At 40.9% G+C, this 72089-nt stretch overlaps 4 protein-coding genes across 5 annotated transcripts in view; 3 read left to right on the top strand and 1 right to left on the bottom strand.

Annotated features, from left to right (window-relative positions):
* Positions 1–4060, top strand: part of LOC133655854 (sulfotransferase 1 family member D1-like) — a 13642-nt gene extending 9582 nt beyond the window's left edge. The window contains exons 7-9 of the mRNA XM_062056422.1: positions 759–853; positions 939–1113; positions 3948–4060. Of these exons, the coding sequence (XP_061912406.1) occupies positions 759–853; positions 939–1113; positions 3948–4060 (383 nt within the window). The remainder of the gene's footprint in view (positions 1–758; positions 854–938; positions 1114–3947) is intronic.
* An 8221-nt stretch (positions 4061–12281) lies between these two features.
* Positions 12282–28122, top strand: LOC133655849 (sulfotransferase 1 family member D1-like). Its single transcript, XM_062056414.1, has 7 exons — positions 12282–12432; positions 12718–12846; positions 26649–26746; positions 26818–26944; positions 27008–27102; positions 27177–27357; positions 27915–28122. Exons 1-7 carry the CDS (start codon positions 12282–12284, stop codon positions 28025–28027), a joined length of 894 nt encoding a protein of 297 aa, XP_061912398.1. The 3' UTR covers positions 28028–28122.
* Positions 28123–35053: 6931 nt separating this feature from the next.
* On the top strand, positions 35054–46471 carry LOC133655838 (sulfotransferase 1B1-like). The gene is made up of 7 exons (XM_062056392.1): positions 35054–35204; positions 40357–40485; positions 41117–41214; positions 41278–41404; positions 41594–41688; positions 41779–41959; positions 46161–46471. The coding sequence occupies exons 1-7, from the start codon at positions 35054–35056 to the stop codon at positions 46271–46273; spliced, it is 894 nt and encodes a 297-aa protein (XP_061912376.1). The 3' UTR covers positions 46274–46471.
* Positions 46472–46697: 226 nt separating this feature from the next.
* Positions 46698–65526, bottom strand: atp2a1l (ATPase sarcoplasmic/endoplasmic reticulum Ca2+ transporting 1, like). 2 transcript variants are annotated; one of them, XM_062055731.1, is made up of 23 exons: positions 65234–65526; positions 64885–64902; positions 64723–64805; positions 64118–64222; positions 62633–62771; positions 58943–59023; positions 58784–58869; positions 58407–58704; positions 58175–58341; positions 58016–58104; positions 57821–57923; positions 57611–57742; positions 56004–56120; positions 55713–55931; positions 55532–55643; positions 51593–51816; positions 51269–51489; positions 50989–51191; positions 50835–50920; positions 50621–50754; positions 48992–49109; positions 48747–48864; positions 46698–47054 (listed from the first exon to the last, which is right to left on the bottom strand). In XM_062055731.1, exons 1-23 carry the CDS (start codon positions 65349–65351, stop codon positions 47038–47040), a joined length of 2988 nt encoding a protein of 995 aa, XP_061911715.1. In that variant the 5' UTR covers positions 65352–65526; the 3' UTR covers positions 46698–47037. The 2 variants fall into 2 exon arrangements, with proteins under 2 accessions (XP_061911715.1, XP_061911714.1); XM_062055730.1 differs by having other exon boundaries at positions 55713–56120.
* Positions 65527–72089: the final 6563 nt, after the last annotated feature.

Below are 72089 nucleotides of genomic sequence, written 5' to 3'. Positions count from 1 at the left end.
TGCACCATACTTATCCATCGCAAGACAGACAAACATTTGCCACGTAGCCTGGCCGGCATGCCATAACGTATTAGCAAACTTTCTAGAACACATGTACTGCTAAATATAACACTGAGGAAATGTAATATATGGATATCAATTAAATACACACCAATAAACACATTGATGGATAAAAAACAATGACATTTGAAGAAGTACCGTATTTTTCGGACTATAAGTCGCAGTTTTTTTCATAGTTTGGCCGTAAAATATCAAATAATATTATTTAGCTCATTCACGTAAGAGACTAGACGTATAAGATTTCATCGGATTTAGCGATTAGGAGTGAAAGATTGTTTGGTAAACGTATAGCATGTTCTATATGTTATAGTTATTTGAATGACTCTTACCATAATATGTTACGTTAACATACCAGGCACGTTCTCAGTTGGTTATTTATGCATCATATAACGTACACTTATTCAGCCTGTTGTTCACTATTCTTTATTTATTTTAAATTGCCTTTCAAATGTCTATTGTTGGTGTTGGGTTTTATCAAATAAATTTCCCCCAAAAATGCGACTTATACTCCAGTGCGACTTATATATGTTTTTTCCCTTCTTTATTATGCATTTTCAGCCGGTGCGATTTATACTCCGGAGCGACTTATACTCCGAAAAATACGGTACTTGAAAATTGGGTGTGTGATATCTATCTATTTAACATTGATTTGACTTCTTTGGTTGATCACTTAAGTGACCCTCTTATTGCTTCTGTAGTGCCATGGGGCTCCTGGTATGATCATGTCAAAACTTACTGGCAAGAACGAGAACAGAGGAACATTCTTTACATCTTCTATGAAGACATGAAAGAGGTAGTATTAATGAAACCTAATTATTATGAAATGTCTTCATTATTTGTTTGCTTTGCCACCAAACCTGGTTATTTTTCTTGCCCAGAATCGTCGACGTGAAGTGGAGCGCATTATGAGGTACCTGGGCCTGTCCCTCTCTGATGATGTCATCAGCCGCATTGTGGAGCTGACGTCTTTCAAGCAAATGAAGGAGAACCCGATGGCCAACTACAGCTTAGCTCCTGTTTTTGACCAGTCCATCTCAACCTTCATGAGAAAAGGTCTTTCAAAACCTCGACAATATAACTTGAATCAATGGCTATAGGTTGTATTCACCCGACGTCACGTCCGGCTCATTAACTATGCGAGATTTGAGGTGGTGGTCAAGTGAGCATCTGTTGTCAAAGTGTTCTGTGCACCACTAAGAAAAAAGTACCCTATGCTTGCGTTGTTTTAGGCTGTTGGAACGATTTAAATCGCGAAAAGGATGAACATTTCTTTAGAATTCATTGAGATATAATCAAGAAGGGTGAAAGAGTGCAAGATTTTAAAAGTTAAAATACTATTGATAGTCACACACACACTAGGTGTGGTGAAATTACCCTCTGCATTTGATCCATCCCCTTGTTCCACCCACTGGGAGGTGAGGAGAGCAGTGAGCAGCAGCAGTGGCTCGGGAATCATTTTGGTGATATAACCCCCAATTCCAACCCTTGATGCTGAGTGCCAAGCAGGGAGGTAATGGGTCCCATTTGTATAGTCTTTGGTATGACCGCCCTGACCAATCTCAGGGCGGACACTACCCACAAGGCCACTGAGCAGGCTATGGAAATGACAATGAGAAAAATTGCTCGTGAAGAGCACTCCAGTCAAAGGGAGCGCAATCGAAGAACTCACAAGTTTGCAGTGATCACTTCGTTAAAGGTTTTTTTTTTATATATACTTTCAAGGTTTAGAATGTTCCATTGTAACCCAGGTAAGTTTGTGTAACCAAGCGAGAGACCCATGAATCAATCAATCAATCAATCAATGTTTATTTATATAGCCCTAAATCATGAATGTATACAGCTGGCACCAGCTGACAGCTCGTATTTCACAGATTGCTCAATAATCCATTTAAAACACTCACCAGTTCCCCTGTTCCATAAATCCGACATATGTGCACCTCTTGTTCACAAAGGTGCAGGAATAAGCTTTAATTGTCGGGCATAACAGCTGGCCAGTTTAAAGTCTTGCGACAGCTGGCTGTCCAAAATAGACCAGTACGAAGTCTCACGATAATTTGTAATTAATATTGACAGTGATACAAAGTTACATAGAATTACCCGGTTTGCACCATTGAAGTATTATGTTCATATTATTTATATTTTATTTTGTTTCAGAGTTCTTAAAACACATTTTTGCTGCACAACAGTGCAAAACAGCAAGATGCAGCGTTACACCATGAAATCAAGAAATGCAACCTTACCCAAGCAAAAACAATGCATGATTTGCCCAGGAGAGTCTTGATGCCAGTTTCTTTGGCCCAGCCACACACAAAGTAGTTGTAGGTGTTCATGAGTTTCCAAGCTTTTATCTGTTTTGCCGTGTAGAATGATGTCTGGAGCACCAGATAGTTCGACATGTCTAGAAACTCCACCGACGGATAATCCTTGAGAGCACTCGACAAATCTTTTTTTGATCAAGTATAGGGATCGATTCCATTGCATAGCACTCAGTGGCCTAGTGGTTAGAGTGTTCGCCCTGAGGTCGGTAGGTTGTGAGTTCAAACCCCGGCAGAGTCATACCAAAGACTATAAAAATGGGACCCGTTACCTCCCTGCTTGGCACTCATCATCAAAGGTTGGAATTGGGGGTTAAATCACCAAAAATGATTCACGGGCGCGGCACCGCTGCTGCCCACTGCTCCCCTCACCTCCCAGGGGGTTAACAAGGGGATGGGTCAAATGCAGAGGACAAATTTCACCACACCTAGTGTGTGTGTGACAATCATTGGTACTTTAACTTTAACTTTATAGTTTGCACTTTTTGGCTCACATCTGCTTTTAATGGTAAGATCTACGCCCCTTAAGTACTCAGATAGTTTGCACGCTGTTTGCTGCACAGTACCGATGTTGATTTGGTTGACCACCACTTTGTTTACTTCCATTCAAAAGTCACTTGACTGAATACAATGTATTGAACTTGGCGGCCTGTGCTCTAAATACATCCTGTGATTGGTCTGTGTTCAGTTAAAAAGTTAACAGAAAAAATTGTTTTTTTCAGCAGATTGCTAAAAACACAGGATTGTTGTCATGTACTGTCAAAGATCTTTCATGTTTTTGGCAGTAGGTTCTTTAAAACAGCAGAGCTCTCCTGTCAGTATGAGGATTTTTTTACCATCATGATATTTTGCCTGTCATAATTAATGAACATATCAACCAATCAATTTTGTGAAGAAAGCATCTTAAGCTGTGGTAGAGACTTGTATTATGTACAAGGGAGAAGTAAAATTTTGATATGTGGCCCCTATAGCTATTTAGATGAGTAACCCTGCCCTAATCTGAGAAATAGCTATCATTGAACAACAGTGGGGCAGCACGGTGGAACAGGGAATAGTGCATGTGCTTCAGGTCCTGAGTTCAATCCTGGGCTCAGGATCTTTCTGTGTGGAGTTTGCATGTTCTCCTCGTGACTGCGTGGGTTCCCTCCGGGTACTCTGGCTTCCTCCCACCTCCAAAGACATGCACCTGGGGATAGGTTGATTGGCAATACTAAAATTGGCCCTAGTGTGTGAATGTGAGTGTGAATGTTGTCTGTCTATCTGTGTTGGCCCTGCGATGAGGTGGCGACTTGTCCAGGGTGTACACCGCCTTCCACCCGAATGCAGCTGAGATAGGCTCCAGCACCCCCCGCGACCCCAAAGAGACAAGCGGTAGAAAATGGATGGATGGATGGATGAACAACAGTGGCCTCAAGTGGTCTTTACAGCTATTGCGTTTGCATTGAATCTTTAGCTCCGCCCCGATTTTTATCCACCCATCCATCCATTTTTCTACCGCTTGTCCCTCTCGTACTTTCTGTTAAATTTATGATGAATTACTGTTGTTTCTGCGTTTTCTTTTTTTGCAAACAGGACAAGTCGGTGATTGGAAGAACCATTTTACACCAGGGCAGACAGCAGAGTTTGATGAGGACTATAAGAAGAAAATGAAGCACGTCCACATTCCATTCAGAACACAGCTCTAAACCGGCGAGCTGGGGTTTGTTCTCAATATTTACTACAATGTAATGTCCCAAATAAAAAAAAATCATATTTGAATATTAAAGCATTGTTTGCTTGTGTGTGCTTGAGTGTGTGGTGTGTGTGTGTGTGTGGGGGGGGGGGGGGGGGGGGGGGGGACACGCTAGGAAAACAGGCGACACTTGTTTTTTTCCTCAAACATCCGCCAGCATGTCTTTCATAATGATTGTTAACAATAGGCAAACATTTTTTAAAAAGTGCAGTTCCCCTTTAAGACGAGCTCTGTCTTCCCCCTTAAAAAACCTCTCCGTAGTTTGACATATGCCCCAAAAATAGTCTAACCTTGCATAACAGGGACACGGCAATGGTTGTATTTGGTTAGTTTTTAGTACTTGTCCCGTGTTGATGCGGTTCAATCATGAGGCATACTGCCCACCTTTGCAAAAATTCCTTCTTTGTTTGCGATGAAAGTATTGTAACACAGCACTAGTTCCAAAAACAGTCAATCCCTCTCTAGTTACTGAAGTGAATTAATCAACTCATATTATGTTCTACATATGGTGAATGTTTATATTCAGCTTGGAGGAAGCGAACCACCAGGTTTAAGTAAATAATGGTTGAGCCCATAATAAATTAAGAAGCCTTAGTTGGACATTCGCATGTGGACTGGGTTAACTCTCACGAGAAGAGGCAATACATTCAGACTTCGGAATGCAAAAGTGATAGCTCTATCCTAGAGCAGAGACTCCATGTTATCTTAACGTCAACCTACAAGTTATGGTATACATCTGTTGTCTTCCCAGTCACTTACACACGAACATCTCCTTACATGGTCAGGTTGTACTCTCCTGAATTAACACACACCCAGACAGAGAAAGAAGAAATATAAAACTGTGGTTAGGCTCCTTCAGATTAGGAGTGCCTAATTTTTTGACTTGACCTCCTCCAGGTACTGCAGTCCTGTATAATGACGCTTGCTTGTTATAAAGCAGCTTTTGTTTCAGTAAAGCGTCTCCGGCGTCTCTGCCGTGTCACCCTTCTGTCCGGACGAGGATGACAAGACCAGAAATACACATCATTATCATTGTTCATTAGCAACAAAGGAAACTAACAAGCTAAATCATGACAAGTTAAGTGTCACGGTTTCTCACCAGAAAACACTGGCCCAGGAATTGAATGGCTGATGCAGAACATTGAAAGAGTCATGACAGTGCTTCAAGGGCCAGCGTAGAAACTACGGTAAATAGAAAAAAACTAGCTGGAGCCACAACAGTGGGATAAAAGAGCTGCAGGTAGCAGACAGTTACAGCGTGAGAAAGCTTCTGGTAGTTTCTTTTCGAGGAAGTAGCCAAATTTGACTTAGCAAACTGCCGCTGCTAAGTTAGCAAACACAGCTGAGCTAAAATCCTGTTCCAAGCGCGCTTAATTCAATGACCTTTTTGGTAAAGTAACGTATAACTATAATTAGTTACTTTTTTTAAAGTAATATTCCAAACTCTGGTCATGTGTTTTGTGGGTTTGTGCGAGTTTTTGGCATGTGTTTTTGATCCTGGAGCGTTGACGTGATTGCAGCCTTTTCCCTTTGCATGCGCTTTATGGTTTTAATTTAAACGTTTCTGCATGTTCATCCCCCTTGGTTTCGCTAACACAAAATGCAGCGTTGAGTTGAAACAATGTTTAGTTCAGGAAATTATTATAAATACATTTCTACAAGTATGGCAAGAAAACATCAGACAGCGTTTGTATGGCGTACCAAATGTAAAACTTCAATCACACTTTTCTAGCAGACACATTTCTCAGATTTCGCTCACTTTTCTCACATTTAACTCACTTTTGCAACATTTACCACTCACATTTAGTTAATTTTAAATGTTAGTTTAAGTTAAATGCTGACTCTAAATATTATGTCTGAACCTTAAATCTATATTTCAATTTAAAATGTTAAATCTAAATCTTACATTTTAAATCTAAATGTTATATCCAAACCTAAACGTTAAATCTAAACCTAAATCTTAAATCTAAACGTGAGCACTAAATCTCTCGACAAGTGTAAAGATGAATATTCGTAGTGATGTGTATTTCTGGACTTGTCATCCTCGTCCGGACAAAAGGGTGACACGGCACTGCGGCTGGATCAGAAGAGACTTCGGAGACGCTTTACTGAACCAAAAGTTGCTTTATTACAAGCGAGCGTCATTATACAGGACTGCAGTACCTGGAGGAGGTCAAGTCCAAAAAATGAGGCACTGCTAACTTGGAAAGGCCGAACCACAGTCTTATATTCCTTCTTCCTGCGTTTGGATGTGTGTTAATTCAGAAGAACACAACCTGACCATAGTCATAACTTAAATGTTGACTTTGAGCTAGACAGGTAGATTCTTCTCAAAGATATGGTTATCACTTTTGCATTCCGAAGTCCCAATTAGAGCCTCTTTTCTTACGAGAAGTGATCCAATCCACCTGCGAATATCAAACCAAGGGGCCTTATCTTATTATCTGCTTAAACTGAAATACCACCATTTAATTAAACTTGGTGGTTTGCTTTCTCCAAGTTGGATATACATTTTCACCATAAGCAAAACATGATATGAGTTAATTAATTCACTTCAGTAACTTTACCATTTACCGGTCCAATAAAGTTCTCCCTGTGTTTCCATCAAAAACTACCCGGATAGAATTAGTTCTTCGGGATCCTTTTGGAGTTCCTGCCTGCTCGGTGGGACTTCTGAAAGGTACCCGGAACCTTTTTGAGGGCGGGTTACGCTGTCGAACACTGATTGGTTGAACACACTTGGGAGCGTTCCTAAAACGTATCTTTCAAACCCACGACCACCATTAAAATGTATGCGGCGACTGGTTTATTTCTTATTTCTTGTGTATTTCTGTTACAACAAACTTGACAACGGAGAGAAAGAAGAACGAAAGGACATTTCGAAATGCAGGAACTTTTGTGGGGGCATCTAAATTTGTGCTGAAAAACGCTGATCAGTGGAACTATCTTGGAGTGTTTTTACTCAGCCGTAGTCCTTAAACTCTATCTATGCAGTTTATTGTTGTTTATTCGTTTTTACAAACTTCATTTCATTATGCGAAGCTACGAGAAGTGGATGGACTCTTTTAAAACGTATTTACGGAGGAGTATGATGCCAGAATCGAAGCGGCGACCTCAGCTACTTACTACTCTGACTTTGTTGGGTAAATATCAAGTAAAAGAGGCAGCACACGAGTGTAACAAAGGTAAATAACATCAAATATGAACTATTTACTTTATTGCATGTTGTAAAAGTAGTCAGTGACACTCCATTTGTGTAGTTACTAGCCTCAACCTGAGTAAACAGAATACTAATGCGAACAAGCTAAAACCGTTTGTGTTGTGTTTGTGTTGTTGGCGTGAGATAAACACTGACATTTATTATTTACATATTGTTATTTACAGCTGAAATGGACCAAAAGCAATCACCTGACTCTCATGAATTAATCATTTACCGAAAGGACGACTTTGTGACTGTTGGACAGACAAAAGCCTGACTTTTTATGAACAGTTTCATAACACTTCATTTTTTAAAGGCCTACTGAAATGACATTTTTTTATTTAAACGGGGATAGCAGATCCATTCTATGTGTCATACTTGATCATTTCGCGATATTGCCATATTTTTGCTGAAAGGATTTAGTAGAGAACATCGACGATAAAGTTCGCAACTTTTGGTCGCTGATAAAAAAAGCCTTACCTGTACCGGGAGTAGCGTGACGTCGCAGGTTGAAAGGCTCCTCACATTTCCCCGATGTTTACGATGCAGCGAGAGCGATTCGGACCGAGAAAGCGGCGATTACCCCATTAATTTGAGCGAGGATGAAAGATTCGTGGATGAGGAACGTGAGAGTGAAGGACTAGAGTGCAGTGCAGGACGTATCTTTTTTCGCTCTGACCGTAACTTAGGTACAAGCTGGCTCATTGGATTCCACACTCTCTCCTTTTTCTATTGTGGATCATGGATTTGTATTTTAAACCACCTTGGATACTATATCCTCTTGAAAATGAGAGTCGAGAACGCGAAATGGACATTCACAGTAACTTTTATCTCCACAACAATACATCGGCGAAGCACTTTAGCTACGGAGCTAACGTGATAGCATCGGGCTTAACTGCAGATAGAAACAAAATAAATAAACCCCTGACTGGAAGGATATACAGAAAATCAACAATACTATTAAATCATGGACCTGTAACTACACGGTTAATGCTTTCCAGCCTGGCGCAGCTTAACAATGCTGTTGTTAACGACGCCATTGAAGCTAACTTAACTACGTGACCTCACAGAGCTATGTTAAAAACATTAGCGCTCCACCGACGCCAGCCAGCCCTCATCTGCTCATCAACACCTGTGCTCACCTGCGTTCCAGCGATCGACGGAGCGACAAAGGACTTCACCCGATCATCGATGCGGTCGGCGGCTAGCATCGGATAGCGCGTCTGCTATCCAAGTCAAAGTCCTCCTGGTTGTGTTGCTGCAGCCAGCCGCTAATACACAGATCCCACCTACAGCTTTCTTCTTTGCAGTCTTCATTGTTCATTAAACAAATTGCAAAAGATTCACCAACACAGATGTCCAGAATACTGTGGAATTTTGCGATGAAAACAGAGCTTTTTGTATTGGATACAATGGTGTCCGAATACTTCCGTTTCAACCATTGACGTCACGCGCATACGTCATCATACATAGACGTTTTCAATCGGAAGTTTCGCATGAAATTTAAAATTGCACTTTATAAGTTAACCCGGCCGTATTGGCATGTGTTGCAATGTTAAGATTTCATCATTGATATATAAACTATCAGACTGCGTGGTCGGTAGTAGTGGGTTTCAGTAGGCCTTTAATTCAAAAGGGTAATACTAACCACCGGTTATCATTGTTACCGTTTATCTTTACATCCCTAAACCGACTGGATGTCAGATATATACACAAACTGGTACTTATGTTGTCATCGTTGTTGTAAATTCTCAGGTATTGATCTCCTGAAGACAATGGACCCCCCAAGAGTTATCAAAACACATTTGCCATTTCAGCTCATTCCAAAGGGCTTTTGGGAAAACAAGTGCAAAGTTAAACGGAATCCATCCTATTTGGGTCCCACATCAACCTTAAGAAAGTCAGTGACTTCACTATAAAAGTGAGTGACATTGTTATCACCAGGAAAGATGAGGTCACCTACCTAGGTTCCATTCTAGAGGCTAATCTTTCCTGTGATAAAATGGCAACCAAGCGTAATCAAAAAGGTCAACCAACGAACGAGATTTCTCTATAGAATCTCCTCTCAGGTCAACAAAAGCACCATGAAGATTCTAGCGGGAACTCTCATTCAACACTTTTTCGATTACACATGCACCTCCTGGTACCCTAGCACCTCCAAAACCCTCAAATCTAGACTCCAAACATCCCAGAAGAAGATAGTCAGATTATTTCTAGACCTCCACCCCAGATCACACCTCACTCCTACCCACTTCTCCAAAGTGGGCCGGCTCAGGGTGGAGGACAGAGTAAAACAACTTGCACTGAGCCTAGTCTATAAAATCCGCTAGTCCTCCTTGATACCGAAGTACATGTCAAACTACTTCCTTAACCACAACACCAGGGTGAGCTCCACAAACCATGTTAAACCCAGATTCCGATCTAACAAAGGTCTTAACTCATTTTCCTTCTATGCCACATCAATATGGAATGCACTCCCAACAGGTGTAAAAGAAAGGGCATCTATATCCTCCTTCAGAACTGCACTAAAAGAACACCTCCAGGCAACTTCAAACCTAAACTAACACCCTCCCTCCACATCCTACCTCCCCGGATTGTAAATAATCAAATGTAAATAATCAAATGTAGATACTTATTCTTATGCTTTCTGATCTCTCTCGCTTTCTCTCTCTCTATGTCCACTACTTTCTGTACATATCCTACTAAGTCAGTCCTACCCTGTTCCAATGTCCATTTCTCTGATGATGCAATTGTTGTTGTTTTTTTGTTGTTGTTTTTTTGTCCTGTCCAGCTTCTCAGGCAAATCATATAGTTGATGTAGATGCCCATATCGGCTGTTCATATTTAATTTACAAAAGAGAAGTGTAGGATACTTCTCTTGTTGCCTTATTTGTATTTGACTTTATTAAATGTATTTAAATTATCATTTGGTGCAGACGGGCCAGAGCAGGAGGTGATAGAAAGAGAAAAAAAAGGAAGACAGAGGGGGGAATTGTGGGGAAAAGAGGGGGATTAGACAGAGAGACAAAAACAACAACAGCAAACACAACAACAACAACAACAACAACAACAATACAGCAACATCAGCAAATACGACATGTACAAATATGATGGTAAAAGTAATAGCAAATAAGCAGTTAGCGAAAATAAAAAATAATACAGAAATGACAATGAGCATTATTACACTAAAAATGGAGCAATACAAATACCAATAGAAATAGCGCTATTGATAATGAACAATACCAATACTTTACCTTTATTATCAACAATACAGTTGTTCAAATGCAACAATACATATACGTAATGATAATTTGAGATACGAAAGAATGCAGAAAAATGGAGAGGAAGAAAGAGAAGCAACCTACATTAACCTTGTAGATTGTTATAGTAACAATAGGTTAAGCTTTGTCAGAGTGCCATGTGTTATACCCAGTTTACCCTAGGGCAACAACATTAATATATGTTTGATGAAACGTGATTATGTGCATGAGTGTATGTGTGCATATGTACTTGTGATGATGCAATTATTGATGACTGAAGTGTTGATATCAACCAAACCTAAACCACCCCCCCCGCCCCTCCACATCCCACACCCCGGATTGTAAATAATGTAAATAATTCAATGTATATACTCTGATGATTATCTTGTGTGATGACTGTATTATGATGATAGTATATATCTGTATCATGAATCAATTTAAGTGGACCCCGACTTAAACAAGTTGAAAAACTTATTCGGGTGTTACCATTTAGTGGTCAATTGTACGGAATATGTACTGCACTATGCAATCTACTAATAAAGTTTCAATCAATTTCAATCAATAAAGAGAGGGGAAACGCTGGTATTAAGACGAACAACCTTTTAAATAAGTGTGTGTATGAAGGTGATCTACGTGGCTCGCAATGCTAAGGACAACCTGGTGAGCTACTTCTACTCTGATCAGATGAATGTCCCCCACCCGGACCCTGGACCCTGGGAGCGCTACGTCCAAAAGTCCATGCATGGACAGGTTAATTGAGGAGTGTAAGGAGGGGATTACGTCAACATATAAGTTTTTTTTGTGCAGTTGCATGGGTCTCCTGGTATGATCATGTCAAAAGTTACTTGGAGGAGGGAGAAAAGAGGAACATCCTTTACCTCTTCTATGAAGACATGAAAGAGGTGGATGATGTCTATAATTTCGCTGGGCTGTGTGGGTTTATTGTTTGCCTCAGCAGTATTTGTCCTCCTTTCCCCCATCCTCAGCGTGAATGTGGTATGATATAATACTTAGCGTCAACATTTAATTAAACTTTAATGTGATTGAAATGAGGTAAATGTGAGAAAGGTGGGTTAAATGTGAGAAAAGTGAGCTAAATGTGAGAAATACATCTGCTAGAAAAGTGTGACTTCTGGCCTCTCAGCTGTTGGAAGTCTCGCAAAAACAGGTTTGACCATTCCAACAGATTCCTGACTTGTAGACAAACTGAACCGTTGCTCTTAACTCCTTTAGGGTTAAATACTTTTACTAGTTAAACAAGACATAATGAGGCAGACGAAAAAGTAAAGCGATGTTCTTCTTTTTTCCATACCATGCAGGCAATCCCTCCACCCCCAGCCCAAAATCAAGGACTTTACTCTTGATATCTGTAAGAATAATCAGTTGTATCTCTTTACTGAGATATGTCAAACTGATAAACACTCAGACAGTAAAAGGAACAAGCATGTATAATGCTACCCCTCCTTCTCATTAATTAAATTAGTGTGGAGTGTTGCTGGGACAACTGCACAGACAATTCAAACCAAACCAGCAGGACCTTGGAGTGAGGGTTCAGACGTTACAGGGTCTACAAAAAAAGGATACATTCATGATTTACCAAACCAAAAAAAAAGATTAATATTTGACAGACGGCGGTGGAGAGGAGAGAAGGCACTCTTGCAATCTTACAGCCTGATATTTTTCAGGGTTGTTCACAAATCTTTTTGACCTTAGTTATGTCAGACGACCAAGAAGTCAAAATTCGCGGCCCACTGGTCCCGGTAAAAGGGATTCCCCTTTCGGAACACATCGCCAACCACTACAGCAATGTCTTGGCTTTCTGTCCTGATCCTTCAGACTTGCTCATTGCCACCTACCCTAAAGCAGGTATGATTGTTTTTTGATGTACTAACTGTACACACTGCAACTGTGGGGTGTTTAGCCAAATCACCACGGAATTTGGGACACACTGTACCTTCTGTGAACTGACAAACTCACATGTGTAAAATTTGATCAAGATTGGTTGATAACAATAGCCGTCTACAAGAAAAATATATTTAGGACTTAGTAACTAATTGTCCATAAATCACTGACCATTTTTTAATCAATATAATTTTTTAATCAATATAAAAACTATATATACTATAAAGTGTGTTTTTGGGGTGTGATAAGGGACCACATGGGTCCAGGAGACAGTGGATCTGCTTCTTCACAACGGAAATATTGAGATCTGCAAGAGAGCCTCGACACCCATCCGAATGCCTTTCCTGGAGAATTCCAAGCGACCAGGCATTCCCTCAGGTGTGTAAACCCCCGACTGGGGATGTAACGATATTAATATTTCTTATCATGGTTATCATTATTACAATATTGTTGAATGTGCTGAAAAAGTACTTTTAAACACACTGAAATCTTTTGACCAAGTTATTGAAAAAAATAATTATTGATAGACACACTGTTAGAAAACCCAGCATTTTGCATGTTTTGTGTTTGTTATGCATTACAGAAAGTGTTTTAGTCTTAGTATTGTATCTGTTTTATTTGCTAGGCCTTTATTGTTTTAAATATTGGTTTGTACTGTAGCACCTTAAGATTTATTTAAATGGAAAGTGCTTAACAAATCAAATGTATCAGTGTTGCTTGGGATCGCTTCAAAACGGCGTACCTAAAGATACTAAATGACATGGCTCCCGTGAAAACAGTCAGGCTCAAAGCCCGCTCGGAACCATGGATGAATCCGGACCTATTAGCTGCCATAAAAGACAGAGACAGAAAATACTCTGAATACCAAAAATGTAAAACAGAAGTAGATAAACAACTCAATAATATCAACCTCAAATTACTCCTTTCAACTCTCAAAAAGCAATGCAATAAATTAAGAAATAAGTCAACCAACCTGACTAAATCCTTAAAAAAAAATTAGAGGAAAACACAAATAAGCCACGTGAGCTCTGGAAAATTCTCAACAACCAGCTTCCTGGTTGCAGCCAGAAACTTAAAACCAGCATCAAGGAGGGTGACTCCCTCATTACAGACAAAATGGAGGTAGCTAGCAGACTTAATACCTTTTTCACCAGCATAGCCGCAACTCTTGTCAACAAGCTGTCCCATCACTATGGTCGCTTTGGTGTAGAACACATTAAAGCCTTCTACAGAAAGCTAGGAGTATCCAACGATGATTTCAAATTAGAAATGGTCACAGCTGATGAGGTGTTTAAAAAATTGAGCGCGCTCCAGCCTAACAAGGCCACCGGCCTTGATAATATTCCCTCCAGATTCCTCAGGGACTCTGCCTCCATCATTGCCCCGATCATCACGCACATAATAAACCTATCAATTACACAAGGCCAAGTACCAAAAGATTTTAAGATAGCAAGAGTTACTCCCCTCTTTAAAAAAGGAAGCAAATTGGAACCTGGCAACTACCGACCTGTTTCTATTGTCAGTTCCATTTCGAAAGTAATGGAGAAAATAGTTTATGAACAGGTCGATAGTTACCTTGCCACTAATAAACTCATGTACAAATTCCAATCCGGCTTCAGAACTAACCACTCCACTGACACATGCATTCTCTATCTGACCGACAACATCAAACATGAGGTGGACGTGGGCAAATACTGCGGCATGGTCATGCTGGACCTTCAGAAGGCCTTTGACACCGTTAACCATGCTATACTGTTGGATAAGCTCAGAGCAATCGGATTTAACAAAACCTCATGGAGCTGGATGCAATCTTACTTGGAGGGGAGGGAGCAGGTGGTAGAGGTGAACGGCACCGTGTCCCCCCCCCCCTCTCGGTGAGCTGTGGAGTCCCCCAAGGCAGTATATTGGGACCTTTACTGTTCCTAATATACATAAATGACATGTCATCGGCATGCAACTGTGAATTGTTTTTGTTTGCGGATGACTCTGCCCTGCTGGTATCCGACAAGGACAAGTCACAGGTGGAGAAAATCCTCAGTGCTGAGCTCGGTAGAACTTGCACCTGGCTCGCTGACAACAAGCTATCCATACACTTGGGTAAAACGGAATCCATCCTGTTTGCATAGGTGGATTAATGACCGGGCCTACCGGGCCCAGGCCCAGGGGGCCAGAGGCCCCAAGGGGCCAGGCCAACTTGGCCCCGCGGCCGCGACCCAAGCAAAACTACTTTTGCAAAAATAATAATCTTAAGCCCCAAGGGGCCAGGCCAACTTGGCCCCGCGGCCATGATCCATAGAGGGTAAGAGGCCCCAAGGGGCCAGGTCAACTTGGCCCCGCGGCCGCGACCCACAGAGGGCCAGAGGCCCCAAGGGGCCAGGCCAACATGGCCCCGCGGCCATGATCCATAGACGGTCAGAGGCCCCAAGGGGCCAGGCCAACTTGGCCCCGCGGCCACGATCCATAGAGGGTCAGAGGCCCCAGGGGGCCAGGTCAACTTGGCCCCGCGGCCACGATCCATAGACGGTCAGAGGCCCCAAGGGGCCAGGCCAACTTGGCCCCGCGGCCACGACCCACAGAAGGCCAGAGGCCCCAAAGGGCCAGGCCAACTTGGCCCCGCGGCCGCGAGCCACAGAAGGCCAGAGGCCCCAAGGGGCCAGGTCAACTTGGCCCCGCGGCCACGATCCATAGAGGGTAAGAGGCCCCAAGGGGCCAGGTCAACTTGGCCCCGCGGCCGCGACCCACAGAGGGCCTGAGGTCCTAAGGGGTCAGGCCAACTTGGCCCCGCGGCCATGATCCATAGAGGGCCAGAGGCCCCGAGGGGTCAGGCCAACTTGGCCCCGATCCATAGAGGGTCAGAGGCCCCAAGGGGCCAGGCCAACTTGGCCCCGCGGCCACGACCCACAGAGGCCCCAAGGGGCCAGGCAAAATTGGCCCCGCGGCCATGATCCACAGAGGGCCAGAGGCTCTCAATCATTATTATCAAAGCTAATTCTCAAATTGGATGGATCACACAACCTCACTCACATATTCTTTATCAATTATTAAAGGTTGTTTCTGAATTTTGATCACAGAACTTAATGCAAATATTCTTGATTGATTGACAAAGCTCATTCTCAAATTTTGATTACACAACCTTACTCTGACAAATTATCATTATCAAAAAGCTCTATCTCGAATTTGGATCACAGAATCTCACTCAAGTATTCTTAGCTGTGCCCCTCCCCCATCAAGTCTTTCATAAACCGGTCTGTTCTTTTAGAATCTCCTCATTTGGTATTTTGAACTCGTGAGAGACTGCTCAAAATTTGGTTTCCTTTCCCTCAGTTCAGACTCAGAGATAATTTGAAATCATTCAACAAGAAGTTTAACGCGCGCACACACACACACACACACACACTTGAGTTGAGCATTACTTGGAAATTCTTATATTTTCCATTTTGCTGTTATTATCAGCATCTTCCCATTTTGTCCTTTTCTTTCGAGAAAGTTTACAGTCTGACATTTGTCACTGCTGTCAGTTAATAACTTTTTGGTCTTTGACCCATTTTGTCATTTTCTCGATTCGATCGTCACTGACCACTCTCTCCTGTCTGGCAGACATCGTTGCTGCCATCATAGCTAGCAAGCTGCCTGCAGCGGGTCATCCCTATGTTCCCCGTCCCTATGTTACCCGGGTCCTATGTTCCCCTCTACCGGGGAACTAAGGACCCTTTTTAAAAAAAAGGGTTCTATGTTCCCCGCTGCGGGGAACGTACAACACTTTTTCCAGAAAAGGGTTCTATGTTCCCCGCTGCTTCCAATGCGCGACTAAGTAAGACGCACGCAGACACGCATGACAGAGACGCGTTTAAGTTGTCGAAGGAAGGAAGTTCGCGTTTGAGTTGCTCTATCTGCTGCCGCACGCCCTGTGACAGGTTAGGTTTAGGGATGGTTTTGGTCAGGGCACAATTTCGCCAAAAAAGTGCTCCACAACGCCCTGTGACAGGTTAGGTTTAGGGATAGTTTTGGTCAGGGCACAATTTCGCCAAAAAAAAGTGCTCCACAACGCCCTGTGACAGGTTAGGTTTAGGGATGGTTTTGGTCAGGGCACAATTTCGCAATTTCGCCAGATACAATGCAGGGAACATAGGACCCTTTTTTAGAAAAAGGGTCCTAAGTTCCCCGGTCGCATACAAAGACCCAGGAACAACCGGGGAACATAGGACCCGGGGAACATAGGACCCGGGGAACATAGGCACGCTCCCGCCTGCAGATAGCAACATTTTGGTGTCCTTTGGGAAAATATTTAGAAAGAAGACAAAAGTACACACAGTTGTACAACTATTATCTTTATGATCTTTTTTTTGTTAGTTTCTCTGTTACTGTGTGTGGCCAATTAAGCGACTTTTGGCCATACCTGGCTGGTGACATTTAGCGACTTTCTGGTTGATGTTAAGATTAATAATAGCAACAGTTCTCTTCATCTTAATGCAATTTATTGTGTCTGTCTCTCCACATTTTGCCATTAGGTACTTTGAGCTCTTGTTGGTCAGTCACTCTAAGGTACATTGTTGCTGCCATCATAGCTAGCAAGCTGCCTGCAGATAGCGACATTTTGGTGTCCTTTGAGAAATATTAAGAAAGAAGACAAAAGTACAAGACATTGTACGATTACTATCTTTTTAAAATTATTTGTTTCACTGTGTGATTGACCGACTTTGCCGCTAGATTTCGCGTCTTTTGGCCATACCTGGCTAGCGACTAAAAACATCATTTAGCGACTTTTTGGTTGTGAAGATAAGTGGTAAAAGCAGATCTTCCTGTTGGTCTTCCCACATTTTGCCATTTGGTACTTTGCACTCTTCTTGGTCACTCCAAGGCATTTGTCCCTGCCTTCAGCTAGTCACTTGGCTCTTTTGGAATATATTTCACTGTAATTGGCTCTCTCTCTCTCTTTCTCCTCAGTACAAATCAGCCTGTTCCCTTGCCATTCATCACTGACCACTCTGCTCTCCTGTCTGTCAGACATTATTGCTGCTTGCAGATAGCTTGGGGTCCTTAGAGAAAATATCAGAAGAGAAAAGTACACAATTATCTTAATTATCTTTTTTATTCAGTCAGTCCTTCAGTGAGTCCCAGTGTGTTGGCGATTAAGCAACGTTGGCATTCAATTAGCGACTTTTGGCCATACATGGCTGGCGACTCAAAAAACTAGAAAAAAAGTACAAAAAGTTGTACAATTAATATCTTTATTATCCTTAATTCCCCTGAATCCTAGAGTGTGTTGCAATTAAGCAACTTTGCTGCTAGGTTTAGCGACTCTTGTTTTGGGCATACCTGGCTAGCGACTACAAACATTATTCAGCAACTTTTTGGCTGTTAAGATTAACGTTAATAAATTAAATCCTAATACAATTTATTGTGTTGGTCTCGCCATCTTGCTATTAGGTACTTTGAATTCTTGTTGGTCTCTGCTAAGGTATCTGGCTGTTGTCTTTGCCTTCAGTTAGTCACTTGGCTCTGGAATATATTTAACTGTACTTGGCTCTCTCTTTCTCCTCAGTACAAATCAGTCTGTTCCCTTGCCATTTAGACATTTTCTTGATTGGATCATCACTGACCACTCTGCTCTCCTGCTGTCTATCAGACATTGTTGCTCCCATCATAGCTAGCAAGCTGCCTTGGTGTCCTTTGTGAAAATATTTAGATAGAAGACTAAAGTGCACAAAGGTGTACAATTATTATCTTTTCAAAATATTTGTTTCACTGTCAGTGTGATTGACCGACTTTGCCGCTAGATTTCGCGTCTTTTGGCCATACCTGGCTAGCGACTGAAAACATCATTTAGCAACTTTTTGGTTGTGAAGATAAGAGGTAAAAGCAGATCTGCCTGTTGGTCTTTCCACATTTTGCCATTTGGTACTTTGCACTCTTGTTGGTCACTCCAAGGCATTTGTCCCTGCCTTCAGCTAGTCACTTGGCTCTTTTGGAATATATTTCACTGTAATTGGCTCTCTCTCTCTTTCTCCTCAGTACAAATCAGTCTGTTCCCTTGCCATTTAGACATTTTCTTGATTCGATCATCACTGACCACTCTGCTCTCCTGCTGTCTATCAGACGAATCAGTTGATTCTCTGCTCTCAATTGTCTATGCTAGTAAGCTGTTATTCTCTGCTTTGGAGTGTTGATGCTGGGTTGCTAGTTTTCTAAATCACCTCACACACTTGAAGGAAGCAGCACCGATCATAAACACACAAACAAACTCACACACACACACACACACACACACACACACACACACACATAGTTGGTTTATCTGTTGTGATAGGCAAAGAGCCAATGTGCAAAGAAAGAAGGGAAATATGGATCATAAACGTTTAAGTGGAGGAGCTAGAAAAAAAATTCAGCAAGAAAAGAAAAAAAAGGAATCAGTTTTACTTGAGAGTGTTCCAAATATCTCCAGCTTCTTCAGTACAAAGACATCTGCTGAAAGCAATTCTATAAATGCTACTGCAAATTCAGCTAAGGTTAGCAATGCACCTGAGCTAGCATGTAGCTCCCAAGATCCTGAGACCACTACAAGTGTAGACACTGAACCAAATGCTTCTGATGCTTATGATTCAACCAATTCAGCAGTAGCCAGTTGCTCGGATGAATGTGAGGTCACTGCACCTCTGGACAGCATAGAAAATGAGCTGAATCTTTCTTCAACACCATCTACAGTGACAACTCTACCTAGTGATCCCGCTAAATGGGCTGAGACCCTCACTGAGTCAATGAAGGAAGTTCTTATTCAAAGAGGTGCAAAATCATTTCACAACCGTCACAGCCATTATCCAGCTTCTGTGAGGAACAGTGGGCTAGGAGGCAAAACCCGATGCCTAAACAATGAACATTTTACTTCACACTTGCCCAATGGACAACGAGTACAAAGAGAGTGGCTGATGTACTCTCCCTCTACTGGTAATGTTTACTGCTTTGCATGCAAACTGTTTTCCCCAAAAACGCATTCTTTTGTGACAGGCTATTGTGATTGGAAACACTCAGAAAGATTTGGTGAACATGAGCGAAGTGCTGAGCACATAACCTGCATGCAAGCAGTCTTGAACCGCGCCAAAGGTGCCACAGTTGATGCAGACCTGTTCAAACAGTTTCAGGCAGAGAGCAGCTATTGGAGGCAGGTGTTACAAAGAGTTGTTGCAGTCATTAAATTCCTTGCAGAAAGGGGCCTTGCATTTAGGGGTAAAAATGAATCGTTAGGGTCTCCTCTCAATGGGAACTACCTTGGTATTCTGGAGGTCCTGGCTGAATTTGATCCCTTTCTAAAGGATCACATCAGAAAGTTTGGGCAGATGGGTCGAGGTAATACCTCATATCTGTCCTCCACCATTTGTGAGGAATTCATTGAATTGATGGGTGCAAAAACCAAACAGGCTATAGCAGATGAACTGCAAGCAAGCAAATACTACTCTATCATTGTGGATTCAACCCCAGATTTATCTCATGTGGACCAATTGACATTCATATTCCGTTTTGTTAGCAAAGAGGGCAGTGTTGTTGAACGCTTTGTGGGTTTTGAGCCCATTACTAGCCATACAGGTGAAAGTTTGGCTAACTGTGTCATGTCTGTGTTGGAAAATCTAGGGTTAGAGCTGTCAAATTGCAGGGGGCAGGCTTATGATAATGCCAGCAACATGTCAGGGAGGTATAATGGGTTGCAGGCTCACTTAAAGAAAAGCAACCCATTAATACACTATATTCCATGTGCAGCTCACTCTTTGAATTTGGTGGGAGTCAACAGCATTGACAGATGTGGAAATGAAGTCTCTAAGTATTTTGACTTGATTCAGTCTATTTACAACTTCACAACTGCATCCACACACCGATGGGACAGGGTATTTGGCAATTCCAACATAGATCTCACACTTAAAGCTTTATCCAACACGCGTTGGAGTTGCCGTGCAGAATCTACCAAAGCACTGTGGCAGAACTACAGTAAAATAAAAGCAGCACTACAGGTTATTTCCACTGATGACACAGAGAAACGAGACACACGAACTGAAGCTGACAGTCTAGTGCGGAAGCTGGATTCACTTGAGATGGCCTTCATGGCAGGCTTTTGGGACACTGTTCTGTCCAGATTTCAGGCCACAAGTCTGCAACTTCAAAAAGCAGACATGGACCTTGGTACAGCAGTTAGATTGCTGGAATCTCTGCGCACCTTTGTTCTCTCCCAAAGAGATCTATTTGATCATTTTGAGCAGAAAGCCTTAAACATGTTGGGTGGCACCCCATCTTACAGGGCTGAACGGACGAGGAAACGTAAAAAGTTTGCTGATGAATCAGCATCCCCAGATGTTGTGCTTGAGGGAAGGCAACTGTTTCAAATAGAGACATTTATTGCCTCTATTGATCAACTGAGTTCAAGCCTTAATCACCGTCTGGAGGCCTACAAACATCTGAACAATTTGTTCAGTGTCCTTTTCTCTTTGGATACAGAGTCCAATGCTTCAGTCCTTCACAAGGCCAAGATTCTCACTGAATCATACCCATCTGACCTCAATGAAAGTCTTGGACAGGAGCTTATACAGTTCAAATCTTTTATACAGCTCAACAACACTGATGAGGAGAGGACCCCTTCAGGACTGCTCAAAACAATAATACATTTTGGACTACAGCCTACGTTTCCTAATACATACATTGCGCTACAGATTTTTCTCACTCTACCGGTCAGTAACTGTGAGGGAGAACGCTCATTCTCTCTTTTGTCAAGAGTAAAAAATGAGCTGCGCACAAGAATGACTCAGAAAAGATTAAATGCGTTATCTCTAATGGCAATTGAGAGTGAGCTGACAAGAGAGTTGGACTTCAATGATGTGGTGGATGATTTTGCAAAATTGAAAGCACGAAAGAAACCCCTTGCTTAAAGGTGCACTGTGTAAGATTTTTAGGTTATTTCCAGAATTCACCCATTCACTAATGTTAGGCTACCTGTTTTCATGAATACTTACCACCACCATAAAATTCTAAGTATCCATTATGACTTGGAGAATTGCACTTTTGCCATTTCTGGGAAGTGTCACCTGGATTGTGAAGATAGGATTGACTTTAGGCAGAAGCTTGGTGCTTTCTCTGGCAAACTGAACCTCAAGCTTCATTCTCTGCAGCTTTGCATTCTTGTGCAGACTTTCATCCACAAGGAACTTTTCAACTTCCCCACTATCGTGAAGGGGCCATCAAAAGATTTCAGTGTGTCCAGCATGTCTAGTCTCTTACTCTCCTTTCTTTGAGCCATCTCTTGTTTCTCATCTGCCCTACTCTCGAATTTTGCCTTCATGAATTTACTCCAGTTGAGTTCAACCTCCCTTTTTGCTTGTGCTGCTGCCTTGAAACCTCTGAAGCTCCTGGCTCTTCTGTAAAATTATTGACCTATTGACTGCGTTCAGTGTGCCCAACTTCTTCAGTTTGTAGTCCACCTTGCCACATTGTCTCTCCATCCCAATGTTGTGCACAGGGGTGCCATCAATGTTACTAGCCTGTTCACTGACAGGGTCCATTGGGAAGGTCTCCTCATCCATCCTCTGCCTGGCCAGGACAGTCTTCAGATGGGGCAGCATGAGATCTGTCAGCTGCTTCACTTCATCCAAGTATTCGGCAGCCACGTCTGACACTGAGTTCAGGACATGTCCAGTGCCTGTCCAGCCACTATAGCATTCTTGGAAATGGGCTATCTTGACCTGCATGCAGCCCTTGTACCATGAACTGGCCTACACCTTTCTTTGTGGTGCTCTCCGATGCATGTTATCATTTTACCTTTCTCCTTCTCCTCAAGCTTAACCACAAATAGATACAGACTTTGAGCCTCAATTTGCTGCACAGCTGCCGTTATGCCAATGTGTTTTCCTAAGATATTATTTTATTTTTAATGATAGAAGGGAGGAAAAGGGGGCAAAAATCATGTCCGATTTAGTTTTTTGGGTGGGTTGGGGGGTTTATTTCATGATAGCTACCAACTTCCAATACATAATATCTCTCAAATGACCCAATGCACCATCACTGAAGTGGGCGTAATCATTTTCAAAAATGTTTATTTTTAGGCCATTTATCCCCTCCCCCTGTGTCTGTGTGAAACCTGTGCTTGTCAGTGTCTGTGTGGTATACCTAATAGTGTGTGTGCAGTATGTGCACTCTTCTGTACAGTACAGTGTGCATGTCTGTTCACAGTATACAGTATTTCTTGCATAGTGCGTGCGTGTGTGTGCGCCCACACGCGCGGGGGGTTGAGGGGCCAAGACCATGTCAGGCCCAGGGGGCCAAAATTTCTTAATCCGCCCCTGCCTGTTTGGGTCCCACATCAACCTTAAGAAAGTCAATGACTTCACTATAAAAGTGGGTGACATTGTTATCACCAGGAAAGATGAGGTCACCTACCTAGGTTCCATTCTAGAGGCTAACCTTTCCTGTGATAAAATGGCAACCAAGGTAATCAGAAAGGTTAACCAACGAACGAGATTTCTTGACAGAATCTCCTCTCTGGTCAACAAAAGCACCATGAGGATTCTGGCGGGAACTCTCGTTCAACCCTTTTTCGGTTACGCATGCACCTCCTGGTACCCTAGCACCTCCAAAACCCTCAAATCTAAACTCCAAACATCTCAGAACAAGCTAGTCAGGTTACTTCTAGACCTCCACCCCAGATCCCACCTCACTCCTACCCACTTCTCTAAAGTGGGCTGGCTCAAGGTGGAGGACAAAGTTAAACAACTTGCATTGAGCCTAGTCTATAAAATCCACTACACCTCCCTGTCAAACTACTTCCTTAACGTAAATGACCGCCATAACCACAACACCAGGGGGAGCTCCACTAACCACGTTAAACCCAGATTCCGAACTAACAAAGGTCTTAACTCATTCTCTTTCTATGCCACATCAATGTGGAATGCGCTCCCAACAGGTATAAAAGAAAGGGCATCTCTATCCTTCAAAACCGCAATAAAAGTTCACCTCCAGGCAGCTACAACCCTAAACTAACACCCTCCCCGGATTGCTAATAATCAAATGTAAACAATCAAATGCAGATACTTTTTCTTATGCCTTCTGATCTCTCTCTCTCTCTCTCTCTCTCTCTCTCTCTCTCTCTCTCTCTCTCTCTCTCTCGCTCTCTCTCTCTCTATGTCCACTACTTGCTGTCCATATCCTACCCCCACGCCCCTCCACACCCCTGATTGTAAATAATGTAAATAATTCAATGTGATTATCTTGTGTGATGACTGTATTATGATGATAGTATATATCAGGGGTGGGCAATTAATTTCTACCGGGGGCCGCATGAGCAACCCGAGCACTGCTGGAGGGCCACATCGACAATATTTCAATTAAATTTTGCTCAATATTATTTTTGATATATACCGTAAGATAAATAATAATAATAATAATAATAATTAATAATAATAGTAATACTTCAACATAGTGTGTGTAACAGCATTCCATGACTAATATCAATAAATTAACATTAATAATAAATGACAGTAAAATAAGCATACGTATGACTGAGGAGTCATAGTGTAACTTTGTGTGGTGTTTGAGTTGTCCGACTTTTTGTGTGGCCATAAACGCACCAGTAGTTTAGTGGTATGCGTGTTGGTGACAGATGACAAGTTGGCTTTGGCCTGGTTTGTACGGCAGAAAATGACTAGTTTTTCGAGATAGAAGTGTTTTACTCATGTTTTTGGTGTGGTTATGTCCGAATATAAACAGTTTTGCTCAATAAAGTGATCGATATAATTCCTGTCCTCGAAGCATCTCGATAGACGTTACAATAATTGAACGGTGTTCAATTGAACGGTGTTGACGAACACCGTTAGGGCCGCTTGTTGTCACTGTCACTCAAAGTTGCATTGCAAAATTACATGGAATAAATATGTTTATTTTGTTTAGAATTCAGATGGGATTTGATTTGGTGCGCGGCATATATTTGCTGTGCGCAGCGGACGCTTGAGCAGTGCGCAATTGCGCAGGCACGCACCTTAGAGGGAACGTTGCTTGGCAGTCCATGTCTTGTTGAAAACACGCCATTCGTCATCAACTTTTCTCTTTTTAGCGTCTCGGGTGTAAACCGTGCATCACTTGTCGCTGCATGTGCACCTTCACTCGCAGGTTACACACGGACACACGCCCATAAATAATACTTTTCAAAATAAAAGCAGCACAGTTGTATTGCGCGCACGACATAGATGTTTTTTCAACTTTATTTTGTAATTTGTGATTGCAGCTGTTCACATTCACTCACAATCACGCACACGCATACGTCCACACGGAAGTAATACAAATAACGATTTTCAAAACAAAAGCAGCACCGTTGTATTGCACACTCGACATAGATACTTTTTAAAATTTATTTTGTAATTTATAATTGGCCTCACGCGGGCCGGGCAGAGACGCACAAAGGGCCGGATGTGGCCCGCGGGCCGCAGAATGCCCAGGTCTGGTATATATGATAGTATATATCTGTATCATGAATCAATTTAAGTGGACCCCGACTTAAACAAGTTGAAAAACTTATTCGGGTGTTACCATTTAGTGGTCAATTGTACGGAATATGTACTTCACTGTGCAACCTACTAATAAAAGTCTCAATCAATCAAATTATTATTTATCCTACTCTTTTCAGTGGTCCTTGAACGCACCGTAAAAACATCTCTCTCTTTTCCCCACTCTCCTTTCGCTGTGTTCTAAGAGAGCACAGCTTGTAGGTTCAATGTGCACAATTGAATATCTTAGTTGCTTGGACAGCAAAATATTTATGTAGGTTTGGATTGGGGTATGTTGTTTCTTAATGGGGAAAGACATTGATAGGCCCTTCTCCACGGTTCCTGTAGAATTGTGTAGTTTGTGTTTCCACCGTATTTCACAGAGTAGTGGTTTACTATATTTCTACACAGTACATAAACAGACAATATTTGGTCAGAGTTCTTTAACTAAAAAGTACGTAAATGAAATACAAAGCAATAATATACAAAACGATAGGATTTAAAAAAATTAAGTGTACTGAATTGTTCATAACAAATCAGGCCTTTGTCTGTCCAACAGTCACAAAGTCGTCCTCTTGGTAAATGATTAATTCATGAGAGTCAGGCGATTGCTTTTGGTCCATTTCAGCTGTAAATAACAATTCGTAAATAATAAATGTCAGTGTTTATCTCACGCCGACAACACAAACGGGATTAGCTTGTTCGCATTAGCATTCTATTTACGCAGGTTGAGGCTAGTAACTACACAAATGGAGTGTCACTGACTACTTTTACAACATGTAATAAAGTAAAAACTTAATATTTGATGTTATTTACCTTTGTTGCACTTGTGTGCTGCCTCTTTTACTTGATATTTACCCAACAAAGTCAGAGTAGTAAGCAGCTGAGGTCGCCGCTTCGAGTCTCCGTGAATACGTTTAAAAGAGTCCATCCACTTCTCGTAGCTTTGCCTAGCGAAATGAAGTTTGTAAAAACAATAAACTGCATAGATAGAGTTTAAAGACTACGGCTGAGTAAAAACACTCCAAGATAGTTCCACTGATCAGCGTTCTTCAGCACAAAGATCCCCCCACAAAACTTCCTGCATTTCAAAATGTCCTTTCGTTCTTCTTTCTCTCTATTGTCAAGTTTGTTGTAACAGAAATACACAAGAAAAAGGTAACAAACAAGTCACTGCATATATTTTAATGGTGGTCGTGGGTTTGAAAAATAAGTTTTAGGAACGCTCCCAAATGTGTTCAACCAATCAGTGTTCGACAGCGTAACTCGCCCTCAAAAAGGTTCCGGGTACCTTTCAGAAGTGCCACCGAGCAGGCAGGAACTCAGAAAGGTTCTTGAAGAACTAATTCTATCTGGGTAGTTTTTGGTGGAAACACAGGGAGAACTTAATTGGACCGGTAAATGGGAAAGTTACTTTGAAAGTTCCTGCGGTGCAAAAGGGCCTCTTGTTATCATGTAAGCGTTTAAGCTAGTGATCTGGGGCCAGTCAGTCCGTGAGTTCATCAAAGTGCAGTTATCAATCACGGGTTTTTCCATAATTTTAATTCAAAATGGTAATACTAACCACCGATTATCATTGTTACCGTTTATCTTTACATCCCTAAACCGACTGGATGTCAGATATATACACAAGCTGGTACTTATATTGTCATCGTTGCTGTAAATTCTCAGGTATTGATCTCCTGAAGACAATGGACCCCCCGAGAGTTATCAAAACACATTTGCCATTTCAGCTCATTCCAAAGGGCTTTTGGGAAAACAAGTGCAAAGTAAGATAAAGAGAGGGGTGAACGCTGGTATTAAGACGAACAACCTTTTTTTAACAAGTATGTGTATGAAGGTGATCTACGTGGCTCGCAATGCTAAGGACAACCTGGTGAGCTACTTCCACTTTGATCAGATGAATGTCACCCACCCGGACCCTGGACCCTGGGAGCACTACGTCCAAAAGTTCATGCGTGGACAGGGTAAGTAGAGGAGTTTCAGTCGGGGATTACTTCAACAAATAAGTGCATGTTTTCTTTGTGCAGTTGCATGGGGCTCCTGGTATGATCATGTCAAAAGTTACTGGGAGGAGCGAGAAAAGAGGAACATCCTTTACCTCTTCTATGAAGACATGAAAGAGGTGGTTGATGTCTATCATTTTGCTGGGCTGTGTGGGTTTATTGTTTGCCTCAGCAGTATTTGTCCCCCATCCAGAATCCTCAGCGTGAAGTGGAGCGCATCATGAGGTACCTGGACTTGTCCCTTCCTGATGACGTCATCAGCCGCATTGTGGAGCTGACGTCTTTCGAGAACATGAAGGAGAATCCAATGGCCAACTACAGCTTCATGCCCCGATGCATTTTTGACCAATCCCTGTGTACCTTCATGAGAAAAGGTCCGTCAAAACCTCAACATCATCAGCCAAATATGACTCTGTCTTTTATAGCAGTGGTCCCCAACCACCGGTCCAGGGACCGGTACAAGTCCGTGACGCATTTTCTACCGGGCCGCACAGAAACATTAATTAATTCATGAACTACCGCATTTTCTCCGACTTAACTTTCGCCTGTCCTACTAAACACACCAATAAGCTTGTTGATAGATGTATATTACAACTCCTGTGTCATAGACAATGCACATTAATGGACATATAAAATGTTAATATAGCCAAAGGCTAATTTTTCATGCTAATTCTTTTGCTGTTTTTATCTGACACATGTAGAAAGCTAGTCAATGAAAATAATGCATACATTAAATAGGTCCCTGATGGAAATAAGGTTGGGAAACCCTGTTTTATAGGACCACAGGCCTCTGGAGGTCTGTAGAGTTATTGCAGCTAAGTCTAACTCACCATGTTCCTTCGTCATTCCTCTTGCTCTGCATTTGTCTGCTTGTTTAACCTGATTTGTTGCTTTTGTGTCCGACTCTATTCTTTTTTTTTGTTGCTAACAGGACAAGTCGGTGATTGGATGAATCATTTTACGCCAGAGCAGTCAGCAGAGTTTGATGAGGACTATCAGAAGAAAATGAAGCACGTCTATATTCCATTCAGATCACATTTTTAAACAGGCTGCTACATACTACTACTGAAGCTACTCTTGAGAAAGCATTATTATTATTATTATTAAATGTGACTGAGTATTAGGGTCTATGATTCAACATTAATTGACCAGACTTCTATGATGGCCCTTAAATGTATAGGATATTAAATTGCACAGTTTCTCAATTGACAGGCGGCCAAATCCGGACTGTAAATCAAAATAGGTGATTAGTTGTAACAAAAAATAAATACTATGTTACCGTGTTATCAGTGTATTTTCTATTGGATTTCAATCATATTGAACATTTTCTTAAGTAATTGTCAACACTAAAATTGGCCCGAGTGTGTGAATGTGAGTGTGAATGTTGTCTGTCTATCTGTGTTGGCCCTGTGATGAGGTGGCGACTTGTCCAGGGTGTACCCCGCCTTCCGCCCGAATGCAGCTGACATAGGCTACAGCACCCCCCGCGACCCCAAAAGGGACAAGCGGTAGAAAATGGATGGATGGATAATCGCTCAATTTGCTCATTCACTAATCAAATACAGGGTGAAAACTCAAAAGTGAGTCAGCGGCAAGTTTATTTAAGGACAATTTGTTTGTCTAAACCAGGGGTCCCCAAACTACGGCCCCCCCAGCATCCAAAATCCAGCCCACGGGAAGTCCCAAGTTAAAAAAAAAAGTGTTTTTATTTTATTTTAATTTTTTAATTTTTTTATATATATATTTTTTAATCTTTCCTTTCTAATCCTTTTTCTACCGCTTGTTACTCTTGGTGTCTCCAAGCCGCTCAGGCAAATCATATTGTCTAAAAATGAATTTTCCCATCGATTACTTGACAATGTTAAATGTTGATGAACATCAATGTTAATTGATGTTAAATGACAAAACGGATTATAAAGACAATGTATATATGTATATATATATATGTATATACAGTGGGGCAAAAAAGTATTTAGTCAGCCACCCATTGACAATCAATGGGTGGCTGACTAAATACTTTTTTGCCCCACTGTATATATATATATATATATATATATACAAACATTTTTAACCCAATGCGGCCCCCGAGTCAAAAAGTTTGGGGACCACTGGTCTAAACATTGCATTTACCTTTATCTATTGAATAATTTCATCTAAGACAGACATTTTTGTATTACACAAACAAATTCCCACCCGAAATAGGATTTAGTCAACAACCTGGGGTGGGAGTATGACACTGGGTGTGGTCCGTGGCAGGTGTGGTGATTAGGTCGCTTGCTCCCGTGCTGGGCCCTGCGGTTGGGTGTCCCCTTCTTTCCCCTCTGCTAATCGGTCTCGGCCTGCTCCGGCCACACTCTTCTCTCTGCCGTGGCCTTGTCCTCCCAGGGCTGTGGTGTTGCGGGCTTCCGGCCGTGGTGGTGGCATATTTGTCGCCTGTGGTGTGGCACTACCACTCTTCGGGCCTGCTGGGGTTACCACTGGTCTGCGGCATGCAGGTTTTTGGGGTCGGCGTTCTGGGCCCTGTTGCTGGATGGGGCTTCGGGGCTGGGGGATCTGTGAGGGTTGTTCGGGGCGCTGGGCGGGCCGGGTTGGTTGATCAGCTGCGGGATCTTGGACTGTGGCAGCTGGGCTCCTGGTCGTATGTCTCAGTCGCCTCCTGCATGGGTTGGGGGGGGCTTTGGGGGTCGTGTGTGGGCTCCCCGCTCTACCTGCCTAGAGCACACACACCTACAGGACTTTGAGGGGAGGCGTGACGGAGTGATGAGGATGCCCCTATCGGGCTCCCATTCTCCTGACCTGTCCCCTGCTGGGCCATCCCTCAATTTTAAAAGCATTATAAGACACTTTTGGGGATTTGGGGGAGTCCGGCACGGGAGGGACCCACCATTCCACTGTGATTTGTTTGAACAACGATAAGATTCAGGGACTATATATTTCTTTTAGAACGATACGATACATAACAATACAGTGAGTTGTAATCGATTCAGTAACTTTTTAGCAAAACAAATCAAGCAGTGTGACTGTGTGGTGGAAGGTCCGAATCTTAAACAGCAACAAAAGTGAATTTAGTACAAAAGTTTTATTTACCCATAATCAAAATGGTACAAGGGTTGGATTGAATTGTCATGCAAACAGACAACGTCCTCCGGAGACGTAGGATGAATCGAGAATCATGCGAATCATACATAGACTTAGTCTACTTGGCCATTTATCTGTTTCCCTCATGTGTCAAGGTCCCGTTGTTTTGGACCTGTTTGTTCTGCAACATCCTTGAATCCTTTAGCTATAACAAACAATCAAAACATTTTGTACAATGGTTAGGCCGACCACTCGTTCAACTATAACCCACATATGCTCCTTCAATGGTTCAGAATAGAAAAAAGAGAAACGAGCAGACATTGTTAATGCTTTTCGAACTCGCTCTCTTTGCGGACTGTGACAGACACAAAATATGGTACAAAGGTCAGAAATGCCACCACAACTGTGAAATAAATAATGAATACTGGACACTGCAGGTGAAGTTTCCTATATTCCTGTTATTTCTTGTAAGGGAATTATGTATAAAATAATTATAGATACAAACAAGCAAGTGAACAACAATTCAAGGCCAATGCATTCACGTCTTATCTGAATAAAGTGCAACCGACACTTTAGGTTGAATTAACAAGAGGAAACCTTTTCTGCTCACATTTTCATTCAAACATTTTAACAGTAGATTTACCTGTTAAATAAAGTTCCCCGACCCGGCCATATGTGTATTCTGTTCTGCGCCCTGGCATTGCCAATGAAGGACAGCGTCACAGGTGTTCGGAAGCATGTATGCCCCTTCATCCTTGTTGATGGTGTTGCCCCCTAGCTTCCTGATTTCCATAGCCTGTGTAAGAATGAGATATGTTTAAGTGTTCTTTTTAATCCATAGTCATGTTTAAAGCAGCTAGTATTTTCCCATGTAGTGTGTCTTCTCGTGACCTCCTTGCTTTTATCTTATGTCTGCTAGTAAACTCTTTGTTTTGTCTTTAGGGCTCCTGATTGTCGGCTCACAAAGCTGTTTTAGCCAGTTCCTTATCGCTCCTTTCTGGGCGAGAGGGGCTGTTTTCGCGTTACATAAACTGACTCTTTTTGTTTGGATTTAGACCTCGCTTGCTGATGCTATGGTTGCATTGTAAGGGCTGGTCTCCTGAAGCTTCAGTAAAACTTGGTATTGTGCCATTCTGTCTCTGGGGTCCTTTTTACTCAACATATATGTAATCCAAAAGAATTTGGGATTGACCAGTGTGTTTTATTTCCTGAGAGGAAGACTGGTCGTGCGCAACATCTCCGTCATCCATCTATTGTATTTCTTTCTGCCTCATCAAACGACTTCTCCTGGAGTCGGTGCTTTGCGGTAACGCACCGCTGTCACTTCCACTGTGTCAGCTGTGTTTTCTGTGGTTTAAAGTTGTGGCTTTATCATTGTGTTGTGTCATTTGTATTTATTGTGGCTTTTCAGATGCTTTCTTAACAAGCAGAAACAAACTCTGGGGAGTCAAAACTCACATTTAGACACTCAGCATACCGACACAGAGCCCAAGCCAAAGCCACAGACGGGAGAGTAGACTTCCATCCATCCATCCATTTTCTACCGCGACTTAATATTTACTGTTACAAGTGCTAAACTTCATATACAAAACCCAAAACCAGTGAAGTTGGCACGTTGTGTAAATTATAAATAAAAACAGAATACAATGATTTGCAAATCCCTTTCAACTTATATTCAACTGAATACACTGCATAGACAAGATACTTAAAGTTGGAAATGGAAAACTTTGTTATTTTTTGCAAATATTAGCTCATTTGGAATTTAATGCCTGCAACATGTTTCAAAAAGCTGGCACAAGTGGCAAAAAAGACTGAGAAAGTTGAGGAATGCTCATCAAACACTTATTTGGAACATCCCACAGGTGAACAGGCTATTGGGAACAGGTGGGTGCCATGATTAGGTATAAAAGCAGCGTCCATGAAATGCTCAGTCATTCACAAACAAGGATGGGGCGAGTCACCACTTTGTGCAACAGTTCGAGAACAAAATTTCTCAACGAGCCAGTGCAAGGAATTTAGGGATTTCACCATCTACTGTCCGTAATATCATCAAAAGGTTCAGAGAATCTGGAGAAATCACTGCACGTAAACCATGATATTAAGGACCTTCAATCCCTTAGGCGGTACTGCATCAAAAAGTGACATCATTGTGTAAAGGATACTTCATGAGATGTGTCAAATACTACAATATTATATTTAGTGGTGTTAATGACCTATACCAGGGCCCCCAAACTTTTTGATTCAGGGGCCATATTGGGTTAAAAGAATTTGACCGCAGGCCGGGGTATCTATTTTTGTGTGTATATATTTATATATGTGTGTATGTATATTAGAGGTGTAACGATTGATCAATATATTGATTTATATTCCTAAATGTCAAGTATATCGATCTGTGCTCGTCAAATGTACCTTCCTAGAGATAGGTATTGATCCATAATCGTTTTAAAAAGGAAACGACCAATTTTAGATTCTAGAAAAAGAAAAACATTGGATTTAAGAACGGTAGACTTACAAAACCCAAAACCAGTGAAGTTGGCACGTTGTGTAATTTGTAAATAAAAACAGAATACAATGATTTGCAAATCATTTTCAATTTATATCCAATTGAATAGACTGCAAAGACAATATATTTAATGTTCAAACTGAGAAACTTATTTTTTTTTGCAAATAATCATTAACTTAGAATTTAATGGCAGCAACATGTTGCAAAAAAGTTGGCACAGGGGCATTTTTACCACTGTGTTACATGGCCTTTCCTTTTAACAACACTCAGTAAACGTTTGGGAACTGAGGAGACACATTTTTTAAGCTTTTCAGGTGGAATTCTTTCCCATTCTTGCTTGATGTACAGCTTAAGTTGTTCAACAGTCCGGGGTCGCCGTTGTGGTATTTTAGGCTTCATATTGCACCACACATTTTCAATGGGAGACAGGACTACAGGCAGGCCAGTCTAGTACCCGCACACTTTTACTATGAAGCCACGTTGATGTAACACGTTGCTTTGCATTGTCTTGCTGAAATAAGCAGGGGCCTCCATGATAACGTTGCTTGGATGACAACATATGTTGCTCCAAAACCGGTATGTACCCTTCAGCATTAATGGTGCCTTCACAGATGTGTAAGTTACCCATGTCTTGGGCACTAATACACCCCTACACCATCGCAGATGCTAGCTTTGAACTTTGCGCCTATAACAATCCGGATGGTCTCTATTTCTCTTCGTTCCGGAGGACACGACGTCCACGGTTTCCAAAAACTATTTGAAATGTGGACTCGTCAGACCACAGAACACTTTTCCACTTTGCATCAGTCCATCTTAGATGAGCTTGGGTCCAGCGAAGCCGGCGGCGTTTCTGGGTGTTGTTGATAAATGGCTTTCGCTTTGCATAGTAGAGTTTTAACTTGCACTTACAGATGTAGCGACAAACTGTAGTTACTGACAGTGCTTTTCTGAAGTGTTCCTGAGCCCATGTGGTGATATCCTTTACACACTGATGTCGTTTTTTGATTAAGTACCGCCTGAGGGATTGAAGGCCACGAGAATGCTGCTTACGTGCAGTGATTTCTCCAGATTCTCTGAACCTTTTGATGAAATTACGGACCAGAGATGGTGAAATCCCTCAATTTCTTGCAATAGCTCGTTGAGAAATGTTGTTCTTAAACTATTTGACAATTTGCTCACACATTTTTTCACAAAGTGGTGAACCTCGCCCCATCCTTTTTTGTGAATGACTGAGCATTTCATGGAAGCTGCTTTTATACCCAATCATGGCACCCACCTGTTCCCAATTTGCCTGTTCACCTGTGGGATGTTCCAAATAAGTGTTTGATGAGCATTCCTCAACTTTCTCAGTTTTTTTTGCCACTTGGGCCAGCTTTTTTCAAACATGTTGCAGGCATCAAATTCCAAATGAGCTAATATTTGCGAAAAATAACGTTTCTCAGTTCGAACGTTAAGTATCTTGTCTTTGCAGTCTATTCAATTGAATATAGGTTGCCAAGGATTTGCAAATCATTGTATTCTGTTTTTATTTACGATTTACACAACGTGCCAACTTCACTGGTTTTGTGTTTTGTATGTGAACAAATAACAGTTGATATCGTATATAAAGGTTTTAAACAAGAAATAGTTTTTTTTTGTAACTTCGGATCAACAACAGTCCTTTACAATCTCATTAATACCATAGAAATGGTCAACTCTTTCAATTTTGGACATGTTAAAGGCTTAAATAATTTCAAACACATATTGTTACAATATTCACGACTGAAAGTGTTTGTCTTACATGTAGTAATCAGTTGTGGACAGACAAAGCCCTAGCATTGCAGCTTTAAGAAGTGTGTGCGCTCCTTAATTTTTAGCTGGGGCCCCCCTAAAAAAAATGAATGTCCCCCCTTAAAAGTTTTTCTGGTCTGAGCAAGCCCTATAACAAGTGCTGCCCCTAAGCAGCTTGCTATCGCTACCCAGTGACTTAAAAGGGTCCTATTATGATTTTATTTTTTACATATTAAACACGACACATCGTGGTTCTTTGGTCAACATTTTGCATGGATTCGGTTTTTCAGACCATCTTCAAGACGCTTTCTGACCGCCTTTTCATGACACGCCGCTCTTATTTACATGCTTCCACTTCAGAGTGTGGTGCGAGATGCCTGTTGTTGTGGTTGGTGTAAATTAATTGCATGATTAATCAAAGTGTGTACATGATTAATGCGGTCATTTTTTGTGATGAATCACTTGATTAACACGTTAATTTTGACAGCCCTGATGATCTGCTCTTTCTGACAGGACACGTCATCAAACTATATGGCTTGGGGGCGGGGTGGAGTTTGGACATGCACCAACCTCATGTTAAAGACTGGTCTTAAACTAAACCAGATGGTTTGAGCTCAGATGTGTACAGGTTTATTAAATATAACATCCAGCCACTTGTTGGATGCACTGCAGCCATCTTGCATTTATTTAGTCTCCTTACCATTTAATGCACAGCAGTTATGTCAGAGAACCATGAACTCATTCCTCGCTCTGTCCTCATTCCAATCGAAGGAGTTCTTCTTGCGGACCACATTGCCAAAAATTATGATGCCGTCTCTGCTTTCTGTCCTGATCCGTCGGACCTCCTCATTGCCACCTACCCCAAAGCAGGTAAGGTTCTTTGATGGTGTGGTAACCACCGCCTACTTTTTCAAGGGTCAGTAATCAGGTCAATGTACGTGTCAGCAAAGAAGAGCGAGGAGACTTTGACTGTGGTGCTCATATGCAAAGTTCACTTCAAAATAGGCCCTGATGGTACTTTGGATAAAACCGTTACCAAGTTTTGAGCAAATAAATGACACACAATTAAATAAAACATTTTTTAAATGTTCCTGTATAACATTTTGACGATAAAATAGCATTTATGTCCAAATATTTTTTTAGTTAATTTAAATTAACTCATTAAATCATTAAACAGCACTAACATACAGTCAGAAGGGGATTCATATGGCCCCATTAATCGCGGTTTACCTGACACATGAAATGTGACGAATTGGGTGGGTGTACTATCCCCTTTAGCAGGCACTAGAGTGTTGAATATCTTAAAACGTGTTATGTGACCATTCCAACTTTGACAACAGCGTCAGTTGCTATGTAGAGTGCCACTTTCCATTATTTTCAGCATAATGCATTGCAAAATGATTAACCCCCCTCTTCCTCTCATGTGAAATCCACCCAGGACTGGGGCCATATATATATATATATATATATATATATATATATATATATATATATATATACCCATTTATCATTATCATTATATATATATATATATATATATATATATATATATATATATATATATATATATATATATATATATATATATATATATATATATATATATATATATATATATATATATATATATATATATATATATATATATATATATGTTGTCTGTCTATCTGTGTTGGCCCTGCGATGAGGTGGCGACTTGTCCAGGGTGTACTTTGCCTTTTGCCCGAGTGCAGCTGGGATAGGCTCCAGCACCCCCCGCACACAATCTTTAGTGTTGATGAATGATTTAATGAACTAATTTAAAGTAACTTATACGTATCATGTACAGGCTAGGGATGATGATTGATAAGAAATTATCGAGTTCGAGCCTATTATCGAATCCTCTTATCGAACCGATTCCTTATCGATTCTCTTATCGAGTCCAGATAGGTTGTTGTATATGGAAAAAAACACACAATATTTGGTTTAACAAAAGCTCACTTTTATTATATAATAAAAAAATAAAATCTAATAAATTAATAAATATTGACGGTTGTTATCCAAAGTATATTAAGTGGGATTTTTCAGAAAAACAAATATATACAGTAACACAAAAACAACCTGTCTCTGTGATCACTATAGGTGTATAAATAATAATATAGTGTTAAATAAAATCAGTCCCTTGGGCACAAAACTGAAAATAATACAGCTCTCCAAAAAGTGCACTTCTGCTGCTATTTGACATAACTGTTTGTTATGATGCTTTGACATTTTTGCACTTTATTTCTTTATTGAAAGAAAATTCTATGAGGAGAAAAGTTGTTTGCAAATGTGGTTACAATGCTAAAAAATGAAAAGTTAAAGCTAAAAAAAGAAATACACTTTATTGAGTTAACATTATTTCTTTATAGGGGGAAAGATTTGATTTTATGAGCTAGGAATATAACAACTACACTACCCAGAATGCAACGGGAGTGACGAGCATGCGCGGTAGCCCCAAAAAGTGTTGTTGCATGTCGTCTCACTCGGCAGCTAAGACGTCAAGAACTCAGCCAACACGCCTCGTCTGCATTATTTATAATTAGACAGACAACACATATACAGTGTGATTTTGTTTTGTTTACAAGGAAAGAAAAGCAAAAGTTAAAAAAGGGAGATGTCATATATGTATGTGCTGCGGTTGCTATAAGAACGTTGCGACAGCTGCCGTAAAGGAGGTGCGTTGCTAGCCTGGTTGCTATGTTTCCGGTTGGTCGTAAAAGTGTTGGTCATGTGTTTGTACCCTGCTCAAATCTCTCAGTAAAGTTATTCATTGGATTATACCTTTTGTTTTGAACTTTATTACACCTTAGAGCGCTTTTTCCGGGCCCTGCTTTCCCTATCTGCGCCTAATGACTGAGCTATGTGACGTAATTTCTTGTGATTTCTCACGGAGCATTTCTGGTCGGGACGGGATTCCAGGGATTCGAATAAAGAACCAACTCTTTTTCTTTACTATAGTGGTCTCGATAACGGGTACCGGTTATCAAAAAGGGATACGAGTCCGAGGACTCGGTTCTTTTCTTATCGAACAACCGGGAAAACCGGTTTCGAGTATCATCCCTAGTACAGGCAGTCAAAATTAACAAGCTAAAATCACAAAAACTTATCGCAAAAATCATGAACACGCTTAGATTAATCATGCAATTTATTTTGACTGTATGTTTACCTTAACCGCTACACAGTCAGATCAATACGTCAGTACACTGGTGTGCTCGCTGGCAAATTTTACTCCAAAATACAGCCTGAATGAAATTTAGATGAAAATGTTACCAAGTTTTGTGCAAATAAATGACATGCATTTGAGTCAACTATTTCAAAGATTTCCTTGATGACACTCTGACAACAAAATTGCATTTGTGTACAAATACTGGGATCTTTTCAGAATCAGATCAGATCAGAATAGTTTTTATTGCCATTGTTTGAGAACAGGTTCACAAACTAGGAATTTTTCTTGGTGCAATCGTGCAACATAAAAGTGAAGTGAAGTATATTTATATAGCGCTTTTCTCTAGTTACTCAAAGCGCTTTTACATAGTGAAACCCAATATCTAAATTACATTTAAACCAGTGTGGGTGGCACTGGGAGCAGGTGGGTAAAGTGTCTTGCCCAAGGACACAACGGCAGTGACTAGGATGGCGGAAGCGGGGATCGAACCTGGAACCCTCAAGTTGCTGGCACGGCCACTCTACCAACCTAGCTAGACCGCCCATGTAAAACACGTATAACACAGAATAGGTAATAAAATGAGCTATCAGATCTTGTTATTGTTCATGTGCCTGATGGCCGAGAGGAAAAAACTGTTCAAGTGACTGACGGGAGGTGAGGGTCTGGATGGACCGTAGTCTCCTGCCTGAGTGGAGAGGAGAGAATAGTTTGTGTCCAGGGTGAGAAGAGTCAGCTGTGATCCGCCCCACACGCCTCCTGGTCCTGGAGGAGAACAGGTCCTGGAAGGATGGGAGCTTGCAGCCAATCACCTTCTCAGCAGCACGTACCATGCGCTGCAGTCGAGGCTTGTCGCCGGGGAACCACGCGGTTATGGAGGAGGTGAGGATGGACTCGATGATGGCTGAGTAAAACTGCACCAGCATCTCGGTCGGCACCTTGAGTTTCCTCAGCTGCCGCAGGAAGTACATCCTCTGCTGGGCCTTCTTGATGAGGGAGCTGATGGTCGGCTCCCACTTGAGGTCCTTGGTGATGGTGGTGCACCAATAAACGGAAAGAGTCCACAATGGAGACGGGGGTGGGAGAGTCAATCAGGGTGAGGGGGGATGGTGGGGCTGTGACTTTCCTGAAGTCCATGATCATCTCCACTGTTTTCTGGGCGTTCAGCTCCAGGTTGTTGAGGCTGCACCAGGACGCCAGCCGGTCCACCTGTCTCCTGTAGGCGGACTCGTCGCCATCCGAGATGAGCCCGATGAGGGTAGTGTCTTCCGCAAACTTGAGCAGCTTTACGGACTGGTGACTGGAGGTGCAGCAGTTTGTATACAGGGAGAAGAGCCAGGGGGAAAGTACACAGCCCTGAGGAGTACCAGTGTTCGTGGTTCGACTGTCCGAGACAATCTTCCCCAGCCGCACGTGCTGTCTTTGGTTCGTCAGAAAGTCATTGATCCAACTGGTAGAGCTTGTCTCGTAGCAGTCCAGGGAGGATGGTGTTGAAGGCAGAGCTGATGTCCACAAACAGGATCCTGGCATAGGTTCCTGGGGAGTCCAGATGCTCCAGGATGAAGTGGAGGGCCAGGTTCACTGCATCATCCACAGACCTGTTGGCCCTGTAGGTGAACTGCAGTGGGTCCAGGAGGGGGACGGTGATGTCCTTGAGGTGGGGCAGGACCAAGCACTCAAAGGACTTCATGACCACAAACGTCAGCGCCACCGGCCTGTAGTCATTTAGTCTTGAAGCAAATTTGAATTATGTAAGCAAGTCGTGATTAATCCAAATTCCAAAATGTAAATAATTGGATTTCAAAAAAGCTATATACTGTTTGTATATACACTACCGTTCAAAAGTTTGGGGTCACCCAAACAATTTTGTGGAATAGCCTTCATTTCTAAGAACAAGAATAGACTGTCGATTTTCAGATGAAAGTTCTCTTTTTCTGGCCATTTTGAGCGTTTAATTGACCCCACAAATGTGATGCTCCAGAAACTCAATCTGCTCAAAGGAAGGTCAGTTTTGTAGCTTCTGTAACGAGCTAAACTGTTTTCAGATGTGTGAACATGATTGCACAAGGGTTTTCTAATCATCAATTAGCCTTCTGAGCCAATGAGCAAACACATTGTACCATTAGAACACTGGAGTGACAGTTGCTGGAAATGGGCCTCTATACACCTATGTAGATATTGCACCAAAAACCAGACATTTGCAGCTAGAATAGTCATTTACCACATTAGCAATGTATAGAGTGTATTTCTTTAAAGTTAAGACTAGTTTAAAGTTATCTTCATTGAAAAGTACAGTGCTTTTCCTTCAAAAATAAGGACATTTCAATGTGACCCCAAACTTTTGAACGGTAGTGTATGTTTCTTTTTGGCTGTTTTAGTTGACTTTGTGGGTTTCAAATGATGACAAATGTGGATTGGATTTTCTGTGATGTTGGTATTCTCTACACTAACAAATTGAAATTAGAAACTTAGAGAGAGAGACTTAGACTTCCTTTTATTGTCATTCAAATTCGAACTTTACAGTACAGATAAGAACGAAATTTTGTTGCATTAGCTCGTTGTAGTGCAGGATAAAAGAGCAATAAGGTGCAGATATAAATAAATACATTACTGTACAGATAAATATATTGCACTTTTGCATATGCATCCACGTTTAGGGATGTATGTTATATTGTCTTTTATATTTTAGAAATAACACACTGAAGAAACGCAGGGAAACCTTTCACTGGATTTGTTGTGCATTCTTTTAGAAGAAGCCCCCAAAAACAGGCTTAGTGACACTATTGGTGGTGCTAGCTCCTTCCTTTTGCCTTCACATGACTGGTGTTTTGTGATAAGGGACCACATGGACCCTGGAGATAGTGGATCTGCTTCTACACAACGGCGATCTTGAGATCTGCAGAAGAGCCCCAATACCGGTCCGAACGCCTTTCCTTGAGAATTTCGCTCGAGTTGGCATCCCGTCAGGTGTGTGGACTGAAGTGAATTAATTGCCTCATATTATGTTTTGCATATGGTAAATGTTTATATTCATCTTGGAGAAAGCAATCCACCAAGTTTAATTAAATAGTGGTATTTCAATTTGAGCACATAAGATAAGGCCCCTTAGTTTGATATTCGCAGGTGGATTGGATCACTTCTCGTAGGAAAGTGGCCCTTATTTGGGACTTTGGAATGCAAAAGTGATAGCCCTATCCTTGAGAAAAGACTACATACTCAGCTCAACGCCAACATTTAAGTTATGACTTAGAGCAGTTGTTTTTCAGAACACGTACACATAAACTTTTCCTTTTATGGCCAGGATGCGCTCTCCTGACTTAGCACACACACACAGAGACAGGAAGGCGGAATATAAAATCTGATGGTTTGGCTTCTCCAAGTTAGGAGTGCCTCAGTTTCTTGACCTGACCTCCTCCAGGAACTGCAGTCCTGTACAATGACGCTCGCTTGTAATAAAGCAACTTTTTGGTTCAGTTCTTTTTATCCAGCCGCACTGCCGGTCACCCTTCTGTCCGGACGAGGATGACTAGACCAGAGACACACATCAGGATCACTCCTGTTTTGTGCAGTGAACTCACTCTTTGCTGTAAATCCTCAGGTCTTGACCTGCTGGCGACAATGGACCCTCCAAGAGTCATTAAGACACATTTGCAGTTTCATCTCATTCCAAAGGGCTTTTGGGAAAACAAGTGCAAAGTAAGTTGATGGAAGGAATGAGGACTAACAACCACGTATTTATTATATGATGTGTGTATGAAGGTTATCTATGTGGCTCGTAATGCTAAGGACAACCTGGTGAGCTACTTCCACTTTAATCACATGAATCTCACCCACCCTGAGCCTGGACCCTGGGAAGGCTACATCCAAAAGTTCATGCGTGGACAGGGTAGGTAGAATGTTGATTGTTTAGTACCGTCTCAAAAATATTTGGCATTGCAAGCACCACCGTTTCTGCTACTTTCTTTCTATGTGTGATTGTGTCTTACCTGTACATTTTCCCCATTAGATTTAGGTTTGAGCATCAGTAACGTCCGATATTAGATGGTTGAAATGACATGCCTGTTTGTTCCTGCAGTGCCATGGGGCTCCTGGTATGAGCATGTCAAAGGCTACTGGAAGGAGCGAGAAAACAAGAACCTCCTTTTCCTCTTCTATGAAGACATGAACGAGGTGAGGTGCCTTTAAGGGGTTGCATGCTTTATAAGTGCGATAGAAGTATTCATTGCACACGCAGATTTGTTCACCCATGTTTACGCCCAGAATCCTCGACGTGAAATAGAGCGCATCATGAGGTACCTGGACTTGTCGCTTTCTGATGATGTCATCAGTCGTATTGTGGAGCAGACGTCCTTCAAGAACATGACGACAAACCCGACGGTCAACTACAGTTTCATTCCAGAGCCAGTTTTTGACCATTCCCGCTCTACCTTTATGAGAAAAGGTACAAATCTAAACCATTTTTTTATTTACCATTCATCAAAAGCCCTACGGTGGCCTGGAAGAGCAAAACAGTGTGACGTCAGAGGAAACAAATTAACAAAAGACAAAACAACTTACAATTACACACTGAACGAACAAAAGACAAAAATTACACAAACCAATTGGACAAAAGACAAAACAACTTACAATCAGAGGTGGGTAGAGTAGCCAGTATTCTAAAGTAAGAATACTGTTAGAGTTGTATTACTCAAGTAAAAGTAAAGAGTAGTCACCCAAATATTTACTTCAGTAAAAGTAAAAAGTATGTTGTGAAAAAACTACTCAAGTACTGAGTAACTCATGAGTAACCTGTTCGTTTAATGATGACGGCAACAAATAATGCACAAAAACATAAAAATAGCAATGAACAAATTCAGAGCCAGGAATATCTCTTAAGCAAGTAAAACAATTATATATTAAATAATAATACATTAAAATAAAAAAAAATAAAGCAAATTGAGCCACAATAACTTAACAGCACCATAGGCTCAGTAGGCAGAGATTACAAAGGAAAATTAAGGGGGGCAAAGTAGTGCGCAAAGCTGCGGAATAATAACAAGTTAGCCTTTACGCAAACCATAAACTGATAGGTGTGGGCTGCACCTGGGAACACACTGTGCACTTCTGATTGGTGTTTGTATGCATGCGTGTGTGTGTGTGCGACTGTGCGTGTCTATGAGACTGCAGTGCATTAATAAATGTCCCCACACGATGTACTTTTGACAGTTATTCATAGCAGGGAAGCTAACATCAGCCTACGGTGACAGACAAAATATCTACTAACGTTACTTACCGCGATGTGCTTCCTCAAATTTGATGTTGAGTTCATGTAAGCTGAAATGTCCACTTGTTTTGGGAGACATATATGACAACGCATTACAGAACTGTGTTTTTGGTTGTCTGAAGCGTGAACATCGATTGCATGTGAGGCCAGGGGTGACCACCTGGCTCTGTTTGATTGGTGAAATGGAGTCAAACGTCATCAGTGACTGCATTTGATTGGTGAAACGCAGGCATGCGATAGATCCTACTTTGAAGGTCTGTCTGACAAACCAAAACAAACAAAGCGTGCATTAACAGATCGATAAAAAATCAGTAGCGAGTAGCGAGCTGAATGTAGATAAATGGAGCGCAGTAAAAGTAGCGTTTCTTCTCTATAAATATACTCAAGTAAAAGTAAAAGTATGTTGCATTAAAACTACTCTTAGAAGTACAATTCATCCCAAAAGTTACTCAAGTAGATGTAACAGAGTAAATGTAGCGCGTTACTACCCACCTCTGCTTACAATTACACACAGAATGAACAAAAGACAAAAATTACACAAACCAAAATACAAAAGACAAAACAATTTACCATTACAAACAAATGAACACAGCACAAACCAATTTACAATTACACAAACCAAATGTATAATAGACAAACATATTAAACAAAACAAAATTAGCATGCAACTAATTTGACAAAACAAAAAAGAAAACATGAAACTAATTACGCAAATCAAATGAAAAAAAGACAAACATATTTACAATAACACAAACCAAATTAACAAAACACCAAACAAATTACACAGAACAAATGAACAAAACACAAAACAAATTACACAAAACAAATGAACAAAAGACAAAACAAATTACACACACCAAATGTATAAAAGACAAAACAAATTACACAAACCAAATGAACAAAGGACAAAAATATTTACAATAACACAAACCATAATGACTGTAAATAATGTAAAAACAAGAGTATAAAGAAGTCATACTGTTCCATTACCTTTGTTCATACTACTGTCACTACTCAACTACCAAATAACTGTAGACACCTTAATATTTGTTGCTTCCTATACTGTATATATTGTATATACTGTATATACTGTTATACTATTTGATATTGCACTGGTACTGTATTTGACTTCTGTACTTCTACTTGTACTGATACTTCTACCATAACTACTGTGACTTATTGTGCAACTTATTGTCTTGTAATTAATGTACATCAGAGCTATTCAAATTTTTGTATTTAGTGTATTAGATTCTGCAATTAGTGTTTGGATACAACTGTACGCAATATCTGAAGAGCATGGAAAAAAGCATTTCACTGTGGTGTACTCTGCATGTGACGAATGAAACCTTGAACCTTGAACCTAATAACAAAAGACAAACCAAATTACACAAACCGAATTACAAAAGACAACATTAACAATATCAGAAAAAAAATTACAAAAGGGAAAAAAACTTACCAGAAAAAAAATACAGAAACCAGAAAGGGAATGTCCCAAATCCGATTGATAGCTACAGTAAGTCAACTAATCCTTTTCTGAATGTTTGTTGTTTAAAACAAATATTTTGTCCTTTGTCAATTTGGTTTGTGTAAACGTCAATTATTTAGTTTTTGTTCATTTGGTTTGTGTAAATATAAGTTGATTTGTCTTTTGTTGATTAGTTTTCTGCAATTGTATATTATTTTAATGAAATGTAAAACATGTACTTCCAGGCCACTGTAGGTAGTATTTGGATTCAATTGAGAACCACAACAGTCCAGTGGAAAGTAACAGTAACATCTAGAGGATAACTGAGTTACTGCAATTTATTTTAAAAAATGTGTGTATATACTGTACATTATATATATATATATATATATATATATATATATATATATATATATATATATATATATATATATATATATATATATATATATATATATATATATATATATATATATATATATATAGTGTATATATAGTTTATACACTACCGTTCAAATGTTTGGGGTCACGTTGAAATGTCCTTATTTTTGAAGGAAAAGCACTGTACTTTTCAATGAAGATAATTTTAAAGAAATACACTCTATACATTGCTAATGTGGTAAATGACTATTCTAGCTGCAAATGTCTGGTTTTTGGTGCAATATCTACATAGGTGTATAGAGGCCCATTTCCAGCAACTATCACTCCAGTGTTCTCATGGTACAATGTGTTTGCTCATTGGCTCAGAAGGCTAATTGATGATTAGAAAACCCTTGTGCAATCATGTTCACACATCTGAAAACAGTTTAGCTCGTTACAGAAGCTACAAAACTGACCTTCCTTTGAGCAGATTGAGTTTCTGGAGCATCACATTTGTGGGGTCAATTAAACGCTCAAAATGGCCAGAAAAAGAGAACTTTCATCTGAAACTCGACAGTCTATTCTTGTTCTTAGAAATGAAGGAAAATTGTTTGGGTGACCCCAAACTTTTGAACGGTAGTGTATATATATATATCTATATATCTATATATATATATATATATATATATATATATATATACATACATATATATATACATATGTATACAGACATATATATATACACATACATACATATACATATATATATACACATACATATATATATATATATATATATATATATATATATATGTGTATATATATATATACATACATATATATATATATATATATATATATATATATATACACACACACATGTACATACATATACATACATATATATATACACACGTACATACATATACACATATACATATACACAGTATATGTGATTACATACATATGTATACATATATATTATGTATACATACATGTATATACACATACATATATAGACATATACACATATGTATACATACATATACTGTATAGATACAGTATATGTATATATATAATATTTATCATATACATATTAGAATATTTTATATATAATATTTAGAATTTAGTTACAAAAATAAGAGTATAATCGTAATTTAAAAGATAAGATTAATCATTTTACTATGTTAACACACAGACACATGAAATAAATCAGTGTTTTTCACACACCAACACTATTATTCATGCTAGTTCAATCAGCAAATACTGTCTTTGTGTATTATTACACTGTTGGTAATCAACCCTTATCCGATTTGTTCCGTATTTTGAACAAATCTTTGGTAGATACAACCCAATTTTTAGGTTCGTAAAGAAAGCCCACAGTCGTTGCATTTTGGTTCAATGTGGGAATTTTGACACACTTAAACATTTGTTTTAGAAAATTACGTTATTCATATAATATTTTGACTTTGTCCATTACCTTATTTACATACTGGAACTAAACTTTGTTTTATTGCTTTAAAGTGTTTAACAGTTTTCTTGTGTCATCAACAGGAATAGTTGGTGATTGGAAAAATCACTTTACACCCGAGCAGGCAGGAGCGTTTGATGAGGACTATGAGAAGAAAATGAAGGAAGTGAACATACCATTCCGAACACAGCTCTAATTTGGCCTTTTTAAAGCAAGCAATGACCTAGCTTGGATGTACTGTAAATGGGTTATTCCAATGCAAGTGATTAAATCAATAAAGTATACTCACTAATACAAATTTGTCATCATCATTTTATTTCATTTCATCGCGTAAACAATATATAAGACCAAAAGTGTTGAGACTGCGTGGACATGCCCAACGTCTGCCAAGAGACCACTGACTGGCACTGCCTATAAATATATGGAGGAGTCCTGGCAGCTGGATGGATGTTGCCTTCTTTTTTTCTGCCCTTTCAGTTACGTCGTTAATGCAAGCCTACACTAAGATAAAGCAAGGAGGCTGCACAAGACAGTAATGACTACAATTAAAAGTAATTAACTGGAAAGTCAATCATAGGAAAATAGACAGAGGACACAAAAACACAACAGCTGAGAATATCCAAGTTTAACAAAAAAAAAAAAACATCACTTTTAATACATATTTTATTTTCTTAGAATAAAATCTTAAATAATTTGCAGGGATGTTCCCACATTTCTTTTTAAAAATGTTAGTCTCCTTCCTTATATAGATAGCTATTTTTTTTAAATAGATTTTTAACACATTTTGTCGTTTTTTGCACATTTCCCTGTGTTTTATCTTCTCTCCTCTGTTGGTTGGTTCAATAGGTTGTGTTGCTCCTCTCTCTCTTTCTTTCTCTCTCTCTCTCTCTCTCTCTCTCGCTCTCTCTCTTCTTCGCCTATTTCTATCCAACCCTTTTAAGATCTCCTTCTTCTACATCTCTATTTAGCCTCTGGACCTACCAAAGAGGGAAAAAAAATAGTTAGAATTTGGCGACGGAAGGGTAAAACAGTCGGACGAGGACTTGAAATAGCTTTGCAAATGTTTTTTGGGTTCCCAAAAAACTGAGGCAAGCGGGGAAAAGAGTTTCCAGTCTAATGAAAGCAAGCAATCTAAAACCACCTGCAAACATACAACATGTAAATAAATCATCTTTTTGTCCTAATGTAATTGTTTAAATGAACCAAATTAAGATTTAATCATGAAAAATACAGTTGTTGCAAATATCTATTATTAATATTAGAGATGTCCGATAAATGCTTTAAAATGTAATATCGGAAATTATCGGTATCGTTTATTTATTTTAAAAAAAAAAGTTTTTAATTAAATCAACATAAAAAACACAAGATACACTTACAATTAGTACACCAACCCAAAAAACCTCCCTCCCCCATTTACACTCATTCACACAAAAGGGTTGTTTCCTTCTGTTATTAATATTCTGGTTCCTACATTATATATCAATATATATCAATACAGTCTGCAAGGGATACAGTCCGTAAGCACACATGATTGTGCGTGCTGCTGGTCCACTAATAGTACTAATCTTTAACAGTTAATTTTACTCATTTTCATTAATTACTAGTTTCTATGTAACTGTTTTTATATTGTTTTACTTTTTTTTATTCAAGAAAATGTTTTTAATTTATTTATCTTATTTTATTTTATTTTAAAAAAATGACCTTATCTTCACCATACCTGTTTGTCCAAATTAGGCATAATAATGTGTTAATTCCACGACTGTATATATCTGTATCGGTTGATATCGGTATCGGTAATTAAGAGTTGGACGATATCGGAATATCGGACATCCCTAATTAATATAGCTGATTATGCCAAATATGGCGTGGCGCTGTTGGGAGAGTGGCCGTGCCAGCAACCTGAGGGTTCCTGGTTCGATCCCCACCTTCTACCAACCTCGTCACGACCGTTGTGTCCTTGAACAAGACACTTTACCCTTGCCCCTGATGGGTCGTGATTAGCGCCTTGCATGGCAGCTCCCGCCATCAGTGTGTGAATGTGTGTGTGAATGGGTGAATGTGGAAATAGTGTCAAAGCGCTTTGAGTACCTTGAAGGTAGACAAGCGCTATACAAGTATAACCCATTTACCATTTACCATAACTGACACGATGCTGCTGAGCAAGCTTTGCTACTAAATAAGCTATCATGCAAATGCTGACAGCTGTAACTCAGAGGAGGAGGAACTCACCACCGAAGGTCATGTGACACCGGTAATGCAAAACAATATAAATAAAAAAATCCCAAGGGCTCCAACATACATACAAAAGTACGAAAAGCAGCAAAGAGGACACACTATAACCATAAACCTGCAATTCATGACATGCACCATGGATGTGCATGAGGACATGTGGGACGAAATGACAATAAAACGTGCAAACAGATGACATTTACTGGCAGAAAGTAGCGCTTTAAGATGTATAATACCTTGATTTAGTTACAGGCTAAACGGAGTTGGTGGACTGAATTAGTCTGGAAATCGACAAAGAAGGGTTAATGTAATAACGAATGGCGAGTCAACGATGGGAAAGGTAATGATACAAAATGAAGGTAAAACTTCACATTATTGGTGAGGATAATAACAACAGGGGATACGGTTCGTTAGAAAGAGCAGAAGTGCAGAGTACTTACTCTCAACGTAGTTACGGGCGGCAAACTTCAACACCTCGTCAATCAGGATGACGGGGAAGGAGAGTTTGAGCACAACCATCCACTGTTCCACAGACAGATGGGTCAACTTGAAGATCATCTGGAGGGGGAAGGGGGAGGAGTCAGTGCTGGACCGCGTTAATAAGTCCTTCATTTATACGGTGCCAGTTTACAACAGACGATGGCTGCATTGGGCAGGTCTACAGTCTCTTCATGCGTGGACTTACGGGCAGAGGGTCAACATAGATGATCATAAAGTGCAGGGACATGGACAGGGACATGGCGGCGAGCAGCCAGAAGTTGCTCCACGGTGGCATGCGGATCAGGGACTGGTTCTCAGACAAGCTTGAAGGAGAAAAAAATAATAATCAGCGCTCTTATGTGTCATTTATTTACAGTAGATATATTCAACTACCGTACTTCCCGGACTATAAGCCGCTACTTTTTTCCCACGCTTTGAACCCTGCCACTTACAACGGTGCAGCTAATTAATGGATTTTTCTTCGCTAAGGGTCATAATGTTTTGTATTCAACAAATAGTTTTCATACAACACAGACACTGAAAAAGTGTGTTATTGTTTGTGCTATGGTGCCACCTTTTCGAAGAGTTCGCGCACTACCGGTGCTGTGGCTTGAAAATGTACTTCCTGTTTCGTTCTATGAACCGGAAGTATCCACCAATCGCGTTTCTGCTCGAAAGGATTCTTCATTCATCACTCCAAACAACATTTGTAAGTTTTACAATATAACTAAAACAACCCGTTCTTTAAAAAAAACATCCCATGTGTGATGTCTGTAGGAGTGTTTTCAGACATAATTGTATGTGCTATCGAAATGTAAATAAAAAAAAGTGCAGTTAGCATTAGCGAATATGCTAACACGTTTACAAGATTCTGTGTTTGTATTATTAACTTACAATGGCATTCTTTTTGTATTGTTTCAGTTTTGTAAATTCACCAAAACCATCATTGTGGAGTTATTGAGTCTGTTTAGCTGATTAGAAAGCTAGCTTCCGCAGCTAGTGGGTCCATGACGAAGTCTTTTGTTTTGTTTGATCAGCCGTTTTACTATCATGTGACAGACACTGTTTGGAAACAATTATAGTATGTAAATAAATATTTACAAAATATTTTGTACCGGTATATTATATCTGCGGCATATAATTGATATATGGAAACGTATTTGGTTAAATAGTTTTTTGGGGCCACATTTCCAGGAAGCTAATGACCGGGGGGTGGGGGGGGGCCTTCTCCCTTCACTATTGGTTTTATTTTGTATATTCCGAAGAACCAGCATCCTCTCCAGTATACACTTGATTTTGGTCTATTGATTTTGTTACAGAAGCGTTCTGTTGTTTCTAAGGACCTTTTGCAAAAAAGCTAATCAAAGATCACATCTAGTGTTTTTAAGAATCTGCTGCAAACATTTGAGTATCTCACAGGTTTTTTTTAACTGAATTCACAGGCCACCAGTTGAATAGCCCAAATGATGACAAAGAGAGGACCTAAAGTGGAACCTGAAGGAACACCACTAGTATAACTAAAGAAGTTGAACCGATGACGGCTGACTGCATCTGAAGAAAACAAGCTACAGCAACACCTTGGTAACATAAATAACATTTCGAAAAAAATGCGCAACTGCCTAAAATGAGAGGACTTAAAAAGGTACCTTGAGGAACACCTCAGTTGTTTAAATCACAAATTTAGACCTCAGGGTTCTGTTTGCTAGCAAAGTTAAAATGTCAATGCAAGGATCTGCCAATTGCTGCAAAAATGTTTGTCTCCCAAGTTTTGAACCGAACTCGGCCGTGAGTTGAATAGTCCTGATTTGCACCCATGCTGTATTTGTTGTAGTACCTGTTGAGAGCGTTGCACATCTCAATGGTGACCAACACGGACAGAGCCATGGTCATGGGACAAGACGCCTCAAAGATTTCGCATTCCACGCCGGTGAAGTCCTCGTTTTCGTCGTGGCACTGCATGAAGTGGGACTAAAGGGAGGAGGAGAGGTTTCGGTTAAATGGGTGTCGGAGAAAGTGAGACTGTGGCATGGCCCAGAGACAACACCTACCAGCTGGTGGTAGGTGACATGTGGACCGGTGCTGTCGTACAGGAACCACCAGGCAGCTCCACCGACGGTGGCAGCACCGACGTATCCTGTGAAAAGACACAGAGTGGGTAAAAAACTGAACAAGATCCCACAAGGAGATCTACAAGCTACGTACCACCAATGGCCATGTATCTGAAGAAGAGCCAGCCAGAGATCAGGGGCTCCTTGGGGGAACGTGGGGGCTTGCCCATGATGTCCAGATCAGGGGGGTTGAAGCCCAGAGCGGTGGCAGGCAGACCATCAGTCACCAGGTTGACCCACAGCAGCTGCACGGGGATCAGAGCCTCGGGCAGGCCCAGAGCGGCGGTCAAGAAGATACTGCGCAGGACGGGACCAACAAGAACGAGTCACACAACGGCACGCCGTGGGAAATGAAAATTGCCGGCTTCCCTTACCAGACGACCTCACCGACGTTGGAGGAGATGAGGTAGCGGATGAACTGCTTCATGTTGTTGTAGATAGCTCTGCCCTCCTCAACGGCAGCCACAATGGAGGAGAAGTTGTCGTCAGCCAGGACCATCTCAGAGGCAGACTTGGCAACGGCAGTGCCAGAGCCCATGGCGATGCCGATCTCGGCCTTCTTCAAGGCGGGGGCATCGTTCACACCATCACCGGTCTGCAGGTGGCAGGAAGGCAAATGACGAATCAAGTGGCCGTTCATCCTCATCATCATCATCATCATCATCATCATCATCATCGCCTGTGTTTGACGTTCATACCATGGCAGTAATGTCATCGAAACCCTGCAGGAACTCAACGATCTTGGACTTGTGGGATGGCTCCACGCGGGCGAAGCAGCAAGCTCTGCGGACAGCCTCGGCCTGCTCGTGGAGGGGCAGATCGTCAAACTCGCGTCCGGTGTAGGCCTTGTCGGTGACGTCCTCATCCTCCTTGAAGATGCCAATACGGCGGCAGATGGCGATGGCGGTTCCCTTGTTGTCACCTGCAGAGGGAATAGAGTTAACGACTCCACAATACGATGATACTGCAATACTTTGCCTTTGCCAGCAACCAATATCACGATACAGTAAAACCTCTATTAACGAACCCCTCATTGTTGTATTGTATGAACCACAGGCAGAAAAAAATATGCTTTGGTGTAGGAACTTTGTCTCGGTGCACAAACGCTTTATCCACCTCAGGGCGAAGCCATTTTGTGCCCGGCAGCACAACCATTGTGGGCGGGCTGATCGCTCTCCGGTGCTCATTCAATCAGCTCGGCAGTGCTTTTGTTGTGTACTTCAAGTGTTTTTTTATCCCTTTTACCACATTTTTCTCGTTTTCCTAGCTCAATTGCCAGGTTGCAATCACTTGACCCAGAGGCACTTCCGGGGTTCAGGTGGTGGTCTGGAGCCCTGTTAGACTGTTTTATTTACCTGCACCAGTGCAAATCTAGCCGTATTTTGAAAAGTTTAGAGGTAAATATATAAGCGATCACTAATACATATTTAAAATGAGATAAAGTTGATTTAAAAAATTTTTTTGGAAAGATTTCAACCATTTATGATCATCGAAGTAAACGTTAATGCTCGCCTCGACCGCACTTCTTTGACACTTACAAGGATTTAAAGAAGAAAAGATTAGAGGCACATCATGTCTTTACTTCTGAAGTGTCCACAAATTAAGCATTAATCAGTGAAAGACAATGTTGGATTTATTCCTGTATCGCCAACTAATGTATTTGATTGACATAACGAGTGCCGTGCTGCTGTGATTGTGACGCCAATCAGAAAAAGTTTAGTTTTTGCAGTTGATTTCCTGCTACAAATATTCGTCTCATTTACAATTCATGTCTGCAGTTGTTTTTATGGTGTGAAGTTCATATTTTTTTGCTATAGATTTCCTTGTTCCATGTTTATTTTCCAACAATATTTAGCGGTATAAAGATTCTGTATGCTATTGAGCCCACGAGAGATTTCTTCATCCAGTTTATTAATACTATTAAGGATTTTTTTTTCATGCTAACAAATAGCACCAAAGAAGCTATGATGTGTTGAATAAAGCACTTGACTTTCCTGCTCAACAACTAAGTTTTAGTTTCGGTTATGAAAATCAACAATGAGATTGGACCAACGATCACAATATTTATTACTAGGACATTTTATGTTAGTTTATGTCCACAATCAAGGCTTTGTAGCTATATTTAGGCATAGCAACTAAAACACAACTTAAAAGAACCCAAACAAACTAATGCAATCTCTTGACCTTTCTTTACGCTTAGTTCTGCTCTCAAACACTACCTATAGAGTAAATAATAAACTCGCTTGCATCACAGAAAGTTTCACAAACAAATCAAGTGTTAAAACAAACCTTTGACTGGTACGACTGTATTCCACTAGATGATGAAAGTGACATTTTTGAGAGCCATTTCCCTAAATGCACTTATAAAATTTCTCTGACTTTTAATCAGTTTATGAACCACTTTTGTCGGGACTCTATTAAAAGGTATTTCCCATCCCTCTATTTGAACTATTGGAACAGCACAGAAAAGCTCAAACTCTTCATTTACTAACACGTCTCTTACTTGCATTCACACTGCGCTCAAACTTGTCGACCATCATGTGAATTATACCGTGACGAAGCAAAGCGGGCGTGACGTCATATGTCACCCAGCAATATTAGTCCCAAGAAAGCAATGGACAAGCAATATGTAGTTTAAAATATTCAGGAAGTATCCACAGCGTTGTCGACACTGCCTTCCCCCTTAACAAGTGGATTTGGATTGGAAAAGAGTGGAGATCTACAACTTCTTTGTAGAGGAAATTGGTATCAAGACTCTTCAGAATAAGTATGCATCGTTTAAGGTTGCATTTCATGATGTAACTTTACGTCTACTGATGTTTGTTGCTGTTACATGCGCCGTTTACGAGTAGCTTGTTTTTCCAGTGTTTATCAAAATATAACGATCGATGTCAACATTGTGTATGTGCTGAAAGATTCATTTATGATTGCTGCCTTTGGTGAAAGCTTATCTCTTTCAGGTTTTGCTAACATTTGCTTTCTTTTATTAAGACTCGCCGAGTTGGTGGTTTACAAAACCCTCGAATGTGTTTAAAAAATACAAATAATATCAAGATAACACTTAAATGGGAAATAATAACCGTTAAAAGTATTACAAACAAACCTTTAATGAAGTGATCACTGTAAACTCATGCATTATTTGACTCTGCTCCCTTGGACTGGAGTGTGAGGTGCATGCTTTTCTCGTAAAGCAACACGTAAAATCTTGTACTTTACCGCCTTTTTTATTAACCTGTCAAGGAACTCTAAAGAAACGTTTCCTCTTTCCGGGATTTGAACGGTTCGTACAGCCGAAAACAACACAAGCATAGGGCATTTTGTCTTCGAGAAAGGCTAAATGGCACCTAGCACCCATCGAGAACAGAGTTAGCTTGACCACCACCAGTATTCCTTGGGCAGGACGTGAGCCGAACGTGACGGCATTCCAGCAATAAGGAGGACAGTTCAGCTAGTTGTTGTTTTGGTTTTGTTATTAAATAGAAAGTTGATCCATCAACCTCTGGTTATGTTTGTTAGATATAGAGTACTATATAGCGATTTATATTGTGTTCAATGTGTACAAACATTTACTAAAGTAAAGTTAAAGTTAAAGTACCAATGATTGTCACACACACACACACTGGGTGTGGGCGAAATTATTCTCTGCATTTGACCCGTAACCCTTGATCACCGCGCCCGGGAATCATTTTGGTGATTCAACCCCCAATTCCAACCCTTGATGGTGAGTGTCAAGCAGGGAGGTAATGGGTCCCATTTTTATAGTCTTTGGTATGACTCGGCCGGGGTTTGAACTCACGACCTACCGATCTCAGGGCGGACACTCTAACCCAGGCCTTGGCAATTATTTTGACTCGGGGCCAAATTTAAAGGAAAAATGTGTCTGGGGCCGGTATATCTGTTTTTAGGAACACTAATACAAAACCTCACAATAATGTATGATTGAATGCTAAAGACCGCCTTAAAAAACGGAATGGAATTAAAATTGTTTACTGAATGAGACACCCAGAATGTACATGTAAATAAAGAATGTGGGATTTACAATATTAACTATGAACGATAAAACATTGAATATTGACAGCAAAAAACGCAACAAAAATGCAACAAACAGCGAAATATGAGCGCAAAGGGTAAAAAAAACCCACCTAAAATCTGATATATGTGATATATCACTAAGCTTTAGAACTTTGTTGTAAAAATCTCCTTCCGCGTCTGTCCCTGACACCCACATTTCAGGCTCTGGAAACACTCTGTGGCAACGCTCCCCACCCACACTGCTTGGTGCCTCGTCTGAGCTGCTGTGCCTTACATTACCATAGTAACTAATTAGATGACCATAGTAACTAATTAGATGACTATTGTAACTAATTAGATGACCATAGTAACTAATTAGATGACCATAGTAACTAGTATATAATGCAAAAGCGCAGATTTCAAGCATTGAAATATTTAGTATAGTTGAAGACTTACGGTCATTAGAAAACATCACTGCACATCATAATGGCAGCTACACTTTCCATCTTAGAGATCTAAAAAAAATATTTGGGAATGTCCTGCGGGCCAGATTGAAAAGATTGACGGGCCGCATGTGGCCCCCGGGTCTTAATTTGCTCACTTCACTTCTAACACAAAATACTAACCAGTGATCATAATGACACGGATTCCGGCATCTCTGCACAACTCGATGGAGATAGACACCTCTTTACGAGGGGGATCCAGCATGCCCACGCAGCCAACAAAGGTCAGGTCAGTCTGAAAAGAGAGGGGGCGTAAAAGGTCACGGTCGCACCACATTGAATGCATTGAAGGTCAAGCGCTCACCTCATAATCGGCAAACTTGGTGGAGTCCTCCAGGACCATCTCCTCTGGCTTCAGAGGAGTGTCGCGGGTGGCCAAAGCCAGACAACGCAGAGTGTCGCGGCCGGTACCCCAGTCCCTGATGACGGCCATGATCTTCTCCCTGATGGCGTTAGTCAGGGGGACGCGGGTGGTGCCCACGCGAACGTAGGCGCACCTTTCAATCACACCCTCGGGGGCGCCCTGTGGAGGTAGGTCGATTAAAATCCTCTGCTGAGGCAGCAAAGGCAAGTGTGTAAGAGAAGCGGGCCAAACCTTCACAAACATCTTGGCGCCACCGTCACCCTTGGAGGGAGTGCAGTACACGGACATGGATTTCCTGTCACGGGAGAACTCAAGGGTGAAGTTCTTCCTCATCAGCTGCTTGACAACCTGTTGGAACAAAGACAGGCCAGTAGATTCACGGTCAAAAACAGGGGTGCAGTATAAAGACACCAAAAGTGACGCAAAGTGGAGGGCTAAGTGGGGATGTTGTACTGTAGCCCCAAGCACAGGACTTTTGTAACGTTTGAAGACTTTTTTTATGCCATTTGAATATGTAAGTTGTAAAAAAAACCTCAATGTTAATATAAGTACCAATGATTGTCACACACACACTAGGTGTGGTGAAATTAACCTCTGCATTTCACCCATCCCCTTGTTCACCCCCTGGGAGGTGAGGGGAACAGTGAGCAGCAGCGGTGGCCGCGCCCAGGAATCATTTTGGTGATTTAACCCCCAATTCCAACCCTTGATGCTGAGTGCCAAGCAGGGAGGTAATGGGTCCCATTTTCATAGTCTTTGGAATGACTCGGTCGGGGTTTGAACTAAAATATTATGGCCATGTAAGTTCAATAATAAGATTGCTTGAATCTAATTTTAAGATGTCTAAGACACCCCTCTATCAAAAATGCAAAAAACGTTCGTACCACTTGGATAGAGGCAAAACATCTTGGAACACTTCACCTAACAAAGATCTCATAACCATCAAAGCTCACCTTTAAGCATTCACACACAGCACCAGCATTTTGGAACGAGGATGAGGTGATAGAAGAAAGGTCAAAATAAAAATTATCTATTTGTGGCAGCATAAGAGAAATTTATGTACAAGTTTCCCTGTTGCATCTTATTGTTCATAACTGTAGTGCGTTCAAAGACCCTAGATTAAAGCTAGAAACAGAGGCTCCACTAGTTTTTAAAAACAGGGGAGATTTAACCCCCAGGAGATGCACTAATAATATATAATCATGATAATAATGATGTTTTATTCTGATTCAGATTACCCACTGATGATAATCCTATGTGTGCCAGCTAATATCTACTTTACAAACATTTATAATCATTATTAAGTGAATTATGACAGGTTTAAATTCATATTCTGGCCATTTGATATTGAATTTGTTGGCACTTGTTTGTAAAACTACATATTTGGGGGGTATGTGTATATATGTTCTAGTTATGTTCGTTCCATTTTTAAAAAGTCAAACACCTAATTCAGGTTTTCACATGTGTTTTAAAAAGATGGTTTCGACCGAATTAATGTAATAATTAGTTTTTTAGTGCATTGAACAAATGTTAAGTGTGTGTGTATGGGGTGGCAACGTTGGGTTGAAGGCAGGATGGGAGCTCCTTCAGGAGTCTTGTGTATGAGGGCCCAGAATTTGGTGCAAAGCCCCTTCATGTGACCCTTGGTTTGGGTATTAAATATAAGAGACCACTCTATACTAAGGTACTCCCACAGGATTTGTTGGTGTTTCTCAGATCAACAAGGTATGTCTATGCGAGTCAAGTGTCCAAAACTGACCGTCTGACAACATCAGCTGAGTATTAAGCCTTAGGTATCAATTACAAGAAAACTGATGATAAAAGAAGAGTTATCTTACGGAGCAGCAAGCATTGGCTCTTTCAATTCTGGACAGGTTCTTCACGTTGGTGTTGAACACGTTCATCTTCTCAACCAGGCAGCAAAGGGCGGTCTCAGTCGCCTCACCAACCTTCTCATAAATCTTCTTAGACTGCAGGAGGGGGGGCACATAAATCGGTGATGTGGCTCAACAGTTCCGCGTCACGTAAGCTTTAGTAGTAGACTCTACCTCGTTGTAGTCTAGAGAGGAGTCGTTGCACAGGGCGCAGATGGTGGAGAGCTCAACAAGGCCATCGTAGGCGCTGCAGTTGGTCTTTGCGCCACCTTGGGAACTGCACGAGAAGGATTGAAAGGAAATTAGAGATGGTTCTATAGAGAAATTAGTACCGGTAGTAGCGTTTTGCTTTTGGAATGGTTCACTTACACCTCGCCCTCGGGGGTGTACTTGGAGCCAGAGATATCGAAGGCATCAAGCTCAACATGGCTGCCATCGACGTTCTTTACAACGAACATCTGTGGAGCAGGAAATGGTCAGGTGTCGTTATGTCAAGTTCAGCGACTTTTTAAGTTTAGGAAGACTCACCTTGGTCACACACATCTGGTTGGTGGTGAGGGTGCCGGTTTTGTCGGAGCAGATGACAGAGGTGCAGCCCAGGGTCTCCACAGAGGGCAGGCTTCTGACAATAGCGTTCTTCTTGGCCATACGGCGGGTACCAAGGGCAAGGCAGGTGGTGATGACAGCGGGCAAGCCTGAGACGGACAAACTCGTCAGAAACCACAAAGGGGGGTTCTGTGCAAAATGTCTTCCGTCTTACCCTCAGGGATGGCGGCCACAGCCAGGGCAACGGCAATCTTGAAGTAGTAGACAGCACCGCGGATCCATGAGCCCCCGTGGACAGGGTCGTTGAAGTGGCCGATGTTGATCGCCCACACGGCGACGCAGATCAAAGAGATGACCTTGGACAGCTGCTCGCCGAACTCATCCAGCTTGGCCTGCAGAGGGGTCTTCTCTTGCTCGGTGGCGGCCATCTGGTCACGGATCTTGCCGATCTCGGTGGAGACTCCGGTGGCAATTGCCACACCGATGGCCTTGCCGGCAGCGATGTTGGTGCCCTGCAGTGGAGAGGAGAGGAGAGGAGGCTATAACAGAAGGTCCGAGCACAGGTCATGATGATTAAGGGAAAATGCATACAGAGAAAAGCATGTTCTTCTTGTCCTGGTTGACAGCCCGGGGATCGGGCACGCTCTCTGTGTGCTTGATCACACTGACAGACTCACCTGGGGAGGAAATGTAGCTTAAAAAACTGCCAATAAAAGGTGCCATATTAGCCTGTCTTTTCTGTCGGCTCACCAGTGAGGATGGACTGGTCAACACGCAGGGTGGTGGACTTGATGGAAACAAGTCTGATGTCAGCGGGGACTTTGTCACCAACTGGGAATTACACATGAAAACTTATTATCCATCTCCAAATACTCCAGTCTTTAAAAAAAAGTTAAAGTACCACTGATAGTCACACACACACACTAGGTGTGGTGAAATTATCCTCTGTATTTGACCCATCCCCTTGTTCCACCCCCTGGGAGGTGAGGGGAGCAGTGAGCAGTAGTGGTGGCAGCGCTCGGGAATCCTTTTGGTGATTTAACCCCCAATTCCAACCCTTGATGCTGAGTGTCAAGCAGGGAGGTAATGGGTCCCATTTTCATAGTATATATATATGGATTGGTCTACTTTCACAACAATTATGCTCACTTTTTATTATTATTCATGCAGGACAGGTATTAAATACTGTACAAATGTCTGCCAATGAGATGTTTGTTTGATAGTTTGTAGGATTAGGATTACTTTAATATGTATGGTGTTCTTGAAAGAATGCAGTCATAATATAATATAATTGATTATTAGTCGTAGTAGTATTAGTATTAGCATTCATATTCTTACTACAGTATTAGCAGTTTGTTCCAAAATGGTTATGTCAATGTTCAACGACGGAAATGGAAAATATTTAATTTTAGGAGTAATTTCAATTTAAAGCAGATTGTGGGGTGACTATGTGGAGTCTGTTGAATGAGAAAATCCAAAAGCAAAAACATTCGATTCCAAAATAGATACAAAAAATATATATTTTACAGGTCCAACAATGAGGAGGAAACATAAAACATCTTAAAGGTGTATTGTATTTATATATACAACATTTGATGAAATGATAAGTGGTCTTATTATTGTCAGTATTTATAAAAACAATTTATATATAAATATATTCTGTAATCATATGCTTGATGTTGTTAGAAAAGGTTATTATGTATTGTATTGTTGCTAAAGAGTCAGATTATTATATCTGATTGATGGGGAAGAATATTATAAGATTTGGCTCTTCCTGCACACCATGTTTTGTGTTTTTACACTGGTTTTGATATTGTATTGGAAATGCTATTTTATTTGAATTGTCTAAATAGAGATTATTTTTGGTTTGTTGTGGTCAGAATAAATTAATGAAAAAAGTTGATTATTATTTAAAATAATTTAGTAAATAAAACATTTCAAATAATTTTACTACAGTAATTATTTCTATATATACAATTTTGTTGTTGTCATTGTTTATGCAAATTTAGCTTCCCAATTTGTAACACTGCAAGATTAAAAATAAATAAATAAATACAAATATTTTAAAAAATTTAATAAATAAATACATATATATATATATATATATATATATATATATATATATATATATATATATACACACATTTTTTTTCTGTCAATTACTCTATATAATGCATGAATCTTACAAAATAGCACTATTTACTCCATCTAGGGTGTTTTATTACTATAAATCAGACCTGGGCATTGTACGGCCCGCGGGCCGCATCCGGCCCTTTGCGCATCCCTGTCCGGCCCGCGTGAGGCCAATCATAAATTACAAAATACATTTCAAAAAGTATCTATGTCGAGTGTGCAATACAACGGTGCTGCTTTTGTTTTGAAAAGTGTTATTTGTATTACTTCCGTGTGGACGTATGCACGTGTGCGATTGTGAGTGAATTGAACGGCGCAATTACAAATTACAAAATAAAGTTTAAAAAACATCTATGTCGTGCGCGCAATACAACTGTGCTGCTTTTATTTTGAAATGTGTTATTTATGCCGTATGTCCGGGGGGAACCTGTGAGTGAAGGTGCATAGCGGCAAGTGATGAGACGCTAAAAAAAGAAAAGTTGATGAGGAATGGCGTGTTTCCAACAAGACATGGACTGCCAAGTATTTCTTTACATAAATTAATGGTAAAGCCGTGTGCTTAATGTGTGGTACACAGCTTGCTGTGTTTAAATATCATTTTAATCGCCACTACACGAAGAAACACGAGGGAAAATACCGGAATGTGTCTGATGAAGCGCGCGCAAGGGAGGCTGATGCGTTGATGGTAAAACTGCAAACCCAACAAGGACTTTGTGCCATATTTCACACCCCCAGAGATGCAGCCGTCAGGACAAGTTTCGTCATTTCTCACAAAAGCGCCAGAAAAAGTAAGGCGTTTTCTGACGGAGAGTTTATTAAGGAGTGCTTATTGGACTTTGTTGCGCTGATAATGCCCGGAGACATGGGCTGTTTTTCGCTAACTTTGGATGAGAGCTCTGATGCAGTCAATTAAAGAGACAACCACAGGTAATGACTTGTTCACAGAGGTAAATGCGTGTTGGGACAAGCTGGCAGGTGTGACAATCCAAACAACAAAATGTTTCCAAAGTGCTGCACAACAATATTAAAAACAATATTCAAATATTATCCTTAGCTCCACCAATGACTGAATAAAAAGAAAAAACAATTACATATAAAACCAATATAAAAAACAATATAAAATAAATATGATTAAAAACTATTTTTAACAACAGGTGGTTGTCCAAATCTGATGGGGAAAAATGTTGGATAATGCAGGATAAAGTGACCATCAAAAGCAATCTGCTTTTGTATAAAGTTAAGTTAGGTTAAATTAAATTATTATTATTATTATCATCATTATTATTTATCTTACGGTATATCAAAAATAATATTGAGCAAAATGTAATTGAAATATTGTCGTGTGGCCCTCCAGCAGTGCTCGGGTTGCTTATGCGGCCCCCGGTGAAAATTAATTGCCCACCCCTGCTATAAATGGAGAGGTAGTTTGCCGTGGCGTCAATCAATTTTGCATTACTATCTTTGTAAAGGCAAATGTTGTACTTATTATTCGGTGCGCCTACACTGACAAATGCAATGACCTTCTCCAAGAACATTAATATTTCTCACACCTCATAATAATCAAGTGACTGTAAGGGAGAACCCCTTGCAACACTTCTATACTTGATCCGTGGATTTCGTAAGGGTGCGGAGCGTAAACCGATGCCGCTGGGGGGAGAGGGCCTGCGGTGTTGAGTTGTCAGTTAGAGGGGGGCAACAGGTGGACAAAAGTGGGTGCAATGGCAGGAAGGAGCGGGCAGGCGGGTGGGAGGCTAGAAGAGGTGCGGCAGGTGCTAGCCAGGGTATTTATATTTTGTGAATTGTGTTTTGCTCCAGTCAGCATGTTTTCACAGCCCAGCGGCTTGCTTTGTGTTGCCTTTAAAAGACATGTGGCTTTTACCAGGCTGACCGCTCTATTAGGCACAATCTAATGCGGACTTGCTACTCACTGGTGATAATAGTACAGCATTTTGTTAAAGGTCCTTGCATTAAAAGGCACTCTTGGTGTGAAGTGAGGATTATATTATATGAAGGGATTTAGGATGCAGGTGTACCTAGTGATGTGTCCAGTAACACTTTAAGAGGTTTCCTGTGCAAGTAAACCGGTTCTTTCTCTAAGTTACAGTACCTGACTTCTACAATTATTCTTACTCAATTTGACACATTTTTTCCTTAAAGGAAATGGTAACTTGGTGCAGCCGGAGTATTTAATTAATTAAGCTCTGCTTCTTCCTACTCCTTTTTAGATGACTTGTGATGTACTTCACTGTGTCTTTGTTAAGCATATTTGAAATGAACTGAGCTCAAAACAATCTTAACATGTCTTACCAGACACCTCCACGATGTCTCCAGGGACAATTTCTCTCGCCTTGATCATCTGCACACTCTTTCTGTCAGAACGGTAGACTTTGCCCATCTCAGGCTCGTACTCCTTGAGAGCCTCGATGGCATCTTCAGCATTACGCTCCTGCAAAAGTAACACACACACACATACACACTCATATCAGTAAAATACGAAAAAAGGAGGTCAGCCACCAGGATGTCAACAGGGCTAAGTTGGATATAAACGAGGCTTATTGCATACCTTAGTGATGCATTGTGTTCAAGCTGACAATAAGGAATGATAAATGCTGCGAGGCTTTCATTCAGAAAAAAAAAGCCCACAACACTTGACAAACACTTGGCAAGGGGATGTACTAATGTTGCTGCACTGACAAATGCCTAACAGCGGTGCCAAGCACTTAACAGCGTGCCTGCAGAGGTGTTTGCATTGCATAGCAGTAATGTGGCTGCTGCATAACATCTGGCATCAACACATTCTGCATAATTCAATAAGGAGGATACACAAATTATATTTCTAATTAAAAATATTTACGACAATTTTTTAATTACTTACATATCTTTTAAAGATTTTGACATTTTAGAACTTATAAAAATAAAAATTATTTTCATATACACTGCTGCAATATGTATAATAAACAAACGTACCAGTTAAGTAATACTACTAATGTCACAACGAATTGATTATCAAACACAGGCTTCATCTAGTGATATTAGTGAAGAATTCATCATATAAAAAAAAATGTATTTCAGTAAAATTATAGTATAGACATTTACAACTTCAGTATTGCGGTATTAACCAAAGATTTGCCTAAATGTAATTAAAATCCACATTTTCCTTTGAGGTTGCACTTGCAACGCTAAATATTTTGGAGGTGAAACTTGGGGAAAAATATTTGAGAGCTGTTGCAGTAACTACTTTTTTGGTTCTTAATACAGTGGATTGTGCAGACGTACCTGGTGAGTGTACAATAAAATTGAATGGGAAATAAGAAGTAAGGTAATAAAAAAATAATTATTAATTGAATACAACTTAAGTACAATAACATTGGCGTAATAAAATATGTTTTCAATGGGTACATTTTAAAATGGTGAATTAGTCAATAATGGTAGCTTTTTACTTGGTATGTACTTAGTACTTGTGTGTGTGTGGGTGTGTGTGTGTGTGTGTGTGTGTGTGTGTGTGTGTGGCAAATACAATGCAGTGTTGTCCTTCTGTGTGTATAAGGTGACATGTTTACGTACGACGTGCTAAAGGGTGAAACACCATCAACAACAATCGCAGCGGTCAAAACAACTATTTTGAGCCCTCGCAGCTGCAAAAAGTGATAGTTGAGCAGCACAAACAGCCAGTAACTGGAGCTTGTGTACTCTCCGACATGAGCGCTGTAATGGGATACGTGTTATTGCCCAATGTGCCAGGCTAGGCCCTGCTATGCTATGCTAGGTCAGGCCAGGCCTAGAGTGACTGACCTGCCACACTCCCACCACGGCATTGGCGATGAGGATCAGGAGGATGACGAAGGGCTCCACGAAGGCGGTGACGGTCTCCTCACCTTCCTCAAACCAAGCCAGCACCTGAAGAACAAAGAGGGAATCAGCATATAATAGGAGGGCATCAAAGTGGAACATAATAAATGAGTGCATTGAATATGATTATAATTAGATGACGCCATTGTTATTCCAATAATTGGATCTTCTTGCGACTTAGTTCCCGTCGTTCCTTCCTTGAGTCCTGACCTTTTCCCCAAGGATTCAGTTTCCCTCCTCAGCTTCTGGCCCAACCTTAAAATAAACCCCCCTCCACCCCCACCCTATACCATCCTGATTCCCCCCCCCCCTTCAGCCCCACCCCCCACTAACACCACCACCAACACCCTCCCTCCCTCGACCCTCAATATTCGCCTTCTAAGGCCATCATGACAGCTGGAGGGGTTGAAAGCCGGCTGCAGGAATTAATACACCCAGCACTTGCAATTTGTCTCAAGTTGTCATACTCGGACGTCTTGCAAAAGGGAGGGTGGGGGGTCGGGGGGGTATCTGAGAAGTCTTGACCTCGGTCTTATAGAGTTCCTTACAAAAGAGATGCAGGCGGCCAGCAGCAGGATTCGGACCAGCAAGTCTTCAAACTGCTCAACAATCAGCTCCCAGATGCTCTTGCCTGTGCAAAAAAAAGTCAACGTAATGCATCAACATCGCATGGCGGACATTAACCTTGTGTGTCCAATTCAGAAACATACCCTCCTCAGCTGGCAGCTCTGGAGGGATCCACCGAGAAGAAAGCAGATTCAGTGTTTTATTAGTATTGATACATATCATTCAACCCATAAGCCATCCAAGGGCCCTTGCCTAAATTTATCTGATCCACCCCCCTTGATATGTCAAGCCAGGAAGCTTCTTGAGCCGTCACCTGTCTCTCTCGCTCTCCAGCCATCTTCTTTGGCTATCTTTAAATAGCCCTTCAAAGCCCTCAAAGATCTCTGCTTCTCAATGTCTCTCTGCATGTCAAACCAGCTGTTGCTGCAAGGCCTCGCTAAAAAAGCATCGACATGCGGATCCCACCATTGCACTACCCCGGCCCTTTCTTACCGTTGAAGCCGAACTTGTCCAGGTTCTTCTTGAACTGGTCCGGGGTCAGGCCGGTGTTCTCGTTGACCCCGAAGTTTGCCAGGCATTCTGCCGGGGCCTTCATGTGTGCGTTCTCCATCCTGATTGGATAGACAAGGGCCGGTCCGTGTGACGGTGCCTATAGCCGCGCTCTTTTTGCGTCTCTGCTGTTGTCAACAAGTGATGATGTGCACCCTTGATCCACCACCCTCGCCCTTCAAGTGTGGCACCCTGCGATTCAGGAGTGCTGGTCTGACAGAAAGAGCGAATAAGTGCATACTTGCCCATCGTTTTATACCACATAAAGGGTCCCCGGATTGGTGGACACCCCCGCTGACACACGCCTTCAAATTCCAGCATGGAGTGTGGGGGGCGCACGATGGCGGGGAGTGGTCCGGGGGGGGGCGTGGCTTGAGGTGGAGCAACGAGGAGGTGACAGGGACACTTGGAAAAGGAGGTGAAGAAGTGGTGGGGCAAAGGAGCAAAATTGCGTGGACGAGGGCGGGGCGGAGGGAGGGGTGTGACCACCGCCGTGAATGAAAATGAGATCTGTTTTTGGAACATGCATGGTCAGTGGAAATAAGACGAAGAGAGAAGGTGAGAGAGCGAGACAGAAGGATCGTGGAGTGGGAGGTTATTGGGTGGCGGCATTGAGTGACTGACAGCTCAACTGGTTTCTGCTGAGGATGTTGGGGACAGTGTTAAGGACAAAAAGTGTCCAGTCTCCCGTTAATCTACCGAGCAAATAGGGAGACCCAGATTTAGACCAGGGTTTCCAAACTTGGGTGCCACAAGGGATGCTGGGCCACACCGTTTTTTTATTACTATTTCTCTAGGACCCCTGGTCAGGCCCCATGGGGCCTTAGAGTCGTCATCACTTTTCACCACCACTACTTGGGGTCGGTGCCCAAAAAGGGGGGGGGGGGCACACAATTGTCTACAGTCGTAATAGTATTTTGTCCCCGAGATTTAAACTACATCAGAGAGAATAAAACGAGCATGTAAAAGAAGGAATGTGGAGACTAAAGCCAGCATGACACATAATCGCACCGCAAAGGAGAAGCCCAGATAAGGGGGGGGTGAAATATTACTCCTCTCTTTTTTGTTATGAGGAGTGAGAGAAGATACAGAGTGTGCAACACATGAGCCGGACACACAAATCTTGCATTGACTCACAGGTGTCACAGAAGCACTGTTGGTCACATTAGGTGCATGCAAATAAACCGTGCCACTGATTCTCAACTGAAAAATATTTCATCTATACATCAAAGTTGGCATAGGTAAAAAAGTGCAATAAAAGGGTGTCATATTTTTATTATTGTTGTCATACCACATTTGAGTTACTGTCAGCAAGTAATTTATTCTCCTATAAGTGTATATATATATATTACTTTTTAATGGAGATATTCTGATGTATTATTTGTTTTCTTTTTCTAAATTACTCCAATACTTGTGGCGCTTCTTTTTTTCCAACAAAAAAAACATTTAGAAAAGTTGGAATATTTAAAACAGACAGTGAGCCCAATTTTACTTTTAGTCCTTAGATGCGCAAAGGCAGTAATATATGATACAACAAGGGGGCAGCTAAAGGAGGACTTCCTCTTTTATCCCCATGTATATATATATATATATATATACATATATATATATACATGTATATATATATATATATATATATATATACATACACATATATAAATGTGTGTATGTAGACATACACACATATATATATACATACACACACATATATACATACACACATATACTGTATATATACACATACATATATATACACATATAGATATATATACACATATATACATACACATATATACATATACATACACGTATACATATAGACATACATACATATATACCGTATTTTTCGGATTATAAATCGCAGTTTTTTTCATAGTTTGGCCGGGGGTGCGATTTATACTCTGGAGCGATTTATGTGAAATTATTAAGACATTACCGTAAAATATCAAATAATATTATTTATCTCATTCACGTAAGAGACTAGACGTACCAATAGAAGAGGAAGCGGCACATTGTCTACCTTTGGAGTTGGCAGAGTTGTTTAGAAGCGACACCAAGGAAGAAGATTTCATCGGATTTAGCGATTAGAAGTGACATATTGTTTGGTAAATGTATAGCATGTTCTACGTTATAGTTATTTGAATGACTCTTACCATAATATGTTACGTTAACATACCAGGCACGTTCTCAGTTCGTTATTTATGCGTCATATAATGTACACTTATTCAGCCTGTTGTTCACTATTCTTTATTTATTTTAAATTACCTTTCAAATGTCTATTCTTGGTGTTGGGTTTTATCAAATACATTTCCCCAAAAAATGTGACTTATACTGTAGTGCGACTTATATATGTTTTTTTCCTTCTTTATTATGCATTTTTGGCCGGTGCGATTTATAATCCGAAATATACGATATATATATACACACACACACACACATAAATATGCTGTTGTATTAACAATTTTTGCTATATACTGTAACTTACAGATGTGTGCATTTCAAACATTGTCCTTTTGAATGTTTTTATTTATTTATCTAAAGTAACATGGCTGCTAGGCAGACCAGCTTGGATCCCTGTAGACCTTTGCTCTACAAATGACCCAGGATGGATGGGATGAAGAGCCCATTGGAGGCATTGACTCAGAATCTGACGATTCAGATGTAGAGGACCTAGATTATTGTCCCCTCACTGAACAAGGCCAGTCAGACACCGAGAAGTCCTCGGATGAGTCCTCTGAAGAGGAAATGGATCCTGTGTCCAACAAAATGAGCCGCAAGGGCTCTTACTGGACAGAGAGTTATTTCCCAGCCAGGCTAAAACAGCAAGCCACAATATTCTAAGTAGTTGGCCAGGGCCTGCACCTGGGTTTAGTACTGTCTCACCAATAGATGCATAGAAGCTGTTCATGTCTGTTAATACAAGAAAAGAAGTGCTGACATGCACAAACCCCTACTTACAAACCACGTTAAACCCAGATTCCGATCTAACAAAGGTCTTAACTCATTCTCCTTCTATGCCACATAAATATAGAATGCACTCCCAACAGGTGTAAAAGAAAGTGCATCTCTATCCTCCTTCAAAACCACATTAAAACAACACCTCCAGGCAACTTCAACCCTTGACTAACACCCTCCCCCCACCACATCCCACCTCCCCGGATTGTAAATAACCAAATGTAATTAATCAAATGTATATACTAGGGGGCGGCATGGCGTAGTGGGTAGAGCGCCCGTGTCAGAAACCTGAGTGTTGCAGGTTCGCTCCCCGCCTCTTACCATGCTGTTGTGTCCTTGGGCAGGACACTTCACCCTTGCCCCCGGTGCCGCTCACACTGGTGAATGAATGTTGAATGAATGATAGGTGGTGGTCGGAGGGGCCGTAGGCGCAAATTGGCAGCCACGCTTCCGTCAGTCTACCCCAGGGCAGCTGTGGCTATGAAAGTAGCTTACCACCACCAGGTGTGAATGAATAATGGGTTTTTAACATGTAAAGCGACTTTGGGTACTTAGAAAAGCGCTATATAAATCTCAGGTATTATTATTATTATTATTATATTATGCTATCTGAACTCACTATGTTCTCTGCTTGCTGTACATATCCTACCAAGTCAGACCTACACTGTTTCAATGCCCATTTCTCTGATTATGCAATTGTTGATGACTGAAGTGCTGTTATCAACCAAACCCTCCTCATCCCACCCCCCGGATTGTAAATAATGTAAATAATTCAATGTATATACTCTGATGATTAACTTGTGTGATGACTGTATTATGATGATAGTATATATTTGTACCATGACTTGATTAACATGGACCCCGACTTAAACAAGTTGAAAAACGTATTCGGGTGTTACCATTTAGTGGTCAATTGTACGGAATATGTACCGAACTGTGCAATCTACTAATAAAAGTTTCAATCAAATCAAAAAACATGCATGTTGCCGAGTAAAAATGACCTCATGGGTGGTGAGGCTGCTGTGGAACAGTATTGACAGTCAAAGTTGCATCAGATGTGAGAGATGACATCAAATGTGTAAGTGGGATAGTCAGAGTTGCTCTGATTTAAATTTTCATAGAAGATTCCAAAGAACTGCTTAGGGTCATTTTTGACCCCACTTGTGGAAGAGTGGGTAGGGATACAAAAACTGCAATTTCTTAAAATTAATGAAAAACGCAAATGGTCTCATGTCACAGCAGGGTGGAACAGGGTTTAGTGCGTGTGCCTCACAATAAGAAGGTCCCGTGTTCGATCCCCGGGCTCGGGGGTCTTTCTGTTTGGACCTTGCATGTTCTCCCTCGTGACTGCGTGGGTTCCCCCCGGGTACTCCAGCTTCCTCCCGTCTCCAAAGACATGCACCTGGGGATAGATTGATTGACAACACCAAATTGGCCCTGGTGTGTGAATGTGAGTGTGAATGTTGTCCATCTATCTGTGTTGGCCCTGCGATGAGCTGGTGACTTGTCCAGGGTGTACCCCGCCATTCATCCATCCAATTTCTACCGCTTGTCCCTCTCGGGGTCGCAGGGTGCTAGAGCTGATTCTAGCTGCATTCGGTCGCCCGAAAGCGGTAGAAAATGCTTGGATATGAGGAATATCTGGAATATGAAACTATTACAACTCTTCGTTTAAGATTTTTGAGAACAACAAACCAGCGTATAGCAAAAATTTTAGACCACACTTGCGGAAAGAAGAATGTAGGCATTGGTAAGTTGTGCACTGCAAAAAGTCAGTGTTCAAAAACAAGAAAAAAATAAAAATACATTTGGGGTATTTTATTTGAACTAAGCAAAATTATCTGCCAATAGAACAAGAACATTTGGCTTGTCAAGACTTTCCAAAACAAGTAAAATTAGCTAACCTCAATAAATAAAAAAATACCTTAAAATAAGTATATTCTCACTAATAACAAATGTACTACTATATGAGTACGTATTTTCTCTTGTTTCATTGAAAATAAAACAAAGTCCATTTGGCTGTCATCTGTTTTAATATGAGACACAATTGTGTCAAAGTCATGATTTTTTATTTTTTTACATGCTTTCAATAAGAAATTATTACTTTACAAAAAGTAGTTTTATACTTGTGAGTGTTGATGACACAGCTTTGCAACAGTTGATATTCTAGTTTCAAGCATGTTTTACTCAATATAGGTCATAAAATCTCAGCAACAAGCTGTAATATCTTACTGAGATAATTTAGGACCAAAACCCTTAAAACAAGTAAAACACTAACATTAAATCTGCTTCGTGAGAAGAATTATCTTAACAGACAGAAAATAAGCAAATATCACCCTTATTTGAGATATCTCATCTTACTTAGATTTCAGTTTTTGCAGTGCAGGGCAGCTACTCAAACTATAATCTTTGTTACACCTTCCTCCATGTTTAAACACTTATTAAAATGTTGCTTTTCGAAACATTGAAAAAAAACTTTTTTCCCGGCTCCAGACTGAGCGTACCCCCCTCCACCCCCTCCCACCACTTTCCCCATCAGCGTTGCTGTTCTGTCACCATATACAATGCTCTTTTGTTGTACTGTTTAAGTGCAATGACAAATACAGTGCTATCCTTTTCTGTCCTAGTTATCAGTATGGTAGGACAAAAAAAAACAACTACAATCATAACATCAAAGTAAGTCCTCTCTGGGGGCAGCAAGGTTCTCCACGTGACTGCGTGTGTTCCCTCCGGGTACTCCGGCTTCCTTCCACCTCAAAGACATGCACCTGGGGATAAGTTGATTGGCAACACTAAATTGTTGTGAAATGTGAGTTTGAAAGTTGTCTGTCTATGTGTTGGCACTACGATGAGATGGCGAATTGTCCAGGGTGTACTCCGCCTTCGACCCGAATGCAGCTGAGATAGGCTCCAGCACCCCCCTTGACCCCGAATGTGACAAGCGGTAGAAAATGGATGGTATTGTCAGTCATGACTAAGCATTATGGTTCAAGTGTGCCTAAATTATTATCCTTTAGGTTGGTAAGAAGTGTGAAGCCCTGCCCTTGATTTACTATTTGTTTAAAGGCCTACTGAAATGAAATGTTTGTATTTAAACGGGGATAGCAGATCCATTCTATGTGTCATACTTGATCATTTCGCGATATTGCCATATTTTTGCTGAAAGGATTTAGTAGAGAACAACGACGATAAAGATCACAACTTTTGGTATCTGATAAAAAAAAAAGCCTTGCCCCTACCGGAAGTAGCGTGACGTAGTCAATTGAAAGGCTCCTCACATTTTCCTATTGTTTTCAACGCAGCTAGAGTGATTCGGACCGAGAAAGCGACGATTACCCCATTAATTTGAGCAAAGATGAAAGATTTGTGGATGAGGAACGTTAGAGTGACGGACTAGAATGCCGTGAAAGACATATCTTTTTTCGCTCTGACTGTAACTTAGGTACAAGCTGGCTCATTGGATTCCACACTCTCTCCTTTTTCTATTGTGGATCACGGATTTGTATTTTAAACCACCTCGGATACTATATCCTCTTGAAAATGAGAGTCGAGAACGCGAAATGGACATTCACAGTGACTTTTATCTCCACGACAATACATCGACGAAACACTTCAGCTACGGAGCTAACGTGATAGCATCGTGCTTAACTGCATATAGAAACAAAATAAATAAATCCCTGACTGGAAGGATAGACAGAAGATCAACAATACTATTAAACCATGGACCTGTAACTACACGGTTAATGCTTTCCAGCCTGGCGAAGGTTAACAATGCTGTTGCTAACGACGCCATTGAAGCTAACTTAGCAACCGGACATCACAGAGCTATGCTAAAAACATTAGC

Source organism: Entelurus aequoreus, linkage group LG08 (genome assembly GCF_033978785.1).
Source record: "Entelurus aequoreus isolate RoL-2023_Sb linkage group LG08, RoL_Eaeq_v1.1, whole genome shotgun sequence".
Classification (NCBI taxonomy): Eukaryota; Metazoa; Chordata; class Actinopteri; order Syngnathiformes; family Syngnathidae; genus Entelurus; species Entelurus aequoreus.
This window is presented reverse-complemented; position numbering and strand designations above follow the sequence as displayed.

Bases quoted from the DNA above. Each gene is read 5' to 3' on its own strand.
- LOC133655838 (XM_062056392.1), top strand. From the start codon at position 35,054: ATGTCAGAGAACCATGAACTCATTCCTCGCTCTGTCCTCATTCCAATC. The intron at 41,215-41,277 runs GTAAGTTGATGG...GTGTGTATGAAG, and splicing joins TTTGGGAAAACAAGTGCAAA to GTTATCTATGTGGCTCGTAA. The intron at 41,405-41,593 runs GTAGGTAGAATG...TTGTTCCTGCAG, and splicing joins AAAGTTCATGCGTGGACAGG to TGCCATGGGGCTCCTGGTAT.
- atp2a1l (XM_062055730.1), bottom strand. From the start codon at position 65,351: ATGGAGAACGCACACATGAAGGCCCCGGCAGAATGCCTGGCAAACTTC. The intron at 62,772-64,117 runs GTCAGTCACTCT...TTACTTTTGCAG, and splicing joins CCGTGGTGGGAGTGTGGCAG to GAGCGTAATGCTGAAGATGC. The intron at 51,490-51,592 runs GTATGAACGTCA...TGCCACCTGCAG, and splicing joins TCGATGACATTACTGCCATG to ACCGGTGATGGTGTGAACGA.
- LOC133655849 (XM_062056414.1), top strand. From the start codon at position 12,282: ATGTCAGACGACCAAGAAGTCAAAATTCGCGGCCCACTGGTCCCGGTA. The intron at 12,847-26,648 runs GTGTGTAAACCC...GTAAATTCTCAG, and splicing joins GCGACCAGGCATTCCCTCAG to GTATTGATCTCCTGAAGACA. The intron at 26,945-27,007 runs GTAAGTAGAGGA...TTCTTTGTGCAG, and splicing joins AAAGTTCATGCGTGGACAGG to TTGCATGGGGCTCCTGGTAT.